General features: G+C 37.0%; 3 protein-coding genes across 3 annotated transcripts in view; all 3 read left to right on the forward strand.

The window, feature by feature from the left end:
* The first annotated feature begins 24,125 nt into the window (after positions 1 to 24,125).
* Positions 24,126 to 33,110, forward strand: LOC100977815 (olfactory receptor 2A5). Its single transcript, XM_063606407.1, has one exon. The coding sequence runs from the start codon at positions 28,899 to 28,901 to the stop codon at positions 29,832 to 29,834; it is 936 nt and encodes a 311-aa protein (XP_063462477.1). The 5' UTR covers positions 24,126 to 28,898; the 3' UTR covers positions 29,835 to 33,110.
* A 19,579-nt stretch (positions 33,111 to 52,689) lies between these two features.
* LOC100977468 (olfactory receptor 2A25) lies at positions 52,690 to 54,914 on the forward strand. Its single transcript, XM_003820522.6, has one exon. The coding sequence runs from the start codon at positions 52,694 to 52,696 to the stop codon at positions 53,624 to 53,626; it is 933 nt and encodes a 310-aa protein (XP_003820570.2). The 5' UTR covers positions 52,690 to 52,693; the 3' UTR covers positions 53,627 to 54,914.
* A 14,090-nt stretch (positions 54,915 to 69,004) lies between these two features.
* Positions 69,005 to 72,089, forward strand: part of LOC100977138 (olfactory receptor 2A12) — an 8,282-nt gene continuing 5,197 nt past the window's right edge. The window contains exon 1 of the mRNA XM_055115482.2: positions 69,005 to 72,089. This exon is cut by the window's right edge and continues 5,197 nt beyond it. The gene's annotated coding sequence lies outside the window, so the exon portion shown is untranslated.

Raw genomic sequence — 72,089 nt, forward strand, 5'->3', positions numbered from 1 at the left:
CTCCAGCCATGGCCTTTAATCAGCGGCTATTAGTAAGTGTTTTGAGAGGCACCTTTGAATTGGTCTCCCTGGAACTCAGCGTCTATTTTATAGGCTGTTTGTTTGTTTCAGGATGCATCTAACAAAAATATTTTGACTTAAGGCCACTCTTTGACAGAAACACAGTCATATATATATATATATATATATATTTTTTTTTTCTGGAGGGCAATTTAATATGTAGACCCTTCAATAAATAAACACATAGATAAGTAAGTATGACAAATATTTATTGCATGCTGAGGAAACAGAGTAATGGAATTCATAAATTCCATTTATGAATTTTAAACTTGAAGCTAGAGAAACACAATATACACATGTTGACTTCAGATTATAAAAAAGTAGCATGAAGAAAACAAAGAGAATATATTGATTCTATTAGTCAGGTTCTTGCCAGGAAACATAGTTTATCTCAGATGATTCCAATGAAGAGATTTTAGTGAAGGCACCACTTACAGAGATGTGAACTGGGATACAGGAACAAACAAGGGATGCTGAGGCACCCAGAGACCAGCAACATTAGGAAGCCATTAACATCTCTAAGAGCTGGCAGAACAGGCAGCTCTTCTAAGAGCTGGAGGGATTCAGTTATGCTAGAGACATAGTATAAAGCATAGGGAGAATTGGAAGGAAATCCTGCTATCTCAGTCTCCTTTTGTTCTTTTATCTCCAAAGGGAGACTGAGATAGCAGGATTTCCTTCTAATTCTCCCCATGCTTATTCTGTTGGCTGAATCTATCCAGAAACCAGGCAGCAAAAAAAAAGTTGGGAGATGTAAATGATAGGACCCAGTCTCTTGGGGAAAGAAAAAGTCAGAGAGCAGATTTGGGGTAGTGGGGCAGGGCAGGTCAGGGTAAGCATAGACTGCTTTAGGAACGATGATCAAGGGAAGGACAGGAGGAGGTAGCATTGTACACAAAGCCCAAATGATGAGCAGGAGCCAGCTGTGGGAAGTATAGGGCAGTGGCTGCAAAAACCTGTCTCTGGGCTAGACTTCTGATTTGAAGGTAGTTCCTGGTGTGTAAACTTGGATGACTTTACCCTCTCTGTGCCTCAGTTTCCTCATAATTGAAACAAAGCTAATAATCACACCGATTCCATTGCATTGTTTTGAAAACTCCATTAAATACAGATAAAGTACTTAGACCCATGCTTGGTATATAGTCAGTGCTCAATAAAATATTATTTTATTTGTATTTGGGCAAATGTTTATGAGCAGAGCAAATACTGAGTGTAAAAGTTTGTAGTGAGAACTAGAGTAGCATGTCCCATGAATAAGGCTGATAATGATGTGATTAAAGTAAAACTTGCAGTATAGGAATTCCAATTAGAAACTTATACTAAGAAAATGAAGTTATGTAAAAGTAAAAATGGGATGCTCATTGCAATGTTGTTTATAACAGAAAAATCAGGGAATGGGACAGCATTTCAAAAAATATAGTTCAATGGAGTAAAATATAGCATATTCTTATATTGGAAAAGGTAGCTAATGACATGGAAAGTGGCGTATAGAGATGATATATTATTGTTAGCTCAGCAATAATATAAATTACATATTTAGATTTAATATTATAAATTAAATGATTTATATTTAATAATATAAATTAAATATAATTTAATTGCACTGCACTCCAGCCTGGGTGACAAAGTGAGACCTTGTCTCCAAAAGAAAACAAACAAACAAAAAGATGTCTGGTGTAAAACATGGCTATTGTAGGAGGAGGCTGGCCATGATTTACTTGATATTAAAAATTATCAGAGATCTTCTGGATCAGAGCAGCTTCATCAATCTTTCCTTTTGTTATGTTGTCATGGTAACAATAGGGCTCAGGCTAAAGCAGCCCTTATAGTTCAGTGTAAATCATATTTAACATTTAAGAAGTTTCCCCTTTTGACTCATGCTTTGACTGAGACGTTGAAAGATCCACATGGTATGCTGAGACAATGTGGTCAATAACGATCTTGATCCTAAAATCTAGATATACTAAAATTTAAAAAGTGTTTGTCTAGGAGTGGATGGCTTGCTGGGTTTTTGTATCTCTTCCTCTTCACCCTGACCTTCCTTCTCCTTCACTACATTGTATTTTCTACTTTTTTTCCTGTTTAAAAATGCTGTATCACTTGTTTTTAAGATAAAATAATTCCCTGTCTCCTCCACCCTGCAGATTAAAATGCTAATCTGATGCTGTTGGCCTCCTCTTCAGAACACCTCAGTGTTTCTCTCCACCACCTGCAGTCAGAGGCAGGGTCCTGTGCTTCGCAGCATCGTTGTACCTCTCAGCATCACCTGTACCTCTCAACGTCGCCTGTACCTCTCATCATTGCCTGTACCTCTCAGCATTGCCTGTACCTCTCATCATCGCCTGAACCTCTCATTATTGCCTGAACCTCTCATTATTGCCTGAACCTCTCATCATCGCCTGTACCTGTCAGTACTGCCTGTACCTCTCATCATCGCCTGTACCTCTCAGCATTGCCTGTACCTCTCAGCATCACCTGTACCTCTCAGCATCACCTGTACCTCTCAGCACCATCACCTGATACTCCCAACTAGCACTTGATGTTCTCAATCTTCCTGTAGTTTCCAAAACACAACTTGCTGTTTCAGGCCTCCTTGTCTTTGTTCAGGCTGTTCACTGGGCCTAAAGTATCATTTCCTCTTCAGCTATTCGTATTTTTTATTCTTCTAGTTTATTTAGGCATCACCTCCTCCAAGAACCTTACTCACTAGCAACCCCTCGTCCCACCCGAGCCACACAGCTGTCCTATCATCTATTCTCTGAACTCAAAGAAGCAGGAATCTTGTGTCATTCATCATTGTGTCCCTAGAGTCTAGCATAGCACCTGGGATATAGTTGATGCTCAAGTAACATTGTTAAACTAAGCCGAACTGAATCAAGGGGGATTTGTGCTTCCTACAAGACAGAAAAAGACAAAACATTTTTCTGGGGCCATGTACAGGTATTTTTCTGATACGATTCTAAATGTCTTGAAAATTTCCTTAAGAGAAGCATCCAGAAGGTCACACAAGCTGTTTCTAACTGACTCCACAAAGACTCAGCTATGAGTTGTTTGCTTTAGACAGACTGCAATCATAACATGGGCTCAACAGATCTAGAGGCTTTTTAAGGCGTCAGCAAACATGTAGCATGCCACAAAAGCAGCAGGTGGGTTTATTGAGGGAGAGAAGCCAGAGTGTCAGCTTCTCAAACTCAAGATGTTAAAAATTCATCATTTTTTGATTCCTTCATCACTCACAAAAACAAAACAGACTCCAGTTTTCTCCAAGGTATCCAGTTTATTGTTCGTTCCCATTTTCCTTGCCCTCCACTTCAATTTATCTTCCCTACATTTTTTGATGCTGTGTGTCCTCCATCACCGTGTCCATCATCCACCTTCAGGCCACCATCATCTCACGTGAACGTGCTGTCACATCCCTTCAACCTGCAGCCCTGTTTCTTTCCTATCATTCTCATCAAATAGCCTCACTACCAGCAGACATATCTTTCTAGAACACAGGTCTGATAATGAGTCTATGTGTGAAGAAGTCTTCAGTGTTTTCCCCGTTACCTACTGAATGAAATCTAAAGACCTGAGTTTGACATTCAATGTCCTCTACTATCCTCCACTATTTGCTTTTTTATGCGACTAAGCAAAATTGAGCCCATAACCCGAAATTCATCTAAAATACCCCAATTTCCATGAATATCAGTGATGATTTCTGCAACTGAAGGTCATATCGGCACCCCTGAATGTTCTTATTTTTAAGTTTTTTTATGGTTTTAAGCCTTTTTGTTTCCTTTTTCTTTAACAGCATCCATACATGATTTATCATTGTGTATCCTCAAACAACTATCCTATTTTTGTGTATACAGAGTAAGCCATCTATAAATATTTGTTAAATAAGGCAATTGGGGCTAATTTCATAAACATTACTCCAAATAATATTTTTTGAGGATACACATTAAATTATTTAGAGTCAAATAACTTCCCAATTGAAAAACTCTGTGGTTCTCTATAATTATTTAGCTTTATTGTGATATAATTGATATGTGAAATTTACATATTATATCTCAATAAAGCTAAAAATGTTAGATAATCGGAGTTTTTCGGCAATGTACAATTTAGAAAATGTACACAATGTACAACTAAAGATAAAATGTGCAATTTAATGTACACATTTCGTTGAGCTTTGACATATGCATACACCAATTATACCATCCTTTACGAGGTATCTAAAGTAGTAAAAGTCATAGAAACAGAGAAGAGAGTGGTGGTTTTTAGGGGTGGGCTGAAGAGGGAAACAGGGAGTTGTTGCTTAAATTGTTAATTTTAGGTATCGACTTGGCAGGATTATGGAATACCTAGAGAACTGGTAAAGCACTGTTTCTGGGTGTGTCTCTAATGATGTTTCCAGAGGACAGTAGCGTGCGAGTCAGTGGACTGAGTGGGGAAGATCTGTCTTTAATGTGGGTAGGCACCATGCAATCCGCTAAGGGCCAATTTGATAGAATAAAGAGGGAGAAAAGGATTGTCCTCTCTCTCTCTTTCCTAGAGCTGGGACACTCTCCGCACCCTGCCCTTCCACATCAAAACTCCATGCACTCTGGCCTGGGACCCTGAGACTGCAGCACTTACATCAGCGCCCCCTGGACCCCTAGGTTCTCAGGCCTTCAGACTTGAACTAAAGATTAAATCTTCTGCTTCCCTGATTCTGAGGTTTTTGGACTTAGACTGAGCCACAGTGCTGGCATCCCAGCAAGTCTCCAGCTTGACGGCTTGTTACCATACTCCTCAGCCTCCATAATTGTGTGAGCCAATTCTCCTAACAAATTCCCTCTCAAATTATCTATCTATCTATCTATCTATCTATCTATCTATCTATCTATCTGTCTATCTATCTATCATCATCTATCTGTCTATCCTCACACATATCCTATTGGTTCTGTCTCTTTGGAGAACCCTAACACATGGGCATAAAGTTTCAGTTATGCAAGATGAATATGACATAGAGATCTGCTATATACAATACAATATTGTGCACTTTAAAATATGTTAAAAGGACAGATCTCATGTTAAGTGGTCTTACAAAAAAACACACACTCAAAAGAATGCAAGTACGTTTTTAGAGGTAATAAGATATGTTTGGTTCCTTGACTGGTTCGATGGTACCACGGTTGAATGTATATGTCTCTAATGTATTTTTCTAATTAGAACTGTTGTACATAACAGGCTACCCATCCTGATTATTCATCTCTGCCACTCAAAAATATTATCAATTTTCTTGAAACATAAGAATGCATCTCATGCTGTAGCTATTAGTTTATGTTCAGCTATACCAACAGTAGACTGTTGTATAGTATCAGAAAAAAACGTGTATTTTGTCTTATGTACACGATAAATAATTAGTCCAGGACAAATAAAATAGTGCAGTGACCTGGGGAAAAATACTATCAATTTTCTCAAGTAGTGTTTGTTTGGTGTTAGTACCATCTAGTGGGAAATGTGAATAGTGTTCAAGAATTAAATCGGCATTGGAGAGTTAGTATTGAGACAGGCCTTGAACATTCACCTGGTCCAATATTCTCTATTATTCAAAGGAATAAACTGAGATTTAGAAACTTCAAGGACTTTCTCAAGATTTAGGTAAGGCTGAGCACCTATTATGTGAAATAAACTGTTAGGTGAAATGCAAAGAATTGTGTTTACCACCAACATGGAGATATAAGATATTAGTAAGTAAAATGTGATGATAAAATATTTGAATTATTCAATATGAGTAAAAAACTACTAATAAAATGAACACAAATTTCTATAAGAACTCAGAAGAGTAAGAAAAACATGCTAAACGTGCCATGAATAAAAATGCAGTTTTAGAAGAAGCGTAATTTGTGTTAAATCTTGAAAGCTGTGTAGGATTTGGATAGCTAGAGAAGCAAGGAAGGAATATTTAATGCAATGGAAAGGAGAGAAAAGGAGTTATTCAAGGAACAAAAAGCAAAAGAGTAAGATGAGAAAGTAAAAGGGCATTAACTAATTTAAGTGAAATAGGTATGAGTAAATCAATTTGGTATGAGAAGATAAAGAATAAATCACAAACTCTAATCACTAAATTGGGTCAGTGTAATGAAGGACTTTTGTAATTCAAAGGCACAAAGCTTGGAATTGGTAATTCAAGTTCTTAAAGTAGCAGTGGTTACAGTTTCAAATTATGACTACATATCAATAATTTTTTAAAAGGCAAATATCTTAATGGTTTATGAAAGAGTACTTCTGGCTTGAAATAAGATTTCCACTAAAGGATCACACATTGATTCAAAAGGTGTTATATTTCAAATAACTTAAAGGGAAGTGAAAATGATGTGCTTTGGAAAATTGTGTTGGATGAGTCATAAAGTAACTCTGATGACAAAGACACTAAGGTCAAAGACGTAGGTGAAAAGTTAGAATGAAATTGTGGCATGAAGTCCAGCTGAAAAAGGATTCTGACTAAATCATTCAACTTTATTAAGTATTACATGTGACTTAAGTGTGGAATAAAATGAATAAATGAAATAGAAACATAAAAAGAAGTGTGGTAATAACTGCCACTTATTGCTTTTTGGCATTATTGGGATTGTGCTTTACTTTGTCTCGGTTATTTTTGATATGTTCTGCATTCCTCACATTTTTATAACATGTTTTTTGTATAATCAGAAAAATACATTTTTCAAAACTGAATAAACAAAGAAGCTTTTTGCATTTAATTTTTCTTTAAAAGTTATACATTGACATGGTTTAACATTCTTAGGAGTATATAGTGAAGAAGTTTTTCTTGCTTGCCCGTGTCTTGGGAATGGATCTTGACTCCTGGGAGACACAGTGTAAAGGGAAAGCCATAAATCCAACATTATTATTTTTCTAGCACATTTAGTGGTTTCGGTATATTTATTGAGTAACAGACTTTGCCTTACTGATTTGTGATGTCATAATCATCATAAACAAAATTTCAACATATATTGAAAATTATGTGCTTTATAATTCAATATATATTGAAAATATGTGCTTTACTTAAAATCTTTTTATTCTGATCCATTGACGTGTCTCTCTAACCATGCACCAGTAACAGACTTCAAATCACTCTGATTTTATAATGTTTGAAAATACAAAAGACCAGGCTTCCTCGTAACTCTTCTCTTATAGAAGTGTCCTGCTGTTCATTCTTTTTTCTTTTCCATGTGATTTCAGCATCATCCTGTCTACAGTTAAAACAAATCCGGTTGCGACTTTCACTGGGTTTGCATTATAATTATTAAATTGCTTAGGGGAAATTGGCATATTTATAATGTTCAGTCTTATTCAAGAACACGGTCAAGTTTGTTGCTTCAGTAAACACTGTTACAAAGCTTTTTTTCAGATAGTATTTACATGTTTTGTTAAATTTTGGAAATTTAATTTTCTTATTTTATTAGTAATTTGATTTTTTTGAATTGTGTTTAGAAAATAATGCAGGCATTCATTTTACTTTTGGAAATTAGGTTTATTTTAGGCTTGATATGTGGCCCTTCCTTCCTTCCTTCCTTCTTTCTTTCTTTTCTTTCCTTTCTTTCTTTCTCTTTCCTTATGAGTTTTCTACTGGCATTTAAAAAGAAGGTTCGGCCGGGCTCGGTGGCTCACGCCTATAATCCTAGCACTTTGGGAGACCGAGGCGGGTGGATTATCCGGGGTCAGAAGTTCAAGACCAGGCTGGTCAACATGGTGAAACCCCGTCTCTACTAAATATACAAAAATTAGCCTGGCGTGGTGGCAGGAGCCTGTAATCCCAGCTATTCAGGAGGCTGAAGCAGGAGAATTGCTTGAACCCGGGAGGTAGAGGTTGCAGTGAGCCGAGATCACGCCATTGTTCTCCAGCCTGGGCAACAAGAACAAAACTTCGTCTCAAAAAAAAAAAAAAAAAAAAAAAGAAGAAGAAGGTTCATTGTCTGTTTTCAGGTTTCAGAGACTGTGAAGTATTAATTATATCTATTTTGTTAATTATGCTATTTAGACCTCTATGTTTTTTTTCCCATAATCTGATACAGAGTGAAAAAAGTTGAATTCCTCACTCCTGCTAGTTCTATGTTCCTATTACCTCTTGAGTCACTTCTAGATTTTGCTTTATAAAGGTTGACTTTATTTCATTTGAAGTTTATGTAGTTAAAACTATAATATCTGCTGTGTTAATTATATTGTTTGGTCTTATTACATGCTCTTATATGACATTAACTTTTTTGTCTGATATTAAGATTACAATTCATGCTTTACTCTGATATTAAGATTACAATTCATAATTTTACTGTTTAAAAGTGTAATACTAAAGTATTGCATAGTGTCCCTAAGTACAAGAAAGCTGTGATGTGCTTTTACAGAGAAAATATAGGTGTTAAATAACCTTTGGCACACCATGAGTTCAATGTTAACAAGTCAACAATGTAGTACTTCCAAAAACAGAAACAGAAAAAAAGAAAAAGTATGCCACTACTCATGCTTTTCTTTTTAAATATTATAAATCTCTTTGCTTTAACTCTGTTTCTTGTGAACAGAGTAAAATTGAACTTTGTTATTTATATCGAAACTCTAAGTTACTTTAATAAGTGAGTTTGTCTATTTATAACTGAAATGTTTATTTTAGGATAGAGCATTGGATTTTATGTTAAGCTTGGTGGATTTGTAGCTTTAAAAAACATGTGTTGTATGTTTTATTTTTTGTGTCATTCTAACATTGAAGATTTAAGATCATTCTAACTTAAGATTTAAGTTTCATTCTGGAGGTTATGTTTTAGATCTGTAATTTTGTGCAATATCCTTAATCTTCTGTTTCTTTACATTGAATTAATTACTTCCCACATGAATGTAATTACCTGTTATGGACAATAATGGAATTTGTCTATATACTCTTTATCCTGCCTTCCTGTCTCTCCTCTCTCATCTGATTTTAGTTGGGCATATTACCATTCTTAGTATTTATTCTTATCAATTAAATGTACTTATATCTGTTTTACTTGATTTGCCAGATTTAAGTGAAATACTTTTGCTCTCAGACATTAAAGATGAGGAAGTCAGCATTACACAATCTCCTATCTTCTTTTCTTCCATTTTTTGTCATTTGTATTTATTTCTATATTTTCAAGTCATGTTTTTGGCATTTGCATTCTGCCCTGCCAGCTAAGTCCTCATATTTACTTTCATCACAGTCCTACAAATAAAAAGATTCAATGCTCACTGCCACTTCTGTCACTGATTTTCTGGGACTGATATTCTTTGGTTTCTGTTATGTTCTATACTATTTGTGTCTTTTCATTTGTACAAACATTTGGCTGGGTAAAAAACTTGTGTGATACTTTCTTTCCTGGAGGATTTTTGTAAATGTTCCTTCACAAACTTTAGCTATGCTATTGGATATTGCTATGAAAATGTACAAATCTAGACTGACTCTATAAGTAGCTTTACTTTTGCCTAGCTAACCACCTGATTCTCTCTTTATATTTTAAATTTAGTAACATTACTAGGATGTATCATTATACTTCCATTCTGTGTCAATTTCCCAAGGACATAGTTTGCCTTTTCAATATCTAGATTCATGTCTAATTTTTACTTCAGAAGAATATTCTTGAATTATAACTTAAACTACTTTTACTTTATGACTTAAATTTTCTAGAAAATGAACATATCAGCACTCTTACACCTATCTTCCACATTTTTCATGTGTCAATTTAAGAAAAAAAGGCACCAGAGAAGATTATCTCCCAACAAAACAAATGTATTTGGGAGTAAATAAAGAGAATTATAATCTGGGATGTACTATGGCAAATACAGTGAGGGAAGAGTAAAGGAAAACTTTTATTGCCAATGGTTGAAGTTTACATAAACTGCTCAGAAATAGAGTTCATTGGATTCATTGGCTCAAAGCCAGAGATATTGGTTCATTGGTGGAGATGCTATTACTCGGCAAGTGTTAAGGGAACATCTTATCGGAATTGCTGCAATCCTAAAGAATGTTTAGTGATAAACCTTATCATAAAAATATGTGTATATATGAGAAACATGCAAGAATTTCTCGTGGGGTTATTTTTTAAAGTCCTTTAGACTGTGTGTGTGTGTGTGTGTGTGTGTGTGTGTGTGTGTGTGTGTGTGTGTATCTCAGACAAGTAAGCATGAGTTCCTTTCCTTCATGCCCTCCTGACCCCAATTTGTGTGTGTTTGACTGTACTTCATCCTGGTATCGGCAGCTTTCACATTTCCCCATTCTGATCAAGATCTTTCTCCAAAAGCAATGCTAATTCATTTTCATTCTCTATTTCAAGTTGGGTATACTTGCTTTTATTATTTATGTGCTCAATATTCCTTTGTGTGTTTCCAGCAATGTCTCTATTCTCCTTATACCTGTTCCAATTTCAACTTTATTTCTGAAGTATTTTTGTATAAAATTTCATTTCTACTTTAAACTTTGTGTGATCATACTTTCTTTCTTTTTTTATTATACTTTAAGTTTTAGGGTACATGTGCACAACGTGCAGATTAGTTACGTATGTATACACGTGCCATGTTGGTATTTATTTCTACTACATCAAGATATTTGAGTATTTTTGAGTCTCTGCAAAGTCTTGAGTCTCTGAAAGCTCTTCTTATTTTGTAAAGAAAAGGGCTTCCTTTCAGAACTGTTTGCCTACCACATTCATCTGTATTGTAAAACAAAATTCTCTTGTGATTTTTTTTAATCAGCCATTGAGTTTTCCAGCTTTTTCCTTGTAGAATAATTTGTAGATACAGATATTCTCATTATTTACAGATTCCGTATTTGTAAATATGCCTACTTGCTAAAATGTGTTTGTAGCCCCAAATCAATACTCAGGCTACTTTTGTGGTTATTCAAGGACGTGTCCAGTGTGGCAAACATTTGAGTCCCCAGATGTGCATGTTTCCGGCTGAGATCAAACAGGACAACGCTCTGTCTTCTTGGTTCAGCTCTCAAACTGTAAACTAGTGTTCTTTCTGCAGGCTACCCCGGTGCCACATTTTCCATGTTCTTGTGCTTTTTGTTGATAATTTTACCGTTTAAAATGGCCCTCAAGTGTAATATTAAAGTGTTATACAGTGTTCCTAAGCACAAGAAAGCTGTAATGTGACTTTACGGAGAAAATAAATGTGTTAGATAACCTTTGGTACCGATTTAATGTTAACAAGTGAACAATACAGTACTTCCAGAAAAAAAATAAAGAGAAAATTTACCAATCTGTATGTGAGACTACTCAAGAAAGTGCTAAAGTAGCAACTATAGTGTGCTATGAAGCTATGGCAGAGATGAGTGACTAAATGTGTGCATGCATAAAATAACAGCTAATAAAAAGAAAACAAATAACAGTCACAACAGCAAAACCACAGTGGGCAGCACTATTGTGAGGTTGAAAGCCAAAGAAATTTATGATCATATTATCTAAGATCAAGAAAATCTTAAACCCTTCTCAGCTAGTGCTGGCTGGGTCACATGTTACCAAAGGAAATGCAGCATGGAAAATGTTAAACTTGCAGGAAAGATAGGTTCTGCAGGTAAGAAAGCTGGAGAAGAATTTTTAAAATAAAGGCTAAGTGTTATACAGAAAAAGGATTACATGGACGAGTTGTTTTTCAACACTGATGAAACCAGCTTGTTTTACAAGGATATTGGCAAAGGAACTCATATAATGTGAATGCAAATTGTATTTAAGTTGATGAAATGCTGCTGTGAAAGGTTTGCAGGACTGTAACCCTGTATTTATTTCCCCTAGGAGCAATAGCTGAGGTTTTGTTAATTCCCCTCGGAGCAATAGCTGAGGTGATTGTATAGAACATAATCCCTGTAAATAACAAGAATTACATTATTCTGGTTTTCTTTATTTTTAAAGCAGATGACTTTATTCCCCAGACAAGCATGTTTCCAGGGATTTGTATGATGGAAGAGCCAAAACCAACAGAACATTTCCTTATGATCCAGGGTTTTCAGTGTGTTTGAGCTTTACTTTCTCACAGCCAGGGAGAGTGTGCAACTTCAGGTTTTGTTGTTGTTGTTGTTGTTGTTTTTAACAATAAAGAATATCTTATTTTAGTCTTTTCTACAAAGATAATCCTTTTCATGCAAATGACACTTGCGGCATGGCTCCATATTTAGTCCATCTCTTCTACTTTCTGATCCAAGCCAGGTCCCTGGATGATCTTCCAAGAAACATTCCAAGCCAAATTCAATAATTGCTTTAGCTTACTGCGTAGAGAGAAGTAGAGAGAACTCACCCTGTGGTCTCATGAAGTTCAGGAGAAACAGTTCAACTTCCTAAATGCTAAGCTGATTAGTATTAACATGGCAAGGTACCAGAGGAGAAAGACATCTCAGAGAGATCGAGTTAGAGATAGAGAGAGACAGACAGAGAGAGAGAGAGAGAGAGAGAACTTTGACAGAGAGACAGAGAGAGAGAGAACTCCAGATATCTTCAGAGAGTTCTCCTCAAACCTGTGGCTGAATACTGATCAGCACATCTCTATAAGAAAACAAATGTGGCTGGGGAAAAACCATCAGAAACAAACAGGGAACAGTTATTCTCAGAGCTCACACCAGGCCAGGAAGAGTTCATGTTCCCATCAGCTAGAGTGAAACACCTCTTAACATATGGCCATTGAATAGAGTCCTTGGAAAGTGTCAATAAACAATGGCATCAATAGTTGGATTCAATGGTGGTAATAAGAATAACCCCAGATTAAAGACTGTTGTGGGCTTAACAAGGATTGCTAGCAAGCCCTAAAGGTCATTCTTAATGGGAAATTATTAAGTCTTTCACTTTCACCATGTGAAGGGGTTGCTGCTTATTCCTAGTTTGATGGAAGTTTTATTATGAGTAGATTAATTCAATTTTTTTCCTTTCTATTGTGAAATTTTTAAATATATAGAATTTTAATAGAATAATATAATGAACACCCATATCTCCTTCTACATTAACTAATTCTTAATTGTTAATATTTTGACATTTTCTATATATTTATTATCCATTTATATTGCTTCCTCTTGATACAGATATAGATGTAGATATAAGATATAAATACATCAGTGGATATATATATTATATATATGCTGAATCACTTAAAAGTACGTTTTAGACATTGTGAGTAAATCTTAATAGAATATATGTACACGTACATGCACACACACACACCACTATATACCACGGAATAATTTAGCAAGTATTTTCTAAGAACAAATATTAAATACAATATCATTATCACACTCATGAGTTTAACATTAATATGATAACACTATCTAAAAATGCCTCTTTGGGTTTCTATCTTGTTATTCAATTCAGGATCTAATCAAAGATTGTTTCAGAGCATTTAGTTTCTTACCTGTTTAGTCTAATTTTATCTCAAACCATTCTCTTACTCTTTGTCTTTCATGTCATTGGGATTCTTTGAAGAGTGCAGTCTACTTGTTTTGTAGAAGGTCCTGAAATTTGGAATCCTCATATCCAGATTCAGATAAAGCTTTTTTGGAAGTAATTCTACATAGACATGTTGTATGCTTCTCAGTGCATTACATCAGGTGACATATGATGTCAGTGTGCCCCATTATTGATAATGCTATTTGGTGATTTGTTTAAGTGTTTTCCACCATATTTCTTCATTGTAAGGGTATCTTCTCCCTTGGGAATTCATAAGTACTCTACAGCATGAATCTGGGAGACTACCTGAAGATCCTGTCAGAGGTGTTTAAACCAGAGCAACTCTATTTTGAATAGGGGCTGTGTAAAATAAGGCTGAGACCTACTGGGTTGCATTCCCAGGAGGTGAAGGCATTCTTAGTCACAGGATAAGACAGAAGGTCAGCATAAGATACAGGTCATAAAGACCTTGCTTATAAAACAGATTGCAGTAAATTAACAAGCTAAAACCCACCAAAACCAAGATGGCTACCACTTCTGGTCATCCTCACTACTACACTCCCACCAGCACCATGACAGTTTACAAATGCCATAGCAACGTCAGGAAGTTACCCTATTTGGTCTAAAAAGGGGAGGCATGAATGATCCACCCCTTGTTTAGAATATAATTAAGAAAGAACCACAAAAATGGGCAACCAGCAGCCCTCGGGGCAGCTTTGTCTAAGGAGTAGCCATTCTTTATTCCTTTACTGTCCTAATAAACTTGCTTTCATTTTATGGACTTTTCCTGAATTCTTTCTTGCATGAGATCCAAAAACCCTCTCTTGGGGTCTGGATTGGGATCTGTTTCCAGTAAAAATCCTGTCTCCTAAGATATTTTCAGTCAATTATTTTAGCATCCACTGTTTGCTTGAATAAATTATTAAGTTGGCTCCAAGGTAGTAATTTCATAATTCTTTCAATTTTTTTACATTTATTAGTTGGCATTCTTTTCTCCATATCCACCCTCCATCTTTCTCTACCTTGCTCTCTGCCCTGTAAGACTGATCTGTAAAATCTACGGCTCTGCAGCCCTCTGGCTTCCTAAGTCTGGCTTATTGGAAGCAAAGACAAGAGAAACAGGAAAGAGGGAGAACTGTGAGGTCAATAATTTATTCACTTCCTGAAGGGTCAATATGGACTGAACCAACTGACTCTGATTCAAGTTCCTATTTAGCCAACCCTTCCACATAGTCCTCCTTGTCTCCAGGTTCTAATAACAGCCATCCTCTCTTCTCATTTAGGCCTAGAGGTTGTATAGGAGTTTTATTACAAGCTCAGAATCCTGCACTATCCTGGTATCTTGCACCCTTGCTTGTGGTTTTCCCATATTCCTCTCATACCTTTGTAAATAGTCCTTTTATGAAACTTTTCTCAAATGGCATAACTTGTGTCATTGTTTTCCTGCTATGACCCTTGGTGTTTCATTTGCTTTGCTCACTTCCTTTTATTTCTCTTTCACAAGAATCACAGCTGCATTCAATGGCTCTTCCAAACTTCTCTGGATTCCTGCTCATTTTTCCTCATGATGTTTTTATAACAAATCTTTTGGACATCTAGTCTATCTTGGCATTTGCTGCTGGAGGACCTAGACAAACATTGTAGTTTATTAACTTCAAGCATTCCCATGCCATAGACTTTAGTTAAAGCTTATAGAAGAATTGAAAGAGTTGAATATGTTGCCATCAATTTAGTATCTATCAAGAAAGATTCTCTTGTACTAGCATTTCAATAAAGGTGCCTGAATTGAGTGTGTGTCAAGGGGGTGGTTAGACTTGGGGTTAAAAACAACTGGGAAAGATATAAGCTAGCAGCATATGTTAAAATCAGAACAGTATTAACTTGAAGAAGTTCTAACTCATATCCTTTATTCTTATGTCTTCAGTTAATGTTGCCCTGTTTTTGTCTTCCTTGCTGTTTCCAGGGAAAGAATATTCAAGGCTTTTGTTTGGATGGTTGAACTAGGGTCTATGTGTAGGTCTAGAGATGGCACATGCACCTTCATGCTAAACTCTCCATCAGCAGAAAAGTGGAAAAGACTTTGGAATGAGTTTTAATTTCTGGGGCTGTCACTTATATGACCTTGGAAGAGTTCTTTAGCTTCGATGAACTTGTCTCTTATTTTATGAACAGGGAGGTAATAAATATTCACTTTTAAACATTTTTTTGAGGATTGGTGAAACTGCCTATAAAGGACTTAGCACTGTGCCTAGAATATTGTAGGATATTTGGTCTATTATTTTTGTCTACGTGTGTGAATTAGAAAAAAGCCCAATCTATTGATAAGATGTTTGGATCTCCAGTCTCCAAGGAGAGTGTCTCCTCACTCCACTTAAACACCAATGCTGGTGCCCCACAGCTGTGTAACCAGGACTTGTTCCCAAAGGCCAAATGCCTGTGGTCTCTGGAGCAGTTGCCTGAAGAGTGCTGCTGCTGTAATTAATTGTGGTAAAGTTTTAATGAACCCCATAAGGATATTTTTTTCTGACACTTACTTTGTAAAACCTAAAATAGTTTCTATTCCTATGAGATCAATTATAAAGTTTTTTTTTTATCTTTGCCAAGATGCCTGAGGCAACTTTCCAGCTGTGTCTTTTTAATGAGTTCTCCACATGGCTCCTGGGCCATTGGTTCTTCCTACACTGAGACGGCAGGAGCTCCTGGGGAGCAAGGCATGGAAACTTCTGAGATCCAGAAGATGATTTCCCTGGGAAGGCTCAGAAGTGCACATTCCTTTCAACTTAGAATCTCTCTAGATTCATTCACAGCCACTGAGGGAGGGAGGAAGTGATGGAGAGTACTCCAGAAGGCCTTAATATGTCTCTTATAGATCAGGCCTTTCTCATTAGTTTTATATTTGAGTCTAGACTTTGGGCCTCTCAGCTCTGTCTTGTTGACTAGCAACTAGAGGAGGTGTACGATAGATCAGATCCTCAATATAGATATGACAAGCATATCTATACTCTTACTAACCCCAACCCCAGACTCAGGCTACCTCTGGTCTTTAATTAACCTGATGGATGTGCCAAATGATCCCTCATTCCCAGGAAATGTGCTCATCCATATACAGGCCAGTTTGGACATTCAATTGAATGAATTACTCAATTTGTGATGAAAAACATTTAATTTAAGCTACTTTGGAGAAGTAAGTTTAGGTCTATAAGGCCAATTTATGAAATAGACTGACATTTATTGCTGAAGTAACCAATTCTTTTGAGCTTTCATTCACATTGGTTTTTACACTTACCATCTGTCTGACATCTCAGCAGCATTGAGATTAAGGTAATTGAAAAAAGAAGCCAGGGTGGATTCGATTTAATATAGACAGTCCAGTCAGTAGAGGTATTGCCAAGATATATCTGATGGATTTTATAAAGAGGCTTCAGCTCATTATTTAAAGGTAAACAATACTGACACTTATAAAATACTTCCTGGAAAAAAGTAAGCCAGCAAGGTACTAATAGTCAAAAAAGTTTCCTGGATATGTTAGGCAATTTTGTTTAGATGAATTCAATTTAATTTATATAGGGTGATCAGATGGTCAGAGATTTTAGAGAGAATGTTCTTAGAGTGAAGAATTAGTTAACAGAAATATACAATTTTAGGTGATTATAAGTGGTCTCTTAAAGCAGAGAACATTTATCATACATGTTTATCTCTTTTTCCTCCCCAGCTGCCACTAAAATGGCAAAAAAGCAAAGGTGTAATCCACAGAAAAATATAAAATTAGAGGGAAGACAGAAGCAGACCAGAGAAACTGCAGATTTCTTTTTCAATACAGAAAGGCACAAGGGGAGCAGTAACCAACTTATCAGATAAGAAGCTACCAGCTAACAAGCACGCAAAAGAGAAACCACTTAGAAGCACAGTGCATTCCTTTCAAGGGTCCCCAGGAAACTTCAGACTAGCAATAGTTGAGAACGAGAATACAAAAAGGGTGAAAACAGGGGTGTAAGCTGAAAGTCTATTATTACAGCAGCTGAATCCTCTGACCTCTTTACCACCACCACTCGGTTAGGCAAAAACGTGCCCTAAGCAGGAGCCTAGAGGTTATTCTATGGAAAAATTGAAGATAAGGCTTAGATTGCAAAATCTTAGACAGAGCAGAAGACAGTGAGGCTTGGGACTGAACTCAGAGAAATCAATAACCAATGTGAAGACCTAGGGAGGAGAGTACGCCCCATGATGCTCCCTGCCTCTCAGTCTTTCATACTCAGGTACATTCTCTTCTTTCTCATTTTATAAATTAACAATATGTTAGAAAGATCATTCATCATGACCAGTGGGATTTATCCCTGTGATGCAAGGATGGTTCAACACACAAAAACCAATCAGTGGAATACATCATATCAACAGAATGAAGGACAAAAACCATATGATTATTTCAGTTGATGCTGAAAATACATTTGATAAAATTCAACATCCCTTCATGATAAAAACCCTAAAAAAACTGGTGATAGAAGGAACATACCTCAACATAATGAAAGCCATCTATGACAGACCCACAGCTAGTATCACAACAAATGGGGAAAAACTGAAAGCCCTTCCATTAAAATGTGGAACACGACAAGGATGCCCTCTTTCACCACTGTTATTTGATGTAATACTGAAGGTCCTAGCTAGAGCAATCAGACAAGAGAAGGAAATACAGGAATCTGAATTAGGGAGATACAGTAGCTGTCAGTAGTATATTTGCAAATTTTTGTAAAATTATTTTAAAATAAATTATTTGTAAAAATTACATAATATTATGACAAAGAGAAGAAATTTTATTCTTAAAACAAAGTCATCCTTTGAAACTATTAAACTTATAGTAAATTTTTTAGATGTCAACTTAAAATAATGCAAGGGAGTTTGGAAGTTTTCAAAATTCTTTCAATGCTTGAATTTTCTACCTAAACATAAACTCATTTCTCTAATTCTAATTCCAATTAGATATCTTAACCTATTTCTATTTGAAAACAAAGGAATTCATAATCATATAATCCATTGGATGAATTTGTAAAATTTAAAATCGATGAAAAATCTAAAAGAATTACAGTTTCTCCATATAAAAACCCAAACATTAAATGGAAAAATATTTGTAGCAAACAAAAACACAGAATCCATAACTCTAATGAATAAAAAGTGCATGTAAATTAATAACAAATATTGTTATATGCACGGTTTGCTGATATTAACTACTTTTTTCATTCATTCATTCAACAAGCATTTATTGAGTGCTTTCCATTGACCAGGTCCTGAGCCAGGCACTCTGGATAGGAAATGCAAATGGCCAATAATACAATAATGTTACATTCAAATTTCCTAGTAATCAGACATATCCAAATTAGAAAGTTGTAGTTTTAGACTATCAAATTGTTGAAGACAGTTTAGAAATTATATGCAGGCACACCGAGAGAAACATGAAAGCAGGGAGTTGTTTAAAAAATTAGTTGGGAGGGAGTGCATCAGGATAAATAGCTCATGCCTGCAGGGCTTAATACCTAGGTGATGGGTTGATAGTTGCAGCAAACCACCATGGCATATATTTACCTATATAACAAAACTGCACATCCTGCACATGTATCCCAGAACTTAAAATTAAAAAAAATTAAATTTAAAAAAAATTAGTTAAAAATGGAAAAATTAATTGAATTAATCTTTTCAAAGAATAACTTTATAATATTATAATAACTACCTCTTTATTTTTCAACTTAGCTCTAATGAGAACTCTGCAATATTACTTTATACCCAATTTACAGATGGAAAAACAATTTGGAGATGTTAGCTATCTTGTCCAAAGCCACATAGATAATCATCAGTTAAAATTATATTGATTGATAGATTGCCTAGATTATCATGGTAAGTGGCAAACAGCATCAGAAATTTTATGTATAATGTGAGGTCTATTAAGCTAAAAATATATGAAAATTGGGAAAAAGAAACCACCAAATGTCAACAAATCTACCTTTGAGGTGTGGCCTGATGGGTGAATTTCATTTTCTTCCACAATGAGCACAGGTGGTATTTTAAAATAAAAGAAAGACAAAAGTATTTTAAAAGTTGTTCTGCATGAGAAGCACTAAGGCCCGTGAAACTCAGACAGCAAGACCATCTTTCCATGTGACACTAATGTGCCTCCTAACGCTTCCCAAAGGCAACATAATAGACATGGAATAGGGCAGTGGTTAAAAGCATGGAATTTGATGTGGATTTAAGGTTACTTAAGCTCTTGGATTTTTAATTTTCTTATTCATATAAAGTCATTTCATTTTGGGTATGCTGCATGAGAGCATATATACAAGGTTCCTGCCACATATCAGTAATAGAACCAATGTTTCAATTATGGTTACTAGTAAAGCTTAGAAGATGGGTGTTGTGTTTCTAGAGATAAATGTGTACTCAATTCAAGCCTTTCAGATACAGTTAACAACTAAACATATAAAGAATACATCTAAGAAGAATATACAAATTTAAGTTAGATAATTTTTATTTATTTCAAGTGAATTCAAAGGGAGACTGACTGATAAGTAATTCACTGTAATGGATAATTCCAACTCCTCTGTAGTTGTTCAAATACTGAGAACTGAGCAAGATAGACCAAATCTCAAACCTCTAAACTCCTCTGAGTGACGAAGAGGAGATATCTTATGGCCTGGAGCCCTTGGGGATATTGAACATTCTGTACGTGGGTCCTTTCCATATCAGTAATCATTAAATCTTATGATTTGCACCCAGATATCAATCTAGAAAACTGAATAAAAAACTTGCTTTGAACTCCAGTTTCCAGGCACTCTTGAATTCTCTTTGACTTATGCCCATTCTAGTTATTAAAATATGAAACTCCTCTTACTCTCTTGATCAATGATAAATCAATAATCTTTGATTAATATACAGGCATTTCAGATTTTTATACAGTTATGCAGGTTGTTGTTAAGAACAGAAAAGACATTTATATTGCTACTTTCCATGACAATAATGTGTCCAGACTTGAAAACATGAAACAACTTAAAAATTAAAAAGCCTTGGGAGCGGTGGCTGCTATCCCACAATAACACTGGGTCACAAATGAGCCCTCCTGGATACGGGTACATGGCTTATGCCCAGCCAACATTCAATGTGGAATGTTGGTATAAATGTGAGGAATTCAGCATTAGACTTTTGCAAAAGATCTATTGGTTAATTATGTTATTAAAGATTAATCTATAAGCTATTTGTCAAGAAAGAGGGAAGGACAAATTAAAATTATATTTTTCTTGAAATGAAGAATCAGGCTACCTGTGAGAGAAGGAATCACTGAGTCAGTGGGATTTCTGCCTAAGGTAGCCTATGCATGGTCTCACATTTGTGCTTTCCTAGGGATAGGTAGACTGGGGAGTTAGAGGACATGTGTACACAACATTAGTTAACAGGGGAGCTTTGGAATCTGAGGCTGCTGATAAGCTTTTTGTTGTTGATATTCTGGGTGAGGGTCATTCATTTGTTTTTGCTATTTGTTATCTCGTTACCTCAAATCCCTTATTTGAGATTCTTCATTAAATTATGATCTCAATTAAATCTGGAAACAATTTACATTCAGAAGAGAGAAGATACCCTGCTGCGGAGACAGGACCCGAGAGAATATATGGAAGAAAAGTGACAATGAGGAAAGGTTAAAGATAAAAGTAAGAGAGGGAGGTGAGAAGGCAAGCATGCAAAGAAAACGACAAGGGAGATGGGAGAAAATGATGGAGAAGAAAGAAGTCAAAGGGAGATCAGGAGAAAGAAACAGGAGAGAACGTAGGCAGAGGAAGAAGCTCTGTAACTGAGTTTCTTGCAAGTCACTTTAATAGCAGCGGCAATTCATGAGCAAAAAGACATGAGCACAGTCTGCTTTTCTAAGGCCATAAAAACAAGATTTTTAAATAAAAGTGCACATTTCATGAAAAACATAAAGAAAGTGACTAACATATAATGATCTTGATGTTTTTCAATTAGTCACTATGAAATAAAACTAAGCATCATTTATTTTTTCACTTATTTATTCAGCAAGTCAATTGAGCATCTAACTACTGTGACAAGCTAGTGGGACTTCAGTATAATGGACAAGCAGACATAGTCCTTGCCCATAATGAACAAGCAGACATAGTCCTTGCCCATAATGAACTTCGCTTCTAGTAGAAGAGGCAAAGAAGCAAATAATGAAAAGACACACAAATTCTAGTTTACTGTATGTGCTGTTCTGCTATTAATAGCAATGTGGTTGGGGGAGGAAGGCATAAGAGCTAATTAAAGTGATAACTCTTGACACAGGGACCAGCATATGTAAAAACACTGATGCTGGAAACAGGTTAATGTGACCTAGAATTTGTTCTAGGTTCGGTGTGGCAATGACACACTGATCAAAGATGAGAACAACCGGAGTTATGATTTAAGAAGCAGGGAGGGCCAGATCATTTAGTGCTTTTAAAGCATTCAAAGGGAATTTGGATTGTACATTGCTGAAAGAGAGGGCACTGAAGATTTCTAAGCAGGAGAGATAATATACTATATACTAGTATATACTGTACTACATATACTATATACTAGTATATACTGTACTACATATACTATATACTAGTATATACTGTACTACATATACTATATACTAGTATATACTGTACTACATATACTATATACTAGTATATACTGTACTACATATACTATATACTAGTATATACTGTACTACATATACTATATACTAGTATATACTGTACTACATATACTATATACTAGTATATACTGTACTACATATACTATATACTAGTATATACTGTACTACATATACTATATACTAGTATATACTGTACTACATATACTATATACTAGTATATACTGTACTACATATACTATATACTAGTATATACTGTACTACATATACTATATACTAGTATATACTGTACTACATATACTATATACTAGTATATACTGTACTACATATACTATATACTAGTATATACTGTACTACATATACTATATACTAGTATATACTGTACTACATATACTATATACTAGTATATACTGTACTACATATACTATATACTAGTATATACTGTACTACATATACTATATACTAGTATATACTGTACTACATATACTATATACTAGTATATACTGTACTACATATACTATATACTAGTATATATTTTACTAGATATACTATACTTTGCATTTTAAAATAATAATAGGATACTTTTATTATTTTAGTGGATTTTGTCAAGTTTGCCCAGAATGAAACCTCACAGAGGTTAAGAAAGGCACAGATCAAGTGTTCTCATTTAACCAATAATGATTTTAAGACAAAGATTCCATTTATTTCTGTTACTTATAAGATAATTATGTAAATAATAAAACATTATGTATAGTACACTACAGGCTGTGTGGTCCAGAACGGGACCCAAATCTAAGGTTATACAATAAAATTTTATTTTGTATAGTGAATCTGTATCTGCTTACACCATTCAATTTGGAAACAGTATGAAATATGTAAATTATAAATATGAAGGTCAACTCTCTCTCTTTTTTTATCCATGCACCCCAGGAGACTGTAGATTGTGGTGGTGGCATTAAAGAGCAGGTGAACAGACTTCAACTTTGGAGAGTGAGATGAATCAAGAATGACTCAGTTTTTCATTTGAGTAACTTGCAGGTGGCAGTGATGCAACTTATCATGATAGGTAAGACAAGGAAAAGAAAATTACGCATTCCATTTTGAATACACTAGCTTCAAGATGCCTGGGTTCTCATCTTAAATCTGCCCTTAGTCTTAATGAAGTCATATCTTCTGTAGCTTCAGAGTTACCTTTAAAATGACATCTGTGGATAAAATCGTCTTTAAGATTCTTTGCATGCCTAAAAGTTTCTTAAGTAGCACCTTATATTTATGCTGAGCTTTAGCATTTGCAAGGTACATTTTGATGCCTCATAAAAGGTATAGTACTCTTTTTATGCTGGTAGCGCATGAGCCATGCTTTCAGAAACATTTCTTCATTATCTACGGTGTCAACCAAATGCTTAGCAGTTTAGAGGCAAAGATTGATAATTGAGTGGTTTTCAAAAAAACAAGAGATTTATAATCCTTTGGGTATATACCCAGTAATCCTGCTATAAAGACACATGCACACGTATGTTTATTGCGGCACTATTCACAATAGCAAAGACTTGGAACCAACCCAAATGTCCAACAATGATAGACTGGATTTAAAAAATGTGGCACATATACACCATGGAATACTATGCAGCCATAAAAAATGATGAGTTCATGTCCTTTGTAGAGACATGGATGAAGCTGGAAACCATCATTCTCAGCAAACTATCGCAAGGACAAAAAACCAAACACCGCATGTTCTCACTCATAGGTGGGAATTAAACAATGAGAACACATGGACACAGGAAGGGGAACATCACACACTGGGGACTGTTGTGGGGTGGGGGGAGGGGGGAGGGACAGCATTAGGAGATATACCTAATGCTAAATGATGAGCTAATGGGTGCAGCACACCAACATGACACATGTGTACATATGTATCAACCTGCACGTTGTGCACATGTACCCTAAAACTTAAAGTATAATAATAATAAAATTAAAAAGAAAACAAGAAATTAACAGACATACAATTTATCTTTGTGAATTATATTTACTAATGCACTCAATATCTAATACTGTTTTTTCTGCATTTGAAGGTGTTATTGGTCTTTAAGTCCATACTGTGGTCCCAGGAAATATGAGATTGTGTTGACTTTTGTCCTATAATTGGAGAAGAAGCAAAAAGGTGTGAAATTCCATTAGTCTCCCAATCATCAGCCTTTCTGAGTGTGTTGTGGAATTAAGAATAATGTTTATGGGTTGCCGGAGTATAAGATGTGCTCCCAAGGTACTGTTAAAAGCTCTTTTGAACACAGTGGATTTCTGCCTCTGAATTATCGATGAGCCTCACTTTGGAAATCTTTGGTCATCTGCCATCTCTGCCCTTGGAATGACATTCTTTCAGTTGAGCCCTCATTTCATTTATAGAATAACAATTACTTTTAATTTTCACAAGGAAGTTGCTGCAGATTTGTATTGTATTTCTGATTAACAGCCTTGTACCCCTTGTAAGGGTCAATGAAATTGGGAAATTATGCTAAAAAGCTGCTATATTTTTCTTGAAGGATAGCAACGGCTTTCTGTTAGTAACTTTGATTTTATTTTATGTTTACTATAAGTATTAACTTAAATGTAGCTTTTTACAGAAAAATATTCTTGTTTCTAAAAAATAGAGTTAGCATTACTGATATGATTAAAATGAGTACCTTAGTTTGCCTCCTGGGATAACATAGAGCATAGCTTGTTGATTTTCTTTATTTTTATTTTTTTAGTTTCCCACCTATCTCTCTGATCTTTCTTCTTGTTCTCTTTTGGAGATTTATCTTTCTCTGTCCATCTTTAAAATATTGGTTATTCTGAAGATACTGTTCTTGACCTTCTTTTTTTTTCCTCACTAAAACTGCTTTGCTCTCCTTGAATACTCTTATCCATTATCATGACTTTAACTATCTGTTAAATCTGTACTTTGACCCGGATGTCTCTAATAAACTCCAAAACTATTTAGTTAATTCTTTATTGTTTGTCCACCTAAATATCCATCATGTTCAAAATTATATTCTTTTTTTAACTTTTGCTTTTAAATAATATCTTCCTTAGTTATTCCTCATATAATTGAGTGAAAACACTTTATATACAGCCACACAAAACAGAAGCCTGGGGAGCACACAAACCAGAAACCTGGGGAGTACCCCAGCTCTGCTTGGCTTCCTCACCACACACCAAGTCACTGAATGCTGATAATTACATTTCCTTCACATGTTCCATACCCATTCCCTGCAGCCTGTCCCCATGGATACCATCTCAATTCAGGTACTCACTGTCACTTGAAAATGCAGACTCTACAGATAGCTTGGGCTCACAGTATCCAATCTCATTCTTTTAAACAATCCTTCACATTAACCAAACATTAATCTTTGTAATAACATATCTTAGTCAAATCGTTCTACTCTTTATTTCCAATGAAGTCCAATAGAAGCTCATTTTTGAACCGCTTTCCCAGTATTATTATTGGTTTTATTGCTGTGCCCTCCTTATACCTTAAGGTGCATCCTGGTGTGTCTTTTTTTCTTGTGGTTACTTCTTTATTATTTTTACACAGTTTTACAATTTTCACTGAAATCTCTTAACTCCTCCATGGAAAGTCAAAGCCTTCCTAGATTGGACCTAATTCCTCCGGTACCAATGGGAAAATAACTTATAATCTTCTAAATCTCCAGACTCAGATGTCACTTCAGGCATAATTGAATAGGTGAGGTCCAGCCTGGCATGTCTTCCTGAAGAGTGTCTAAACTTTCCATCCACAGCAAAGCCTTTCCCTATCCACTTTCAGAAGGATCTACCCCACCTTTCCTTGCTGCCTGCAGTATACTGTGCACACGTGTATCCCAGGTCCTACACCGCTTATTTGCATGGCTCACTTGTAGGCAGACCGTAAACTCTTGGAAGATGGAGACAGTATCTCACTAGTGTTTGCTTTTCCAGTGTCTAGGATGATCCCACACAGAGCAGATGCTCAATAAATGTAAATTGAATGAGCGAATTAATAAATGAATGATTAATTATTCATTATCTACACATGGATAATTGTGGATATAAAATATCTATATGTAGATAATATATGAATAATTGAAAAGCATCCTGGCAATATTTTATTTAGTCCTCCAGTTTTAGGTAGTTAGTAAGCTTATTTTATTTTTGTTAAGTGCTTCAGCTATTTTTTCTAACCACTGTCCATAGTTACAAAACTTTTCTTGTTATTCTTCCAGAGATTTCGGGACAAATATTCATTGAGCTTCTTTACTCTGTCCATAGAAATACACCTGCTTTGAAACCTTTATAGTCTGTGAGCCAAAATCATAGGCATATTTCCGAGTCTCCCCTGTTAGCTCACACATTAACAACCTACATCTCTCTGGAGTAAAGAACCCAGTGTGTTCTGACAAATGAGATTTGGATGTTTCTCTCTAAAATGTTGCCCAGCCAGCAAACACACACACACACAGACACACACACATAGATATATACATAATACATATACACATAAGGGACGTACACATAAAGGGGATAATCAGAAACATTTTCAAGGCATCCTCTGTCTATGCTTTATTATGTGAATATAAACACAGCCCTTACACCTGAGGCATCATTATATCAAAAGTTTTGTTGAACTTTAGGAGTATATCATAGTAAAGGTGAAGGTGTGAGTTACACATTTGCTGCCCCTGAAACACCAGGGCTTCTACCATGACACCTCTTCAAGGCCAGCCTTACTCTGGCTTCTGTCTTCTCTTATTTCCTACACCCTATATCAAATCTCAGGTACTATGTGGAAAGGCCTCAATCTTTCTTACCACAGTGTGGGAGGGTTGATAGAAGTATTTTTTTTCTAATCTATCAATACCAAGTTAGAATTAACTAAGAAGGAGAAGATTTTCAAGCATTTATGACAGAAGCATGATGCTCTGCCTCCTCCAAGCTCCATTTAATCCATCCAGGGCAAGACTGAGATCCACGAACTTATCACAATCCAAATACTTACAGGGTGTAATTTGCAATGTGGCCCCTGGAGAATGCATGCTCTTGTTACTACAAGAGTTTTATGTGTAGAGATCCAGCTGGTTATTAAGCCATCACCTGCCAGCTTTTTTTTTCTGAATGCCCATCCCCAGGGCCCAGAGAAATGGAGACAGGAGGATAAACTACCTTTGTTTGTTCTGGTAGACACAGAGTCTGACTGCTGTGTATCCTGTTTCCCTTAGGGACTCTACCTTGTCCTCAGGGACAACCCGTGAAGGCTTGAGTGGAGATAACCCCACCATAAAACCTATACTGCTGGTGTTCCCAGAGAGCAGGCTGCAGTCTGCATCAGCCTATGCTAAGAAAAGAGAGACAACTCCTGCATCTGGAAATTCCTTCTCTCAGAGGCTGCTGGTGGGAGCAAGATCCTCAGCTCTGGCCTTCAAAAGCTCCTGTGATCTCTGCACAATTTCTCTAAATAGAATTATATTTCTGAGACAAGACCAGGCCTGATACTACAGTGAGTAAAGGGTCTTTCACAAAGTCTGGTAGTTTAGAGAAGCTAGGGTCTGGATGAAGGCAGGGCTCCAGAAATCAGTACATTGAATGGGAGATACAGAGATAATTTATTGGCAGACAGTTTCCTGGGCTAAAGGTGGAGTTAGCATTTGCAGAGGTGGAGTCATAAGCTGCACATTGAGAATGACGCATTGATCGTTTAACATTTGTGTACTTCTATGAAACATCCTGGTTTTCCCTTTCTATAGCCCCTGTGGCTATGTGGTTGGGGGAATGACAAGCAGAGAAAATTTAAGAAGAGTCTGAAGACTTGATTGAAATCTAGGATATGCCTTTGAATGTTATTCCTAATGTAATGCCTTTCATTCGTCCATCCATCCATCCATCCATCCATCCATCCATCCATTCATCCAACAAGTGTAGTGGGCATTGTGCCAGCAACAGCACCTGCTAAGAACCAGGGAAGCAGCCCTGCAAAGGGGTGGGGTGAAGGCAGGAATCGGAATATTATCCTGTTAACTCTTCACATAGATAACCACTTGCCCTGGCCATATATCAGAAATGACTTCAGTGAATGCTTGCTGGATTAGTGATGGCACACTTTCTTGGCTTGCATGCAAAGGGAAACAGCCAGATTTTCCTGAGTTGCTTCAGGAAGTAAAACATTTAATGCAAGCTTTATTTTCCCTAAAACTAGTAAACACAGGGAAGGAAACCTCTTTGAAATTGCATTTGTAAACCTCATTTCCTAATTCATGCTTTTACGTATTTTCTCTAATCATTTACTGGAGCACCTGCATGTGCAATGCACTCTGCACAAATTACAAAATAATTGAAAACCAAATATGAAAGAGAAAGTGGGGGAAAATATGCAAACTAAATAAATTAGAAAGTAAAACACATAAGAACATGGCTGTGATCCTTACTCTAAAATAAAATGGCTAGCCATTCTGAAAAACAACTTACTCTGTGGCTGCCCTTCTGATAGCAAAAATGTGGGTCTTGCAATCCAAGTTAAGTAAAATTCTGTGGGACTGGATATAGTATACATCACCCTGTCTGCATTTACACTAGTTCTCTGAAACAAATTTATTTTCTGCTTTACTCTGGATTAAAGGATTTGGCATAATGGCTCCGAAAAAACTTGCTGACTGAGTCAGCACCCTGTGTGCACCATAAACCCCCTCCTTCTGTTAACTGACTAATCCGGATCTGCATTTGCTCCTCAGCACATAGCTCATTGCCACAGCAGAGTCCAACGCAGGTACTGTCACAAGGGCATGACAGAAAATCAGACATGGGTCACAGAATTCATTCTCCTGGGATTTCCGCTCAGCCTAAGGATTCAGATGCTCCTCTCCAGGCTTTTCTCCCTGTTATACGTCTTCACCCTGCTGGGAAATGGGGCCATCCTGGGGCTCATCTGGCTGGACTCCAGACTGCACACCCCCATGTACTTCTTTCTCTCACACCTGGCCATCATTGATATTTCGTATGCTTCCAACAATGTCCCCAAGATGCTGACAAACCTTGGCTTGAACAAGAGAAAAACAATCTCCTTTGTCCCATGCACAATGCAGACCTTTTTATACATGGCTTTTGCTCACACTGAGTGTCTCATCTTGGTAATGATGTCCTATGACCGGTACATGGCTATCTGCCACCCTCTGCAATATTCTGTCATCATGAGATGGGGAGTGTGCACAGTCCTGGCTGTCACTTCTTGGGCATGTGGTTCCCTTCTGGCCCTGGTCCATGTGGTTCTCATCCTGAGGCTGCCCTTCTGTGGGCCCCATGAAATCAACCACTTCTTCTGTGAAATCCTGTCTGTCCTCAAGTTGGCCTGTGCTGACACCTGGCTCAACCAGGTGGTCATCTTTGCTGCTTCAGTGTTCATCCTGGTGGGGCCGCTCTGCTTGGTGCTGGTCTCCTACTCGCGCATCCTGGCGGCCATCCTGAGGATCCAGTCTGGGGAGGGCCGCAGAAAGGCCTTCTCCACCTGCTCCTCCCACCTTTGCGTGGTGGGACTCTTCTTTGGCAGCGCCATTGTCATGTACATGGCCCCCAAGTCCTGCCACCCTGAGGAGCAGCAGAAGGTCCTTTCCCTGTTTTACAGCCTTTTCAACCCGATGCTGAACCCCTTGATCTACAGCCTGAGGAACGCAGAGGTCAAGGGTGCCCTGAAAAGAGTGTTGTGGAAACAGAGATCAAAGTGAGGGATGCCAGGGAAAGTCTAGAGGGTTGAAGATTTGCTCCCAATGAGATTTGTAGGAACAGTGGTGTAAATGCCTTAGAGTCTCATCTCTTAGATTTCTGATATCAAGAATGTATATTGATTGGATTCTATCCCTAAACGTGGAGTACCATGCAGATCACAAAGCACATGCAGAAAGGCGCTGAGCCATGTGGTGCAGCAGAGGTGCAAAGTGCCATGAACTCCTACTCCCAGGTCCCACCCCTACCCAGGATCTGCTTTCTGTTCTTTTGAGGCTTAGTTCTCTCAAGTTTCCTCTTAAATTCCTCTATTATTTCCATCTCTTTTTGCTATAAGTATATGCTGGTAATCCCATACCATATGCTACTATAAGAGAGTACTTGTAACCACACAGAATAAATACTGACCTTGGTTAAGCAGCCCTCTACTGGGAATGTAACAACAACTAAGAGTAGAGAAAATGCCTGGTTTGGAACCTAAAGCCTAAGGATGATGATATTAGTACTGGAAGTTCATCTAAATCACCCTAACAAATCTAATTCTGTAAAAAGCAAAGTTTAATTGTATAGATTTTTTTATATAAAAGGCAGAGAAATATCAGGATCTTTGTTTCATTTCACTTAATTCTGCACCATTTAATTAGAAAGAGTTTGGAAAGATTTTGCATTTAAAATAAATATGAGAGAATGTTATTAGGGATAGTTACCTTTTTCATAATTCAGATCGCAAAGCCGGGTGTAGGTGACAATTTATCATTATGGTGATTACATAAAACATTGTAGGAGTAAGAAAATACTGCAAAGGAAGAAAGCATCAAGGGAACCTGACAGCTTGATGTAACATCATAGACCACCGCTTAGAACCAAGAACATGTCAAGTCTTGATAAAGACTTTCAGGAACCTCAACAAAATTCCAAAGAGAAGCTACTCCAGGTGACATAAATCACTTTTCCTGGACCCAAGTGGTCAGAATGACATGGACAGGTAATTTGTTTTATTTTAACACAAGTTTGAGTCCTAAATGATCAGCATAATATGATAATATGATTTCTTTAACACATTGAGTATGGTACCTTTTGGAATTCTCTCTTTTTTCTCTCAACCCTTGTAGTATTGTGTGAATTCAACTGTATGACCCATGATGTTATTACATTATCTGCTGCCTGTACATTTTCTATTTTTACAATTTTAAAATATATTCTTATCACTTCATATATTTCTTCTTCCATGAAAGAAAGAAGCAAAGGGGGAACTCTTTCCTCCCACCCCCTCTCCAAATGCACTGTTTTCTTTTCAGTTCTCAAAAAGCCTAGTTGCTGACTATTCTGCTCATCCATTCATCTCGGTTAAACCTTCTGCCTCTGGTGATGGCCTTTGTTTTCATATCTCCATACTGTGAGGACATTTTTTGGCCTGCAGAAATTCACAAACCTTGCTCTGCCCTTCCCAAAGAGAGCAATTTGAATTAAAAAAAAAATACTGGATCTAAATTTAACTATCAACCACTATGGAATTATTGTGTGCACTACTCTGAAGCTAGAAAGAGAAAACAGGCACTATTTTCATATAGAAAGGACTTTCTAACTATATCTGAAAAAAATTATTACATTCCCTAAAATATGTATACTTCATGTTCTGCTTAAAACCTTTAAAAGAAAAGGGAAAGAGGAAACATATAGAGTAGTTCATCTCATATAAAACATAAGCAATAGATTTGGATTCAGAATATTTTTACCTAGGGTACAGTAGAAAAATCAGGGGGTAGAATTCATCCTATGTCAGTTCTAAGTGATTGGGAAAGAATAGACCAAAAAGACCACATTTCTACAGAAAGTGACAAATATAGATAAATTATAAAGAAATGTTCTCTAGCAGGTCTTAATAGTGGCTCTAATTTTATACATATATATATATTTAATACATTACAGAAAATACCTGAGTATATGAAAAATTTCTATTAATTGTTTCCATATTTGAGTTGTAGAATTTTAACAAACTAATTAAATGTTGGTGTTATGACCGCTTTATATATACATATTTTCAATATTAATCAGTTTTTAAAGGTCTGGGGGAAAGTGAAAGAAACAATTGCATTGTTTTAGGCTGCAAGTTCTACTGACTGCTTCACAAATGTTACCCCGTTTATCTTGCATAAACATCACAATACAGTCGCTATTATTTTCCCCATTTAATAGATAAGTAAACAAAGTTCAGAATGATTTAATAACTTATCCTATACTATGCAACCAGTAATAGAACAGAGTGTTATGGATCATACTGTTTGCAAACCCAAGCTGCTTCTTAGCAGCTTTCTGCCCAAAACATTACAAATTTTAGCTCAACAGGGGTTAGACTCAACATCCACATGATGGGGCAGAGTCTGGAACAAAACAGAGTTTACAGTATTATAGCCAAAGTCTTAACACCAGAAAGAATACATCCTGTAGCCAACCCATCTTTGGAGGATTCATTACCAGCTTTGGGAAGAGTAGAAACACTCACATTAGCAGCAGCATCATTTTCCAATAGTAACTCCCTCCTAATGCCTGTCTGCAAAATCACATGGCCTCATAAGGCATTGCCCCAAAGGGACAATCTGAACGAGAGAAACCCTGCTGTTCTCAGTGTTCATCTTACCTATGATTCTGGTCTTCTTTCTATCATTAGGTGTACCCACCTGTGTTCTTTACCTTTATGATGTGATTAATGCTTTTCCAGGAAGTGTCCCCATCTCTCCTGTGTACAGATCCGTGGTGGACCTACCTTACCAGTGCTCTAGGCTGCTAGGACTGAGAAAGGGGGAACCCAGCACAGGTGCAAGCTGAGATGCTTGCTATGTTAGATTCACATCTCAATTGTGTTACAACTTGCTAAATAGGTCTCCTTCTAGGAATAATATAGCCTCCTCAATCCTGAGTTTTATTTTAGGTCAGATGTGGCTAACAAGGTTTCAGCTAGGTGCCTTGTATAACTTTTATGAATGCTAAATGAAAGACTTTATGTGACTCTGATTTGAAGTGATGTATTTTTGTGAGAAGGATATAAGGACAATGAAAATGAAAAATGATTACATAGTAAGACTAAGAGCTGGTAAAATTCATGACTAAACAACTATAAAACTACAAAATCCAATTTTATTTTAATGATTCATAAATTATTATGATACTTACTGAACAATGGAAGTTTCTCAAAAAATCTCAGCTCTTTGTGTTTGCAACTTTCTGTGCCTGTCTTTGTTTTTATTTGGTTGGTGATATTGGGGAAGGTCTCCACCAAAGGAGGTTGAAGGTTAGTACACAGGAGGTTGGGTATGAAATGGTGTTCATTGTTCCTGCTAGTAGACAAAACTGTAAGAAGAATCCTACATAAAATTTTACATTCTCTACATAGCTTCAATTCAAAAAGGATTCTTGAGATAGCATCCAGATAGGAAGTATATACAAAAATAATTAGTCCATAGCTTTGTTACGTTCATTCTCCTACCCACACACTAAGAATTCCCATCAACTGTGTATCTAGAATAGCTCCTCTAGGAAATCTCAGTCTCTGTATGTAGAGATAGAAACTCACCCTGGTGACACCTTGTTAGTTGGCTGAAATTTTGGCACTCATAGTAGCCAACTCCTTATATTGGTCTCCCTAGTCTTACTATTGCCCTGGATACTAATCATATTAGGAAAGAAATATATAGATGAGCAAATAAATGAGTGCATAGCCATAAATAATTTTTGAAATGACTGTGTTTCCATAGCCTGGAAAAAAGGAGGAATAAAGCAAACAGGATAATTGTCTTCATATGTCCCATCGAGAATCTTGCAGGAGGCAAACATAGTTGTTTATTGCCTTCCACAAAGTGGGGAAAAATACCCTAGAATCAAAAAGTAGGTTTACATAAAAGTGGAATTAACATCAATATGAGAAAATATTTTTGAACATTATAAGTTATGCAACAATGAGGTCTTGTGAATTAGTGTGCAGCCTTACTATAAATAGAAACATAAAGGTTGAGTAAAATATAAATACGTTGAACAGGCATTTGCAATAGAGTCTTTCCAATGTCTCTTCAATCTTGAAAATTTAAGATTTCATAATAAACTTTTTCATTTTTTTAAAGAGGGGCGGAGTTTAACCTGATTTTAAACAAACTTACAGTCATTTAAAGATTTTTAAATGGTAATTCTAAGATAATCTTTTTTCTGTGTCAAAATCCTGTCTTGTTCTTCCGAGGATTCAGCAGAGTCATCAAAAGAAAATATTCAAGTAGGAAAAAATTGTTGTATAAGCTTCATACTTGTGGTTCTCATACTTTTATTCCCACAATGCCATCACAACTTTATTTCTAGATATACATGGTTTCACATTTTAAAATATTAGCCTGATATTCAGTGATAGTAGCTCAATGACTTTTGCCTTAAACACAGGCACAGGGGCTTGCACATGTAATCCCAAAAACTGAAGAGATTGAGGTGGGAGGATCGCTTGAGCCCCGTAGTTTGAGGCTGCAGTGAGCTATGACCATGCTACTGCATTCCAGCCTGGGCAACAGAGTGGGACCCCATCTTTGAAAAAACAAACAAACAAACAAACAAAAAACCCCACAGAGCAGTGACAGATTAAACCACAAGGAGAGGAAATGAAAAAGACAAAATTAGCTCCCAAGGCAAGATAAACATCTCTGTGGATCAGAAATAAAACATAAAATCAGATGTGTGAGTGATGCAGAAGCCACGGGTTAGCCGACTGTTTGTAAGCTGGCCTGAGTAGAGATAGCTTTGCTCTTAGGAACTAAATATATTAAAGTTCTTCATGCAATAATGGGGAACTGAGGCTTAGCACCTTCCTTGAAAATAAGGTATGGAGGAGGGTGGGAGGGACTGACTTCCTTTGCTTACTAATGAAGACCAAAAAATGTACTGTGCTGTACTGCTTCCCTATGTAGCCAGTTGAAGACTTGTGAGAACCCAGGCCCTGCGCTGCAACCAAATGTGGAATCCAGACATCCACTCTGGGTGCTGGGATTCCCAATATACTCAGTCTCACTATAGGTACATAATTCTAAACCATTTATGTAAGATCCAGGTCTGGATAGGAAGCCCAAAGAGCTGGGCCGAGACAACCCCTGAGCTTCTAGATGAGAGAAGAGGGAGGGAGAGAGACAGAGAGAGAGAGAGAAATGGAGAGAGAACTGGGTTTTTACATCTATTTTCAGAAGCTGCCAAGAGAAGCAGCCCAAAATATCAACAACTGGAAAATAAATTCACTTCTGATGATGTCCCTTGTGCATGTTCAGGAATGAACAATTGATAAATATTTATGTTTATGTTTAAATGCATAAAAGATTTCTTAAAGATATGCTAACTATTTTAGATGGCCAGGGATTAAGACGGAAAAACACGCATTCCCTGAAATAAGGACTAACTCTTGTTTTTTTGTTTTGTTTTGTTTTGTTTTTTGAGACGGAGTCTCGCTCTGTCGCCCAGGCTGGAGTGCAGTGGCACAATCTCGGTTCACTGCAAGCTCCGCCTCCTGGTTTCATGCCATTCTCCTGCCTCAGCCTCCCGAGTAGTTGGGACTACAGGCGACTGCCACCATGCCCGGCTAATTTTTTGCATTTTTAGTAGAGACGGGGTTTCACTGTGTTAGCCAGGATGGTCTCGATCTGCTGACCTCGTGATCCCCCCACCTCAGCCTCCCAAAGTGCTGGGATTACAGGCGTGAGCCACCACGCCCGGCCAACTCTTCTTAAATATGAAAAAAAATTCAACTAACAGGATAAATTCTAGATGGAGTACATTAGGGGAAAAAATGTGAAATAGAATATGGAATGCATCATTTTCCCAAAATGCAACAGAGACTATTTTTTAAGAAAATGGAATAAAAAGCACATAGAATCTAGACTCAGATATAATATCTATTTATCTTATAAGGATATAAAAATAATGATGAAAATGGGGTAGGACATTATTGCTGAAATTTTTTTCCTGATGGCTAAACACATGAATTCTCAGAACAAAAGATACTCTGAGTATCAAGCCACATGAATAAAAATAAATTCATATCTAGACATATCATAATGAAAGCACAGAACATTAAGGAGGAAAAGAAAATAATAAAACCTTCAGAGAATAAAAGAATAGCTACAAAAGAATAACAAATAATAGTGGACTTCCCCTCAGCAAAACAGATGCCAAAAGAGAATATTCAAAAGGATTAGGAAAACTGTTACTCTACAGTTTCACACACAGTTAAACTATAATTCAAGAAAAAGAGAAAAATGAAAATGTTTTCAAACAAAGTCTAAGGAAAATTACCTCCCTTAGGTCTTCAACAGAATTATTAATAAATATATTGGATAGAAAAAAAGATGAAAACAGAATAAAAGTATATAGGGTACATGTGAAGCATACGAGTTGATAAAGAATAATACTAAATATAATTGTTGAATGTAAACAAAATAGCTTTTTATATGAAATAATAAAAGCTCTTAGCAGCTGTAACAGGTTGATGTAAATAATACCAATGAATAATTAAATCATGGTAAAGCTCTTGACTTGACTAGAAAGGTGAAAATGCTGAATAATTGTAGATTGCATTAGAAAAATTTATAATTTAGTGTGTGTTAAAAATTCAAAAGTAGATCACATTTGCCATCTTTGAGCCCCCCACCTCTGCTGCAGTTGTAGCAGCCAATACGTCTGTCATCCACTCCTCAGTGGCTTCACCAGCCTTTCAGCCAGATACAAGGCTGTTGTCCTAGTGATTACAGCCACATGAGTCACTGGTCAGCTCAGCGGCTATCCTGACCTGCTGCCTGACTCCCATAATCTTCACCCATTTATGAGTGAGAACATGCAATATTTGTCTTTCTGTGCCTGGCTTGTTTCACTTAAGATAATGACCTCTAGTTTCATCCATCTTGTTGTAAAATACATAATTTCATAGTTTTTTAATGGCTGAATAGTATTCCATTATATATGTATAATACTTTTTTTATACTTTCATTTATTGATGGACACATGTTGTATTAGTCTGTTCTCATGCGGCTAATAAAGACATACCTGAGACTGGGAAATTTATTTTTAAAACAGGGTTTAGTTGACTCACAGTTCAGCATGCTGAGGAGGCCTCAGGAAACTTACAATCATGGCAGAAGTGGAAGCAAACACATCCTTCTTCACACGGTGGCCGGAAGAACTGCCAAGCAAAGCAGGGAAAGCCTTTTAAAAAACCATCAGATCAGCCGGGCATGGTGGCTCACACCTGTAATCCCAGCACTTTGGGAGGCCGAGGTGGGTGGATCACGAGGTCAGGAGTTCAAGACAAGCCTGGCCAATATGGTGAAACCCCATCTCTTCTAAAATACAAAAATTACCAGGCATGGTGGCACGTGCTTGTAGTTCCAGCTACTTGGGAGGCTGAGGCAGAAGAATCACTTGAACCTAGGAGGCGGAGGTTGCAGTGAGCCGAGATTGCACCACTGCACTCCAGCCTGGGTGACAGAGAGAGAGAGACTGTCTCAAAAATAAAAAAATAGAATAAAATAAATAAAAATCAGATCTCATAAGAATTCACTCACTATTATGAGAACAGCAGCATGGGGGTAACCACCCCCATGATTCAATTACCTCCCACCAGGTCCCTCCCACGACAGAGGGGATTATGGGAACTACAATTCATGATGAGACTTGGGTGGGGACACAGCCAAACCATATCATTTCACCCTTGGCTCCTTCCAAATCTCATGTCCTCACATTTCCAAACCAGTTGGGCCTTTCCAATAGTCCCCCAAAGTCTTAGCTTATTCTAGCACTAACCCAAAAGTCCAAGTCCAAAGTCTCATCTAAGACAAGGCAAGTCTCTTCTGCCTATGAGCCTATAAAAATCAAAAGCAAGTTAGTTATTAATACTTCCTAGATACAATGAAGGTACATGGATTGGGTAAATACACTCATTCCAAATGGGAGAAATGGGCCAAAACAAAGGGGCTACAGGTCCCATGCAAGTCTGAAATCCAATATGGCAGTCATTAAACCTTAAAGTTCCAAAATTATTTTCTTTGACTCCATGTCTCACATCCAGGTCACACTCATGCAAGAGATGGGCTCCCATGGCCTTAGGAAGCCCTGCCCCTGTGGTTTTGCAGGGTACAGCCCCACAACTCAGCTGTTTTCATGGAGGCTTTGAGTGTCTGTGACTTTCCCAGGCACATGGTGCAAGCTGTCAGAGATGAGGCACTTGTTGGGGACTGGACTAAAGGTGACTCTTGCTATGCTTTATCAAAGAGACTGGTGGCATTTTGCCCCTGCCCTAGAGATCTGTGGAACTCTGAACTTGAGAGTGATGATGTAGGGTATCTGGCAGAAGAAATTTCTAAGCAGCAAAGCATTTAAGATGTGATGTGGGTGCTGTTAAAAGCATTCAGTTTTATGTATTCACAAGGATATGGTTTGGAATTGGAACTTATGTTTAAAAGGGAAAGAGAGCATAAAAGTTCAGAAAATTTGCAGTATGACAATCCAATAGAAAAGGAAAACCCATTTTTCTGGTGAGAAATTCAAGCCCACTGCAGAAATTTGCGTAAGTAACAAGGAACCAAATGTTAATCACCAAGACAATGGGGAAAATGTCTCCAGGGCAGTGAGAGGTCTTAATGGCAGCGACTCCCATCATAATCCCAGAGGCCTAGGAGAAAAAAAAAAAAAGTTTCCTGGGCCAGCCCCAGGACCTTGCTGCTTTCTTCAGTCTTGGGACTTGGTGTCCCACTTCCCAACCATGGCTAAAAGGGGCATATTCAGAGTTCAAGCCATTGCTTCAGAGGGTATAAGCTCCAAGCTTTGGTGGCTTACATGTAGTGTTGAGCCTGTGGGTGCACAGAAGTCAAGAACTGAGGTTTGAGAACATCCACCTAGATTTCAGAGGATGTATGGAAATGCCTGGATGTCCAGGCAGAGGTGTGCTGCAGGGGCAGATCCCTCATGGAGAACCTCTGCTAAGGCAGTGTGGAAGGGAAATGTGGGGTTCAAGCCCTAATACAGAGGCCTCATTGGGGCACTACCTACTGAAGTTCCTCCAGAACCCAGAATGGTAGATCCACAGAGAGCTTGCACCATGTGCCTGGAAAAGCCACAGACACTCAATGCCAGCACATGAATGCACCCAGGAGAGGGGCTGTACCCTGCAAAACCACAGGGTCAGAGCTGTCTGAGACCATGGGAACCCACCCCTTGCATCAATGTGACCTGGACATGAGACATAGAGTCAAAGGAAATCATTTCAGAGCTTTAAGATTTGACTGCCCTGCTGTTGTGGTAAGTCAGGAACACCAAACAGAGGGACCGGCTGAAGCCATCTCAAAAGAACATAAATTGTGAAGATTTCATGGACATTTATTAGTTCTCCAAAATTAATACTTTTGTAATTTCTTATGCCTGTCTTTACTGCAATTTCTGAACATAAATTGTGAAGATTTCATGGACACTTATCACTTACCCAATCAATACCCTTGTGATTTCCTATGCCTGTCTTTACTTTAATCTCTTAATCCTGTCATCTCGTAAACTGAGGAGGATGTATGTCACCTCAGGACCCTGTGATGATTGCGTTAACTGCAAAAATTGTTTGTAGAGCATGTGTGTTTGAACAATATGAAATCTGGGCACCTTGAAAAAAGAACAGGATAACAGCAATGTTCAGGGAACAACAGAGATAACATTAAACTCTGACCACTGGAAAGCCAGGCAGAACAGAGCCATATTTCTCTTCTTTCAAAAGCAAATGGGAGAAATATCACTGAATTCTTTTTCTCAGCAAGGAACATCCCTGAGAAAGAGAATGTGTCCCGGAAGGTAGGCCTCTAAAATGGCCCCCTTGGGTGCGGCCATCTTCTATGGTCAAAACTGTAGGGAAGAAATAAGCCCCAGTCTCCCATAGCACTCCCAGGCTTATTAGGATGAGGAGATTCCCGCCTAATAAATTTTGGTCAGACCGGTTGTCTGCTCTCAAACCCTATCTCCTGATAAGATGTTATCAATGACAATGCATGCCCAAAACTTCATTAGCAATTTTAATTTCGCCCTGGTCCTGTGGTCCTGTGATCTCGCCCTGCCTCCATTTGCCTTGTGATATTCTATTACCTTGTGAAGCATGTGATCTCTATGACCCACACCCTATTCATACACTCCCTCTTCTTTTGAAAATCACTAATAAAAACTTGCTGGTTTTACGGCTCAAGGGGCATCACGGAACCTACCGACATGTGATGTCTCCCCCGGATGCCCAGCTTTAAAATTTCTTCTTTTGAACTCTGTCCCTTTATTTCTCAACCCAGCTGATGCTTAGGGAAAATAGAAAAGAACCTACATGACTATCGGGGGCAGATTCCCCAATACCCTGCTAGAGTTTGGACTTGCATGGGGCTTGTAGCCCCTTTGTTTTGGCCAATTTCTCCCATTTGGAATGGGTGTATTTACCCAATGCCTGTACCCCCATTGTATCTAGGAAGTAACTAACTCACTTTTGATTTTACAGGCTCATAGGCAGAAGGGATTTACCTTGTCTCAGATGAGACTTTGGACTGTGGACCTTTGAATTAATGCTGAAATAAGACTTTGGGGGACTGTTGGAAAGGCATGATTGGTTTTGAAATGTGAAGACATGAGATTTTGGAGGGGCTGGGGCAGAATAATAGGGTTTGGCTGTGTCCCCACCCAAGTCTCACCTTGAATTGTAATAATCCCCACATGTCAAGAATGGTGGCAGGTGGAGATAATTGAATCATGGGGCAGTTTCCCCCATAGTGTTCTCATGGGAGTGAGTAAGTCTCAGGAGATCTGATGGTTTTATACATGGGGGTTTCCTCTGCACACTCTCTTGCTCTCTTGCCAGCCACCATGTAAGATGTGCCTTTGCTCTTCCTTCACTTTCTGCCATGATTGTGAGGCCTCCCCAGCCATGTGGAACTGTGATCCATTAAACCTCTTTCCTTTATAAATTACCCAGTCTCAGGTATGTTTTTATTAGCAGTGTAAGAACTGATGAAAACACCCACATTATTCTGTCTTCTGAGCTATTCAAACTGTTGCAACCTCTGCCTGTTACCCAATTCCAAAGTCACTTCCACATTTTTGGGTATCCTTATAGCAGCGTCCCACTCTCTGCTGCACCAATTTACATGTTGGTACCATATCTTTGCTATTGTGAATAGTGCTGTGATAAACATGAATGCAGTAATCTTTTTGATACATTAATTTATTTTCTTTCAGGTAGATACCCAGTATTGGGATTGCTGGATTGAATAATAGTTTTGTTTTTAGTTGTTTAAAAAATCTTAAAGGTTGGGAAGTTTAAAGTTCAAGGCATTAGAGTATCTTTATGCACTGGTGACATTGCACCTTTAAATTTCTGGTACCACAGTGGATAACACCAGACTGGCTGGCCTAAATTCCATTCTGCATTCTTGGAGTGAGCTATGGAGATACTGACCTTGAATTCACACAGTTTGCTCACAGGCTCAGAATGCTCCACCCCTACTCCATCACTGAGGGCTCAGAATTTTTTAATGACATAGTTATCCCTTCAATGTAAGATATCCAAATTATAGATTACACAAGAAAATGTGGAATATTTTATTAATATACATGTAAAATGAGTCAAAGTAACTCCCGAGAAGATATACCCCTTATTTTGTTTAATGAAGGAAATGACCAATAGAAATTACTGTAAACCCAGAGAATAAGAAGGCAATTTTAAAAACATGTACCTGGAAAGCTCTGTCTGTATCTGGAGATCAGGTTTGCTTAGATACTCAAAGTGCAATTAAAGTGGTTTGAAAATTCAAAGCAGCTTTAGAGTACCATTATAGGAGCACTGGAAGAATAAAATGATATAAAAGAAAATTAGTAAGCTAGACAAAGGGAGAAACTTCCTTACGAGAAAGCTTAATATCTTAGAAGAAGGATTCGGTAAAAACAAAAGAGGAAAAAAAGTGGTGCCCATGGTAATGGTTCTTAAAGTTTTCGTTTTTAAAAAGAGATGTTTTTGTCATTGGTGGAACTGAAAAGGTAACAGGTAATCAAAGAGCAATTCGAATGAAAGAGGCATGATCTTAGTGAGCAAATTAAAGTGCTGCCTCAGAAAGTGATATGATCCAGAAATTAGTAGATGGTGAAAAACACCTCCTGTATAGAAGGTCTATAATAACATCAGCCAGAAGTGCATACTGTGAGTCCTCTAGAGGTGGATACAATGAATATTAGGATTTTGTGTCAATTAAAAGGTAGAGACATCTTAGTATGTGGAAAGGCTAGTTGCATCATACCTAACTAAATCATAAAGTTGTTATTGTTTAGATGTTTAAATGTATATAAAATTGTGTTTATAAATGCCAAGCTGCCAAAGGGGGATACTGTACTAATTCCTAAGTTACTGTCTTTCTGCTCCAAACTCATCCTTCCACTCTATGCTTAGTGGTAGCTGAAAGTCCCCAAATTACCTTTGCCTTTTGCCCGGATGACTTCCATTTAGGTTCTACCAATAGGGGGCGCTAGAGGAAACTGGGAGCGTTGAGAGGGGAAAAGGAACTTGCTCCTCCTACCTGTGTGCTTGCTGCTTTTTTTGGTGTTACCTCAACTCTTCACTTGGGCAGTTCCCAGAATCAGCCTCATCACTCCCAACCTGGGGCCATAGTTTTAGTGGGGTTTGTGGGGGGCACTTTCTCCTCAGAGGTTGAAATTCCCACACCGTCTCTCCTCTGAATCTGTAAATTGTAATCACTCTAACCTCTGTTCTTTCCTGACTCTTTCCTGTCTGTTCGTCTGAGAGCTTCTTTGTTGCTGCTTTCCTTCTTCAATGTTCATTTAACCACGTATTTATCTAAATTCTCCATTGAAGTACCAGAGTGCTTTGTTTTCCTGGTGGATTCCTGCTGGTTCAAAAACAAGTTAGAAAAACATTTAGAAATTTGGGACAATTATTCAAGTAATTATAAAAAAATATCTGGCCATGTATGGGAGTTTACAAACAGCATTAACATAAAGTATTTTTTATCTGGTGTGTTGCAAAGCAATCTAGTTATTATAGTTTGGTGTATGCATTACTTGTATGCTGAATGAACATGCCAAAGAAATTTAGGAATTGACTGCCAAGCAAAGGCAAAATGATCATGAGCCAAAAAAGTGGGAGCCAGGGTTGACAATCTTATACCACCTCTTTATTAAACTAGCAGAAGGAGAGAACAAATATAAAAGCTAAGTAACAGGATGCTAAACACAAAACACAAATAATAGAAAGCCCAAATATCTCAATATTTACAATGAGAGAAAATTGATTATATTTTCCCATTTTCATATTGTATTGTATTTCACATTTTTAAGCCCATAAAATACAGTTATGTATTATTTGTAAGACTAGCTAAAACACAATCACAAAGAAAGTCTGGGAATATGAGAATGAAGAACACAGCCTATGCAAATATTTAATAAGTTGATGCGGCAATATAAATACAAGCTGGATGTTTTCACTCATGTTTATATCAGGCAAATGCACTAATTAGTATGAAGAGTACTCCATAATAATAGAGGTAAAACTCGATATATCAAGAATATGTAACAATCATAAATATGTATATACAACAATATAACCTTAATGTAGAAATAGGAAAAAGAATAGAATTACACTGAAAATATTACCAACTCAACTTCTTAGTGGGGGAATTAGAAAAATGCTCTCAGAAAATAATAGATAATCCTGACAAAAATTGGAAATAAAAACTACAAAAAATGTACATGCTTGATCAAACAGATATATAAAGATTCCTACAGTCTCTAAAATAAAGCATATACATTAAAGTCAATATAACAATTGCAAAAAGTGAATATATACAAAACAAAAAAAACCCCTCATATTTTCAAAGAATCAATATCACAAGGATTCATTCTCTTACCACAGGTGATAATAAATGTAAAATTAACAACAGAAATGTAACAAAAATATTTGGAAACCTAAAAATGCACTTCTTCATAATTTGTCCTTTGAAGGTGAAGTCAACCATAATGAAAGTTCTAAATGTCAGACTTAAAATGTATGGCTAAAATGGTGGGGGGAAATAAATTTACAGCTAAAATTACATTTATTTGAAAAGTAAGATTTATAATAAGTTAAATACTCAACTCAGAAATATACAATGACCAAAAATTAAAATAAAAATAGTATATAATTTATATAAGAGCAAATGTTATTGGAAAAATAAAGAATGATGAACATTATTAAAATAGAATCTTAGTTCCTTTTTCAAAAAATACTAATAAAATAGACTGATCAGAAAAAAAGGGGAAAATATGTGTATATAGAATATTAGGTACAAAAAGTTATAAAAACAAGATGTAGATTTTTAAAATGACAATAGAATGTTATAAGCAAAACTTATTTCAATAAATTTAAAAGATTTGAAGATATTCCAGTTCTCAGAGGGAATGCTTTCAACTTTTTCCCATTCAGTATTATGTTGGCTGTGGGTTTGTCGTAGATGGCCTTTTTTACATTAAGGTATGTCCCTTGTATGCCAATTTTGCTGACAGTTTTAATCAAAAAGGGATGCTGGCTTTTGTCATATGCTTTTTCTGCATCTATTGAGATCATGTGATTTTTGTTTTTAATTCTGTTTATCTGGTGTATCACATTTATTGACTTGCATATGTTAAACTGTCCCTGCATCCCTGATATGAAACCCACTTAATCATGGTGGATTATCTTATTGATATGTTGTTGTATTCGTTTAGCTAGTATTTTGTTAAGGATTTTAGCATCTATGTTCATCAAGGATCTCGGTCTGTAGTTTTCTTTTTTGGTTATGTCCTTTCCTAGTTTGGGTATTAGGATGATGCTGGCTTCATAGAATGAATTAGGGAGGGTTCCTTCCTTCTTTACCTTGTGGAATAGTGTCAAAAGGATGGGTACTAATTCTTCTTTGAATGTCTAGTAGAATTCTGCTGTGAATCCATCTGGTCCTGTACTTTTTCTTGTTGGTAATTTTTAAATTACCATTTCAACCTTGCTGCTTGTTATTGGTCTGTCACTCTCACCACCCCTCTTCAACATAGTACTGGAAGTCCTAGCCAGAGCAATCAGACAAGAGAAAGAAATAAAGGGCATCCAAATTGATAAAGAGGAAGTCAAACTGTCACGGTTTGCTGACTATATGATCGTTTACCTTGAAAACTGTAAAGACTCCTCCAGAAAGCTCCTAGAACTGATAAAAGAATTCAGCAAATTCTCTTTGGATACAAGATTAATGAACACAAATCAGTAGCTCTTCTATAGACCAACAGTGACCAACGGAGAATCAGATGAAAACCTCAGCCCCTTTTACAATAGCTGCAAAAAATAAAATAAAATACTTAGGAATATACGTAACCAAGGAGGCAAAAGACCTTTACAAGGAAAACTACAAAATACTGCTGAAAGAAATCATAGCTGACACAAACAAATGAAACACATCCCATGTTCATGGATGGGTAGAATCAATATTGTGAAAATCACCATCCTGCCAAAAGCAATCTACAAATTCAATGCAATTCCCATGAAAATACCACCATCATTTTTCACAGAATTAGAAAAAAAAATTATAAAGTTCATATGGAACCAAAAAAGAGTCCACATAGCCAAAGCAAGACTAAGCCAAAAAAATAAATCTGAAGCCATCCCACTACCTGATTTCAAACTATATTATAAGGCCTTAGTCACCAAAACAGCATGGTACTGGTATAAAAATGGGCACATAGACCAGTGGAACAGAATAGAGAACCCAGAAATAAACCCAAATGCTTACAGCCAACTGATCTTCAACCAAGCAAACAAAAACATAAAGTGGGGAAAGGACACCCTTTTCAACAAATGGTGCTGGGATAATTGGCTAGCCACACGTAGTATAATGAAACTGGATACTCATCACTTATACAAAAAATCAACACAAGATAGATTAAGGACTTAAATCTAAGACCTGAAACTGTAAAAATTCTAGAAGAAAACATTGGAAAACCCTTCTAGACATTATCTTAGGCAAAGATTTCATGACCAAAAACCCAAAAGTAAATGCAATAAAAACAAAGGTAAATATTTGGACTTAATTAAACTAAAGAGCTTTTGCATGGCAAAAGAAACAGTCAGCAGAGTAAACAGACAACCCACAGAGTGGGAGAAAATCTTCACAATCTATACATCTGACAGAGGACAAATATTCAGAATCTACAACAAACTCAAACAAATCAGTAAGAAAAAACACACAATTCCATCAAAAAGTGGGACAAGAACATGAATAGACAAGTCTCAAAAGAAGACATACAAATCGCCAACAAACGTGAAAAAATCTTCAACATCACTAATGATCAGGGAACTGCAAATCAAAACCACAATGTGATACCACCTTACTCCTGCAAGAATGGCTATAATAAAAAACTCAAAAAACAGTAGATGTTGGCATGGATGCGGTGACCAAGGAACACTTCTACACTGCTGTGAATGTAAACTAGTACAGCCACTATGGAAAACAAGTGTGGAGATTCCTTAAAGAACTAAAAGTAGAACTACCATTTGATCCAGCAATCCCATTACTGGGTATCTGCCCAGAGGAAAAGAGGTCATTATATGTAAAAGATACTTGCATATGCATGTTTACAGCAACATAGTTTGCAATTGCAAAATCGTGGAACCAACACAAATGCCCATCAATCAACGAGTGGATCAAGAAACTGTGTGTGTGTGTGTGTGTGTGTGTGTGTGTGTGTGTGTGTGTGTGTGCATATAAAATAGAATACTACTCAGCCATAAAAAGAAATGAATTAAGGGCATTTGCAGTGACTTGGATGAAATTGGAAACTATTAATCTGATTGAGGTAACTCAGGAATGGAAAACTAAACATTTTATGTTCTCACTGATATATGGAAGATAAGATATGAGGATGCAAAGGCATAAGAATGATACAATGGACTTTGGGGACTAGGGGGAAAGAGAGGGATGGGGACGAGGGATGAAAGACTGCAAATAAGGCGCAGTGTATACTTCTCAGGTGATGGGTGCACCAAAATCTCACAGATCACTAAAAAACTTACTCATGTAACCAAATACCACCTGTACCCAAATGATTTATGGAAAAATAAAAAATATTTGGAAAATATTACTTACACTGCCTTATGTAGAAGTAGAAAATCCAAAACCTTAATGTTCAAAAAATTGAATTGGTTACCAGAATTTTCTTCTAATCAAAGAACACCATGCCATATAGTTTTAAAGACAAATTTTACCGATCCTTAAGGAACAGCTAATTTTCATACTATGTAAAACTTATTGAGAATAGACAAAAGAAGTACAGCAATCCAGCTTGCTTTATAGGGCTAGTATAACAATGATAACAAAACTAGAAAAGTACAGTAGAAGAAAAGTGATTTATTGAACAAATCTCAAAAATGAACATAAATGCAAATTAGCCTAAGTGTTAGTAAACCAAGTTCAGCATTGCTATTATCAAACAAAATACATCTTTTTCAGATAAAATATAATTTTAGGCAAAAAAATTATGAGACATATAGAAGGCTTTTATATTTATAAAATTAGAAATAGAAAAATAAGAGATGTAATTTATGAGTTTATATATTTAATAAATTGGACCGTGAACAACATATGGGTCACAGTGATTGTTTCTCTCCAGGCATTAGATGCCCTTGGGCATCAATATGAGGAAGCAGCATCTTTTCAGTATATGAGGACACAATCTGAACACCAATCACCAACAAGCCTCTTACTGAACAGGTCTGATGGGGAAAAGCACATTAAAACCTGCTACAGGTGAGCTCTCTCAAGGTTAAAATAATAGGTTTTTTACTTTCTTAGTTGGCAGTCATAAACATTAAAAAAACTTTAATTTAGCAAATTACATCCTGCCTCCTTTATATTTAAGTATAAGAATGGATTTAGGTAAAAGACTAAAAGAAAAATTTAAAGCACAAAGACACCATCAGATTGTCTCAGCTGGATTTCCGGAAATTATAAAATAGGGTCAGTTCATTTTCATTTCTTCATTCTCAGAAGACAGAGAAAATAGTAATAGTCACAGACCTCAGGGATTATGGTCGTCCTCACTTCACCTCACACTCCCCTTGCATTCAAAATCACTAGAAATTAAAGAACAGGGATTGCTTCTTGGTAAGAACTGTCCTTCCTTGTTTGTGCTCCAGTTAAATCTTACAAAAAGGGTTCAACAAATCCCACTGGGATGCTTTATCCTTCTTTCTGATCCCTTAACATGTTGCCCACAGCTTCTATAGCTCTTGCTACCTGGTCCTACTTTGGGAATTGGATTCCTTGCGGAGATTTGATGGAAAAAATTACAGAATATATGTTCGGGTTGCACAGAAGATAAAACTCAGTCAAAATGGGATGGGAATACTATATGGGTTCCACCTGCCCTGAAACAAGTGATTCTATTTGGAAGGTTTAATCTATATGAGTTCCACCTGCCCTAAAAACAAGTGACTCTATTTGGAAGGTTAGTAGGTGGGGATATTTTGGAGTTCCTGAAACTAAAATAAGCCTGGGGAATCTGTAATGTATGAAGAGGTCCTGGAAGTAATTGTATTCCTGCTTAAATTTCTGATCATGAATCCTACACTGACTGAAGAAAGTAACAGCAGCAACATCTTGACATCAACATCCTTCCAGAGAAAACCAGAGAGATAAGTACAGGGAGAGCCCTTTTCCCTAGGACAGGAGCAGATGGCAGTGTGCGTGATGGGTCTTTATCTCTCCACTGCAACACACTTTCATAGCATACTAAGGCATGGTTGACCTAAGCAGAGAATAACGTCATCTCTTCTGAGAGCTATCCAACCTCCACTGGGGCACTTTTTTCCCCCAATAATCTTTTTGGAATGAAAGAGTTTCAACACTAGCTTACAGATGCTTTTTACTAATTTGTGAAGCTTTACCTAACTCATATCCACCTTGTTTTCTCATTTTTAGTTGTTAATCCTGATGTAAAATGTAAGTTTTTATATTATCCAACCTTTATTTATTATACAATTTCAGAAGCACTGTAATAAAAAATCACAATGCAAACTGTAATTCTTACCTGTTAATGCCAAATTTCTGCTATTTACAGACTTAGCTACTAGACTAATTTAAAATTTTTCTCTTTCAGATATACCTAATGTAGATAATTTATTTTGATACTTTTGGTGTTGAATTTCTTGTTTAAATTGTAAGGTAAAATAGTTGTTTGTGGGGGGTTGCCTCATGTTTCTATTGCCTCATGAAATTAAGTAGTGGTTTTATAGAACAATGGGCCTAATTGACTGCAAACTAGATTTATGTTACATAAGAAGAAGAGTGACACAAAGGATTTGTTTTAAAATATGAAATTTATTTTTCTGAGCTATTTAAACATGAGAATTATCATATTTGTGAGTCCCTTTTTTTCTAAATTTTTGTAGGTACATAGTAGGTGTATATATTTATGGGGTATATGAGATGTTTTGATACAGGCACGCAATGTGAAATAAGCACATCATAGGGAATGAGGCACCCAGACCCTCAAGCATTTACCCTCTAAGTTACAAAAAATCCAATTACATTCTTTAATGTGAATGTAATCCAATTACATTCTTTAATGTGAATGTAAAGAATTACATTCTTTAATTATTTTAAAATTACAATGAAGTTATTGACTATGGCCACCCTATTTTGCTAACAAATAATAGGTCTTATTCATTCTTTTTAATTTTTTTGTACCCATTAATGATCCCCACCTCCTCCCAATACCCCTGCTACCCTTCCCAGCCTCTAGTAACCATCCTTCTACTCTGTATGTCCATGAGTTCAATTGTTTTGATTTTTAGGTCCCACAAATAAGTGGGAACATGTGATGTTTGTCTTTCTGTGCCTGGCTTATTTAATTTAACATAATGATTTCCATTTCCATCCATGTTGTTGCAAATGACTAGATCTCATTCTTTCTTTATGGCTGAATACTGCTCCACTGTGTATATGTACCACATTTTCTTTATCCATTCATCTGTTGATGGACACTTAGCTTGCTTCCAATTATTAGCTATTGTAAACAGTGCTGCAACATAGGAGTGCAGATATCTCTTCGATATACTGATTTCCTTTCTTTTGGGTATATGCCAGTGGGACTCCTGGCATATTTGTGAGTATTTTTAATAGTCTTATCAATCCAACCAGGTTACATGTGGCTACAAACAAGTACAGTCTTATATGCCCTCAGCTAAGGCATGTAGCAGGACGTAATATATGTTCAGTTAATACCTGTGGATTTATATTTTGTGATTTAGCTACTTGGAGATGGGGGAAGATGAGATGACACCATTGGTCCTTCTATTTTATTGTGTGCCTTTATTATATGAAATTTTAAAAGTAGCATTGTTATCTTCATTGGACTCAGATATTGCAAGGAAGTTGAGGTGAAAGTGAATAACACTTTTCTATACATTTGGGACCACTGAATCCTATTGTTGGAAAGGATCTTGGCATTCTTCTAGTTCAACTTCTCACATGACAAAGGAATCCCATCTTGAATAGATGGTTAATTAATCTATGAATTAAAACACTCACTGAAATCTTCATTCCTAATAAAATTACTAATTTTCAAGAAGGCAATTTCAATAATGATCAAATTACTTATTGACTAAGATAATATCACCTTCCAATAATTTCTACTTTGAATTATGATTCTTGCTTTGAAGCAAAACTTATCTACCTTTGCTGATGAAATCTTTCAAATATTACTTGAATAGGGAACTCATTGATAGGAACTCAATTATGAATTTTTCTGTTTTTATTTTAGTGAAATCCAGATGGATTATGGGCTGAAGAAGGCTATAGAGTCAGGCAAAAAAACAGAAGCAATAATTTAGAAATTACAATGATTCAAACCTCAGTATACCCTCTTGGCTTTGGAAGGATTTTAAAACATTTGATAGGCCACAAAAAAAAACTAAAGAGTCACCATAAATAATAAGTATTTATTTATTTGTACATGATAGTTAAGAAGCTATAAAATATGTTAAACATTCTATGAATATAAGTATATGGTTAGAGTTTTAGCTCTAGTTTTGGATAGAGATCAGTATTTTTTAAATCCCAGGCTATGACCCATCATGAAATAATTCAGCCAGCACTTTTACTAATGAAATAGAATACATTAGACTAGAATAAAACAGAAAACAAGCGCATTACACAGAGTAAGGATTCAATTGTATATATACTCATGTGTGTATGTACTGGGTAGACATTTATTACTGTAGGAATATAGCAGAATTTTAGAAATTTCCAAATGCAACTAAATAAATCATATGTAACAATTTCACTGCTGGGTATATATCCAAAAGAAAGGAAGTGAACATATCAAAAAGATATCTTCACAGCCATGTTTATTGCAGCACTATTCACAGTAACCAAAATATGGAATAAGCCTAAGTGCTCATCAATGAATGAATAAAGAAAATGTGATATATATACACAATGGTATATTATTCAGCCATGTAAAAGAATAAAATCCTGCCATTTGCAGCAACATGGATGGAACTAGAGGTCATTACATTAAATGAAACAAGCTAAGCACAGAATGACAAATATAGTATGTTTTCACTTATATGTGGGAGCTAAAAATGTGCATCTCATGAAGACAGAGAGTAGCTTGGTGGTTACCAGATGCCAGGAGGGGTAGCAAAAGGGAAACAAAAGAGAAGTTGACTAATGAGTACAAACATATGGTTTCATAGAAGAAATAAGACCTAGTGTTCAATGGATTAGAAGAGTGACTATAGTTTACAGTAATCTATTGTATATTTCAAAATAGCCAGAAGAGAATAATTTGAATGTTTCTAACATAAAGAAAAGACAAATATTTAAGGTGACAGATAGCCCAAGTACACAGATTTGATCTTTATAAATTAAATGAGTATATTAAATTATCGCATGTACCCTAAAACTATTTACATCTATTATGTATCAATTAAAAATTGTTAAAAATAAATTTGCAAAAACCAGAAAAATATATATACAAATAAATAATATAAATACACATTTATAGTATAAGAAGTATACTATATATACAATAGATTACTGTATGATGAAATGTACAATGAAATATACAATAGATTACTGTAGTCCAAGAAAGGTGACAGGTAACTACATTCTGATCATAAGACAACACAAACAGAGTAGACCCTCTATGGGTACAAAAGTCAAGACACAAAGATCTCTGTTTAAATCCAGCCAAAGTTAGGGCAAACTGCCATTCTCTTAACTTAATTCAAGATTATGCAATCAGTAAAAATCACAAATTTAAAAAATAATTCATATAACAAAGGCACAAATTGGTGAGAAGACCTGATAGCAGGATCATTGACATGGTCATCATCCCTCTTTCTATCCTTATATATAGACATAGACACCAGCACACTTCCACATGCATGGATATAAGTACCCTGCAATGAAGGAATACAGAGGGCAAGCATCTGATGTAATCATCACAAACTGAGGAAAGAGTCCATGCTATTAAAGCAATTTAAGTATTAACATATTTTGAACTGTAACGAAAGTAGATTTGAAAATAAGATGTAATGAATACTATAATATCATACTAACATTGAATTTATCATAGATGACAAAATGTCCTTGTGCTTCATTTGTAATGCATAATTTTCTCTTAGTAAGTGACTAAGATCAAAATATAATTGAAGATGTTTTCTTAGAAAACACTCAAATAATAATATGTACAGTTGCAGCATGCTTAAACATTTGCCTTAGACATTCAGACTTGGTGAGCTCCTTGTTTCTTCTACAGGGAAATGGGGGGAAATCAGACTTCCATCACAGAGTTCCTCCTACTGGGATTTCCCATTGGCCCAAGGATTCAGATGCTCCTCTTTGGGCTCTTCTCCCTGTTCTACATCTTCATTCTGTTGGGGAATGGGACCATCCTGGGGCTCATCTCACTGGACTCCAGACTCCACACCCCCATGTACTTCTTCCTCTCACACCTGGCGGTCGTCGACATCGCCTGTGCTTGCAACACGGTGCCCCAGATGCTGGTGAACCTCCTGCATCCAGCCAAGCCCATCTCCTTTGCTGGCTGCATGACCCAGATGTTTCTGTTTTTGAGTTTTGCACATACAGAATGTCTCCTCCTGGTGGTGATGTCCTATGATCGGTACGTGGCCATCTGCCACCCTCTCCGATATTCTACCATCATGACCTGGAAAGTCTGCATCACTTTGGCATTGACTTCCTGGATTTTAGGAGTCTTATTGGCCCTTGTCCATCTAGTGTTACTGCTACCACTGTCCTTCTGTGGACCCCAGAAACTTAATCACTTTTTCTGTGAAATTATGGCTGTTCTCAAACTTGCCTGTGCAGATACCCACATTAATGAGGTAATGGTTTTGGCAGGGGCAGTGTCTGTGCTGGTGGGACCCTTCTTTTCCACTGTAATATCTTATGTTCATATTCTATGTGCCATTCTAAAGATCCAGTCAGGAGAGGGGTGCCAGAAAGCCTTCTCCATCTGCTCCTCCCACCTCTGTGTGGTTGGACTCTTTTATGGCACAGCCATCATCATGTATGTTGAGCCCCAGTATGAGAGCCCCAAGGAGCAGAAGAAATATCTCCTGCTGTTTCACAGCCTCTTCAATCCCATGCTTAATCCCCTAATTTATAGTCTTAGGAACAAGGAAGTCCAAGGTACTCTAAAGAGGATGCTTGAAAAGAAGAGAACTTCATGAAAGCCTGAAAGAATAGTAAAATAGCTGGCTTCAAAGGGCTTTGAGATTACATCTGAACCCATCCCTACTCAGGATACATAATCACACTCTAGGGAACCCTTTCCATCTTCTTGAAATTTTCCTATGACTACCTCCCGAGAAAGCCCATTCTGCTTTCCTCTCTCCAGCATTGAAGGTCGGAGCTGCACAATTAATAAAAATATGTTTATACTAGCTGTATAGTGTACACACTTTTAATATAATTATGTGAAATATTCTGAAAGTTGGAAATAAATGTGTATCTTTTTGTTCTGTAAATAAGACTTGAAGGCGAATTTTTGTAGAATAAGGATATGGGAGTTAGGAGAGACTGATAACAAAGTCATTATTTAATTATTCTTAATTTAGAAAGTGCCGGCCGGGCCCGGTGGCTCACGCCTGTAATCCCAGCACTTTGGGAGGCCGAGATGGGCGTATCACGCGGTCAGGAGATCGAGACCATCTTGGCTAACACGGTGAAACCCCGTTTCTACTAAAAATACAAAAAATTAGCCGGGCGTGTTGGCGGGCGCCTGTAGTCCCAGCTACTCGGGAGGCTGAGGCAGGAGAATGGCGCGAACCCGGGAGAGGCGGAGCTTGCAGTGAGCTGAGATCGCACCACTGCACTCCAACCTGGGGGACACAGCGAGACTCCGTCTCAAAAAAAAAAAAAGAAAGTGTCATATTTAGGCCAGGCGTAGTGTCTCATGCCTGTAATCCCAGCACTTTGGGAGGCCAAGGCAAGGAGATCATGAGGTCAGGAGATTGAGACCATCCTGGCCAACATGGTGAAACCCCGTCTCTACTAAAAACACAAAAATTAGCCAGGCATGTTGGCGCAGACCTGTAATCCCAGCTACTTGGGAGGCTGAGTCAGGATAATTGCTTGAACCCAGGAGGTGGAGGTTGCAGTGAGCCACGATCGTGCCACTGCACTCCAGCCTGGGTGACAGAGCGAGACTCCATCTCAAAAAAAAAAAAAAAAAAAAAAAATGCTATATTTAAAAATAGGTCTACATATAAAATATTTGCACATATTTCTCTGGTGGTGACATTTTCTAAGGTATAATCCACGTAGATTAGAAAGAGCATGAGCCATGTCTTCACAGGAAAGAGAATGGAGAATATAACTGTAATGCAACTAACAAGAAAACCTGGGCAGATGTCATGCTAGTAAATATATAGACATATTGGGGCCTTCTCCGTTCCTTTTTCTCTGCTTGTGGAGTGCAGGGGAAAGCCATGGGATGTAGAGCTGAGAGGAAGAGAGCACAATGGGAATAACAGAGCTCATGGAAGAACTATATGTTTTCTCTCATGGGTTTGGCCAATTGTCTCCTATTGAAAATGATTAAAACTCAGAGGAGATAATCCTGAAAAGTAAGAACAGACTGTAACTGTTGTGGCTAGTTGATCAATATTACTACAGCTGGAAATTATCAGGAATAATTTAATTTTAAATTGAGGTATTTGAAGTAATTTTAATAATCTTTTTATTCAAACATGAAACTCTTCCACTTAGTTATAAAGTGATAGAAAATAATAATGAAGAAGTATTAGGAAAGGATGTATAAAGATACTTCTGTTTCTCAACTCTTCTCTCAAATTAAGTATAACTTAATTAAGCCTAAATATGCAAACTGTGTAAAAGGGAAATATTCAACTTTGTTAAAAAGATGTTTTCTGTGAAAAAGTATGTTGATGAGGAAAATACATGGATTTTTCTCTCACAAAGCATCCCTTTTGTTAGGACATCTGTTATTGCAGACACGATCACATAACCAAAAAAAAAGTGGTGGAGTAAAAACACATGTACTTTGGGTTCAGCTAGACCTGGGATTTTACAAAGTTCTGCCAGTTGCTAGACATGGAAACTTTTGTAATTTACTTAAATTCTTCAGAAATTATTATGTATAAAATGAGGTCAGTAATGCCAAGCTCACAGATTGTTGGGAAGATTAGAGGAAATACATGAAAATGTTTAGCAAGATCTATAACTCATAATAACACAGTAAGTAGTATTCATTAATATTATCCACTACATATACTTATTATGTCCTTAAAGAACTAGAACACCAACTTATAAATGCGATAACAAAATATCAGATTTCCCATTTTACCAGAAAGAAGGAGGAATGTTGCAAAATTTAGCTTTTTATCTGATACAAAATGCCATGATGTCAAATAATTTATGAAGTAAATGATTCATAGAGCTTTTCCTTTGCAATCTCAGTTCTCTGAAAAAGTAATGACTATTTTAAAATACGTGGATAAATACAATTCAAAATTGCTAAAATTCATATATGTGTGTGTATATATTACACACACACATACACACACACACCAGTGCTAGGTCCTGGAAACAAAAGGATGAATAGGGCATGTTTCCTATTACTTTATTCATGTGTAGTGGGAGAATTAAATGGATATATGATGGAAATTATCAACTTATATAATAAGTTAATAACTGAGCTCTGCCCAGGATGCTATTGTAGCCCAGAGGAAGGATAACTCCCCCAGAATGGGAGTGTTTCAGTAAGACTTCCTGGAGTGGAAGTCTGCATCACTCTGGCATTGACTTCCTGGATTTTAGGAGTCTTACTGGCCCTTGTCCATCTAGGGTTACTGCTACCACTGTCCTTCTGTGGACCCCAGAAAGTTAATCTTAAGTAAGCATAAGTAAGAGTTAGCCATCAGGGGCTGGGAGAAAGGCGTGGTGTGGCAGGAAGGGGTGTTCCATCCAATGAGTGAAAGAAGCAAAGACCCAAAGGGAGTAAGCAGCTTGTAAGCTGCGGGGGAAGCAAACATAGCTCAGGGTTTTCCAGGTATAAAATACAAGGCAGGGACTGTTGACAGGTGAGCTTGGAGAGAACAGGCATGGAGGAACACATATTCCAGGCTAATGACCCTGAAGTACGGCCTATATGAAATGCGAAGCCAGATTATAAGTATGAAAATGCCAAGTAATCAGACCTGAATTTAGAAAGATCTTCTGGAGCTATGAGGACTGAGTATTTGAATTGACCAAACTGATATCAGAGCTACTGTAATATAAAGGCTATCATATCAGTTGAAGCAAGAAATGCTGGCAGAGGCTGAACGGAAAAGTACACATGAGAATAAAGTGGGGGTGATTTCACTGGGAGATGATAAAGTAAAATGAGCATAATTTGGTGGTTGGTAAGTATAAAGAAGAAATGGAGGAAAGAATTTTTTTTTTTTGAGACAGTCTCCCACTATCACCCAGGTTGGAGTGCAATGGCGCGATCTTGGCTCACTGCAACTTCCGCCTCCTGGGTTCAAACGATTCTCCTGCCTCAGCCTCCCAAGTAGCTGGGATTACAGGGGTGCGTCACCATGCCCAGCAAATATTTTGTATCTTTAGTAGAAATGGGGTTTCACCATGTTGGCCAGGCTGGTCTCGAACTCCTGACCTCATGATCTGCCCACCTCAGCCTCCCAAAGTGCTGGGATTACAGGCGTGAGCCACCGCGCCCGGCCGAATAATTTTTTAAAAAACTTTTTAAATTAAAGACACACAGAGAAATGTATAAATCATAAGTTAAATTCAGTGAAAGATCATGAAGTAAACACATTATGTAACCACTTTCTGGGAGGAGAAATAAAACATTCTGGCCTTCCGGAGCTACCATCATGCTCTCTCCCAATTACTGCACCTTCCCTCCTCCCACAAGATACCTATTACCCTAACTTCTAATAGCACATATTAGCATTGTATTTTCTTGGACTTTATATAAATTGGATAGGTACATAAAGAGTGTACATTCTTTTCTATCTGCCTACTTTCACTCATTATTGTCTTTGTGAGATTCACCCAGGTTGCTGTATGTAGCATAATTTATTATTTTTCTTTGTTTTATAGCATTACATTGCACAAATATTTCATAATTTATTCACCACATTCCTAATGGATATTTGAATTGCCTACAATTTTGGCTATAACAAATAATTATTCCATGAATGGTATTATATGCACCTTTCAGGAGACATATATAATCACTTCTGTTGGCTACATATGAATGGGAATACTGGGTTATAAAAACTCTGGACTTTCGGTCAGGCGCGGTGGCTCACGCCTGTAATCCCAGCACTTTGGGAGGCTGAGGTGGGGGGATTACAAGGTCAGGAGATCGAGACCATCCTGGCTAACACGGTGAAACCCTGTCTCTACTAAAAATACAGAAAATTAGCCGGGCATGGTGGCAGGCGCCTGTAGTCCCAGCTATTCAGGAGGCTGAGGCAGGAGAATGGTGTGAACCCGGGAGGCGGAGCTTGCAGTGAGCCAAGATCGCGCCACTGCACTCCAGCCTGGGCGACAGAGCAAGACTCCGTCTCAAAAAAAAAAAAACCAAACAAAAAACAAAAAACAAAAAAAACCCTCTAAACTTTCATCTGCTTTGGAATGAACTCTTGAACACTTGAAAGTCAGCCTATAGAATTGTTATTATTATTTACTCATGACCTGCAGTGTGTCTCACACTGAGCTCTATATTGTAAATACAATGATGAGCTCTCTATATATATACAGTTTCTGCCCTTTGGTGTTTCATCCCTCCCTATCTTTCTCCTTGCTGGTGCTATGAACCTCTGACTTGGTTGGATGGCCCCAAAGACCTCTTGTACGCAGTTTTTTCTCTTGCACCATGATGTTTTCCTCTGAAATCACTATCCTTACTTTTCTCATATTTGCATCTACCACCTCTTAGACAATAGCTGACTTTCATGGGCACTGTGTTACTCTGGATTGAAAAGAAAAATCTGGCTGTGAAAATCTGGGTATAGATTGACTCTTTGTGCTTGCATATTTGCTATAATTATCTTAAGCCCATTGGAAAACTCTAAGTTTGAATAATTACAGTGTGGCTCTGTTTGTAGCATGTAACTTATTTTCAAAAGAGAATAACATGGCTCCCTTCTGCGATTATTTAGTTTTTGCATTTCTCATTTCTGTTTCCAGGTATAGAAAATCATCTTACGACAAGACACCTACAAATGCTTGGTAGAATGTTAAGCAAACCAACATCACTTTAAACACAGAGCTGTGTCTGCAGGATAGTCAATAAAATTCTCAAGAGGACAAAGATTAGACAGAAAATAAATGGACAATTATGAGAACACAAGCTAGCAACTAGCAGAAAAACAAGTTAGGGAAAAGGAAGACTATACCTGCTTTTAGGGTATTTGTCAATCCCCCAAATCACAGATTAAAATGACTCCAGAGGTCATATTCTATAAACCCTTCACCTGTGTAAGGTGTTATGTTAGAGTAAGAATGACTTCATAAAAACTGGAACCTCTACCCATTGCTACTAGGAATCAATAATAAGAATTGTGACTGACATTTGATTGAAGCTAAGGAATTCAGAGGAAAATAAAATATTATTTAAATTGTTGAAAGAATTAACTGCCAACCTAGAATTCTACATCCAGAAGATATAATTCAAATTCCAGATGAAAGAAAGATGTTATCACAGAAGATAAGAAAGAAAAAAAGAAACACCTGAGAGTGTTCATGCACTTCAGGAGACATGAAAGGAGATTTTTTCTGGCTGAAGAAATGCTCCCGGTGGTGGTAATGAGTGGTTGTGTTTTATGCTCCTGAACACGATGATTTTTTTTGTGTCCTTGGTTTTTTTAAGTGAGGCTGTGATACGACCATGATATGCCTATGTTATATTTTCTTTGCATTTATCCTGCCGTGAATTGTTAAACTTTCTAAATTCATGGAAGGGTTGACTTTATATATTAGAAATGCTCAGACAAAATGTGATTTGGGCCCACTTTATTTTCTCTTCCTCTTGGGAATATGATGGCTTTTTTTTTTTTTTTTTTTTTTTTGAGATGGAGTCTCACCCTGTCGCCCAGGCTGGAGTGCAGTGGCAAGATCTTGGCTCACTGCAAGCTCTGCCCCCCGGGTTCACGCCGTTCTGCCTCAGCCTCCCGAGTAGCTGGGACTACAGGCGCCGGCCACCACACCCGGCTAATATTTTGTATTTTTAGTAGAGACGGGGTTTCACCGTGTTAGCCAGGATGGTCTCGATCGCCTGACGTCGTGATCCACCCACCTCGGCCTCCCAAAGTGCTAGGATTACAGGTGTGAGCCACCGCGCACGGCCTATGATCGACTTTTAACATCAACCTACATAATCTGCTCCATATCTGTTATTTTGCTTTTATGCGTTTATCTGCATGTTTTCTATTTATCTTTACTTGACTTTAATAATCTTCTAATGAATCAGAATAATCAGTTAAATTATCCAATGTTTCTTAATTTCAGATATTACAGTTTGTTGTTTTAGAATGTATATTTGATTATTTCTATAGATTATATTTATCTGTGGAATATGACAATTTTTTCAATTTTTTATATCTCTGCCTCCATTTTCTTCAAAATATGAATTATTGTTACTTTGAAGCTTTTATTCAGAGCTTTGGTATCTGTGTTATGTTTGGCAGTCTCCCAGTGACTACATTCTCTCTTGATTATTGATCAGGATTTTTTCTTTTTTTTCAAGTTTTCAATGAAAAGTTGTAGAGGCTTTCTGTTACGTAATTTTCCTCTAAAGATTTTTGGTATTTTTTTTTTCATAATTACGATTGTGGCAGATCTACTGTTGTTTGTAGGGCATAATTTTTCTTTCTATAATGTGGTCTTTATCAAAATCTCTCAACCCTGGTAGATTGTAACTCCAACATCCCCAGCACTTTGAAATCTCTAAAATCACTTTTCAGTTCTGTTCAGCACTTCTCAGCAGTCAGCCCCACAGAAACCATCCTTTGCTATGCCTCCAGGAATCTTGCATGTTTGGATTCAGCCTAGACTTAGGAGAAACACCTATGCATACTTTGGAAGTTCCTTTTGTACATATTCTTCTTCAGTGCCCTACCCTGAAATCTCAGTTTCCACATTGGCCCTCAACTTCCCTGTTATTTGTACCCAAGGAGACTTCAGCTTTCTCCTTGGACTCCGTTTTGCTAGTTGCTGCTTGGAAAATGACTCTTGGGAGGAAGTCTATTTGAATGTGAGGCTTGTGTCATATTTCCCTTCTCACAAGGATCACATCACTGTACTATCTACTTTCCTGCAACTGAAAATGGCTGTTCCATATATTTCATTTAGTTTTATATTTACGGTGGGAGGGAAAGAATGATACTACTCCAAATTCCTTACAGTATTTTCTTCTATCTCACTTCTTGATTTTCTGACCTTTTTAGGGCTGGTAATCTGGCTGTTACCAATCTATATTCTCTATAGTTATTGCATGAAAATTAGTGACTGAATTTACTAAGGACACAATTACTTCTAAGACACACTCATTAGAAGCTTAAGCTCACATCGGATTGATTTGGCAGCTTTAGCTTGCTTGAGAAAGCACTGAATTTTGTGAAAGAAAAAAATTATTTGGCAAATTAATGTTCAGGACTTGGCAAATGTTTCATAAGTTAACTAATGAGTGAAGTGGCGGAAAGAGATTGTGCCAGTTTAAAGAGGCATGTGTGTCCAACCAGTTCAGTTCTTAGTTTTGTTTTTTAGAGTAGAGTTTGTATTTGTAGTTAGGTAAGAATTGGGACACAAGAAGAAACAAGAGAGGACTCAAATTACTAAAATCAGGAAAGAAAAAGGGGACATTGCCACTTCCTTTATGGAAATAAAATGTTTATAAGAAATATGAGCAATTTTATGCCAAAAAATTAGATAATCTAGATGAAATGAACAAATTCTTAGAAAGATACAAAGTGTAATACTGACTCAATAGGAAATAAAATGTAAATAGAACTATAAAAGTAAAGAAATTGCATTGATAATTTTAAAACTTTTTAAAAAGAAAATCCCAGAACTGCGTGGCTTCCCTGATGAATCCTACTAAAGGTTTAATGAAAAATTAACACTAAATCCTTCACGAAGCCTTCCAAATAGAGAATGGAATACTTCCCAGTTCATCCTCTGAGGCCAGTATTATATTCATACCAAAACCAAGAAAAATATATTACAAAAAAGAAAACTAAAGAACAGTACCCCTTTTTATATACATGCCCAAATCCTGAACAATATGTAATACTAGCAAACGAGTTTAAATTGCATATCAAAGGTTTTACATATTATGACCAAACTGGATTCATCCCTAGAATCTGAGGTTGCTTTCATATCCAAATACCAAATCAATAAAGTATACCACATTAATTACATAAATGAGAAAAACAACATGATCATTTTAATAGCCAAATTAAAGCATTTGACAAATCTAATAATAATAAAAATACTCAACAAAATAAAAATGAAGAGTACTTTCTCAACCTGTCAAAAGGCATAGATGAAAAAGCTCACAGCTAACATTGTACTTAATGGTGAAAGATAGAATGCTTTTTCTAAGATCAGGAACAATACGTGGATGTCCACTCTCACCACTTTGATTCAACATTGTACTGGAGGTGTATAGTGGGACAGTTAGACTTGTCTGTTCCAATAGCTTGGAACCTTAGCCATGAGATAGCAATACCAGCTTGCCAGTTTGACTTTGCCCCAACAGATAATCCAATGAAGACTGTGAACCAAATTTTTGGGTAAAGCAGTCTCCATGGCAGTTTGATTTTTAAAGGCCAAACCTCCCCAGACTCCATAGATCCACTGGGGCCAAACAGTACCAAAGGAGGGTGTCATACATTAACCAGGCCCCCTGCTTAGAACTGCAGCACAAAAGCCTGGATACATGCAATGCTATTCCACTTTCCCAGTAGACATTGAACCCCAGGTTCCAAATAATGTTGGGGCCAAGCAGCATTGCAACTGTGAGAGAAAATTCTAAGGAGGGCTTAATACTAGACTGCAGAACCTCTGCCAAGAGCGTCCTCTTTGGAGAGTTTGAGGTCTAGAGGATTCCCCGGGGTGTCCTCCTGTGGGGTCCAGTCTTAGAGTTCCAGATCTCTCTGGCCTCAGGTGGGCACTGGTGCCACCTTGCATGCATTCCCTCCAGAGCCTACTATGAGCTTTAGAAGAATAGCCATGAACTGTAATGTGAACTGGATGCTGGGTGGGCCTTTTTGTTCCTTAGCCAGTTGAGTGGATAAGGGAAGATTTTAGCATAAAAAAAGAATGTTCAAGTTGCTTGAAACACGTGCGAGTTTGCTGTGAGCTGGTGCACCACATGTAGGGATCAGGGACCACGCGTGGAAAATATGTATATATATATAAAAGTTTTTCCCTCTATGGGTAGGGTAATTATAACCTCATTCCTAGGCCTTAAGACACTACCAGGGAGTGACCCCAGCCAATTGCCCTCAATTTCCAAGGAGCTACTAGGAAACAGCACTGAAAGACTGAAAAAGAAAGAGAGGGAAAAAAATGAAAAAGATCCTGGTCCCTTAAGCGAACCGGCGGCGGCGGTCAGTCTTCTCCACATGGAAAGCCCCTAGTTTCCCTGGTCATGGCCAGAAACCTGCAGTTGCTTCCATGTTTAGTTGCTGCCCACCAAGGGTCCCGGTTTGGAAAGAAAAACAGAAAGAGATTCCCCTGTATGGAGCAGAAGGAAAAGAATAAATCCCAAACTTTGGGCTTACCTCTTACTCCTGGGTGGCTCGCCAAAATATGCTAACGGTGGAGGGTGTCCAGGTTCTTGGCATCTGGAACAAAAGAATTGGACAAAATGCACAAACAAAGAAACGACAAAGGGCTTTATTGAAAATGAAAGTATACTCCACAATGTGGGAGCCGGCCTGAGCATCAGGGTTCAAAGGCCCTGTTACAGGGATTTTGTGAGTTTAAATGCCCTCTTCTTGGGGTACACCCCACTTAAATGAAGAGGATGAAGTAAAGTTAGAAAGTCATTTATGGTGTATGCCCTATGGAGAGGATATTTCCTGTTATAGCTGAAGTATGAATCGGCCTTATGTTTCCTCCCTCCAGACCCTATTTTCCCTCCCCACTGATCACCCTCATAATACTAAAATTTCTTATTAAAGTAGCTACAGAAGATTTTGAAGCACTTGATTCTAGTAAGTGTAGGGAGATACTTTAGGCCTGAGGGTATCATTAATAAAATAAGTAAGAGAAATAGTTCCTTATAATATCTCTCTTTAAAATCAGAAATGACAGAAAAATCTTGGAAATTACAGGTAGGGATTGATGAGAAATATATTATATTGTAATTCAAATATACTTTTTTAAAGGGAGTGTCCTAGCGGCATCCTCTTCAAATAAGGGTCCAACTGAGATGAAAAATCATGAACTTAAAATTCATTATGGCTCTGTGTTTTTCTCCAAGTCTGTTGTCTACATGACAGACGCGTCATTTGTCTGTCATATAATTTTAATCAAACACCGAAATGCTTAGAGTTGAGAGATCTTTATTATTATTATTTTGAAACAGAGTCTTGCTCTCTAGCCCAGGCTGGAGTGCAGCGGCACCATCTCGGCTCACTGCAGCCTCTGCCTCCCGGGTCCTGGTTCAAGCAATTCTCCTGCCTCAGCCTCTCGAGTAGCTGGGATTACAGGCACGTGCCAACATGCCAAGCTAATTTTTGTATTTTTAGTAGAGATGGGGTGTCACCATGTTGGCCAGGCTGGTCTTGAACTCCTGACCTTGTGATCCCCTGCCTTGGCCTCCCAAAGTGCTGGGATAACAAGCATGAGCCACTGCACCCGGCCAAGAGATTTTTTAAAAATTGAATCTAAAGGTAGGATACATATTTGGAAGAAAAGATATGTTTTTAAAATGGAACAAATAGAGAGTGGCTTGAAATTGAAGGAAAGGAAAAAAGCACAGGGGAAATAGAATCTGATCTCTATGAGCTTCCAAATTTAAAAATACACTGCAATGGAAATTTTTGCAATTCACACACAATAAGACTTTCGGCAGACCAAGACTCCTCTCCTTGGAGGAGATACAGTCCTCTGAGGTGCTGCCTTAACAAGCTCCATGGGGGCCACATTTATCACATCATCAAATTTCAACGTTTTTGAAAGGGGGGTGTGTAGGCAGGCAAAATTTTGAGATCACAATAAGTCTAGATGCTTGGAGACTGTGCCATGTGACATAACCCATATAAGGTGACTTATCTGTGAAATGTTCATGCCAAGATTCTCCTGGGTAGAACAACCTTGCCATTCTTCGCGAGTTCTCACTTCTTTGCATAAGCAGGAACACAAGTGCACATGCGTGCACACACACAAACAGAGGCATACACACCCACCCCACACCTACACACACTGACAGTCATACGAATAACAAAGCTGGAGGATAGAGAGGAGAGGGGAAGGTGTTACACTGCTCAGTAGGGAAGACATAGGATGGTGGGAAGACGCTTCATATGTTGTTCTCTGGACTCCACAGGTATGTCTCTGGATAATGGGCCTCTTTTAAGTAATCAGAGTATAAAGTCTACATATCTAGAAGCCCCCTGAACATCCCTGGGTCCTGTCCCAGTCCTCAGGATAGAAAGGGATCTGGGACTCATCGTCTACCCAACCTGCTTCAGGTGCAGGCAATTCAGCTCCAACCTTTCCCCATCTCTGTGTTTTCCTGTGCATTCAAGGGCAATTTGAGGCAAATACCATAAATAGTATCTTCCTTTGTATTAATCATTATTTATACACTGATTAGTGGTTTCCAGGAGAAGAGCAAGGCAGAAGACTGGCAGAAATGTTCAGGTTTAGGATGGAGGAAAAAAAGAGAGAGACAGAGCGAGAACACCTTCACGGAGACCCCTTCCTGGCACTATGCCAGGTCTCAGAGTAACATCTGATACTTACAGTGTCAAAACGTTACATAGGTTTCAGACTTGCCTTTGTCCCACCCTTTTCCTATCACTTGTGGGAAGGAGCTGGTAGCAGTAGATCACTCTGGTTCATGGTGTCAAACTGGAAGAGGCATAAGAGTCATATACATATTCCTGCTGCCTCCTTTACAAATGAAGGAGGTGAAGCTCCAGGTGTTACGTAGTTTTTCCTGTGATTTCTTCATTTCTTCTTCTACCGAGAATCATCTGCTTCTGCTACATCCTAGGAATACCCTCCAGCCAGCAAAGTAACATTAGGGTTCCTTTTCTTTGTTGCCCTGGAGGGAGATGTCAGGTGCCGGGGGAAAGTCCTAGAGTTATTTGACAAGGATTTCTCTCCTATTTCTTCTAATAGCAGAGAAGCCCATATAGGTGCCAGACAAGCCAGATAAGCTTTTCCTGATTTGTGTACCAGGAATGGTTGTCTTCATCTTATGGAAACCCTTTATCAGATCCTAGAGTGGGATAACTTGACTATGGTGTCACATATTAAATTTTGGGGAAAAGTCCTGGCTAGTGGAAATACGGTAAAATATTCCTACTACAAAAATAACTTCTCTGATTCACATGTATCTGGCAACACATTCAGTGAAAATTTTGCTTTTAAAAAATAAACACAATTGAATGCATTCTTATTCCCTTTACATCCATTTAAAGGGAGAGATGCTTCTCACTTTTGAGAAGGAAGTTTTTTAAAATAATGTGTTTTCTTACAATTTAAAAATGGAAAAGGAAAACAGAATCCTGTCTGTATTTGTAACACTGTAATGACACAATCTTTTCAGTGTGGATTATGTTTAAGAAACGTTCGCTACTCTCAAAAACATACCCCTAGCTTGTATTCTGGAGAGTTTGTTTTGATCCTTCCTATTTAGATCTAAAATTGACCTGATGTTTATTTTTGTGCATGGTGTGTGGTAGGGACCATGTTTTGGTGTTCTTCGACATGGACAGCCAACCGACACAGCATAATATTATTTTTCAAAAACACCAGTGCCAACTTTGTCTTAGACCAAGAGTGTGCATATTCTTCTGGATTTTGTTTTGTTTTGTTTTGTTTTGAAACAGCGTCTCGCTCTGTCTCCCAGGCTGGAGTGCAGTGGCATGATTTCGGCTCACTGCAACCTCTGCCTCCTGTTCAAGCAATTCTCCTGCCTCAGCCTCCCACATAGCTGGGACTACAGATGCCCAACACCACGCCCTGCTAATTTTTGTATTTTTAGTAGAGACAGGGTTTTGCCATGTTGGCTGGGCTGGTCTCGAACTCCTGACCTCAAGTGATCCACCCACCTCGGCCTCCCAAAGTGCGGGATTACAGGTGTGAGCCACCACGCCCAGCCGTTCTTCTGGATTTTTGAGTTAACCACTCTGTGTCACTGGTATATTTGTTTATCCTTCTTCCACTGCCACATTCACTCAATTGCTGTGGCTTTATAAGTCTGGAGAGTCAATGGAGTAAGTTCTTCCATTCATTCTTATTTCTCAAGATTTCCTTGGCTATTCTGGACCTTCTGCATTTCATATAACATTTAGAGTACAATTATTAATTTTCATTGATAAAAAAACTTGCTGGTATTCTGATTTGAATTTCATTGAAAGTATAGATCAAATTGAATAGATTTAGAATCTTTACAAAACTTCCAATCTATAAACACACAATTATATTAATGTATACGTGCATATATACATCTTATTAATTTTGTATATTGACCTTGAATCCAGAAGTTTTTATAAATACACAGTAATTTTAATAGTTCATTGATTGAGTTTAAAATTTTTCTACAAACAAAATCATGGTGGTGTAAATAATGACATTTGATATTCTTCATTTTAATTCTTATGCTTCTTACTCTTTCTTTTGGTGTTATTACTGGCTACTTTATGAATCAACATTAAATAGAAGTGGTTAATATCTTCTTCTTCTTCAAAGAACACCAAAACATGGCCCTTACCACACACCATGCACAAAAATAAACACCAGGTCAGTTTTAGATCTAAATAGGAAGGATCAAAACAAACTCTCCAGAATACAAGAGGAGCACCTTATATTCTAATGCAAGGGGAAAGCTTTTAAACATTCACCGTTAAGTATAATGTTTCTCTTGGTTTTATGGATATTCTTTTTCAGATTTAGGAAAGGTTTTTTTCTATTTGAATCTTGCAGTCTTTTCATAGGGCATAAATTCTGAATTGTCCATTCTTTGTGGATTTTTCTTTTCATTATTATTGTATAGTATCACCTACATGCTTACACATGCTGATAACAAAATTGCTACTACCAGTTTCTACAACATGTTTTTCATTATTTTATTTTTAATCTCTGTGTGGGGGTGTGCGTGTGCATGTGTGTGTGTGTGTGCGTGTGTGTGTGTGTGCGTCTGCGTCTGTGTGTGTGTGTTAGAGAGAAAAAAAGAGAATTTATGTTTAAGGGGTTTAGGTGTGGCACATAAGGATTTTGTAACCCGATTTTCTGTTTTCAACTAAAGTGCCTAACTCTGTCTTTTAATGCCCTATAAGTACATATAATGTGATAATTCATATACACAGACTTATTTATACTTGCTTATTTTGTGTTTTCTATTTGTCAAAAAAAAATTGCTTTTTTTTCTTTTTTGGCCTGCTGTTGGATTGATAATGCTTTCAAATTTCTTTTATTTACTTTGTAATTTTGGAAACCATATATTTTGTTTATTTTTTATGATTCTCATTAATTGCTAATATACAAGTTTAATACATTATTTTAACAAATCTAAAGTCACTCCTAGTTTCAATTTTCATCAAGAGTCTTAGCATTCTTTATTTTTCACACATCTCCCTCTGTTTACTTATTATTTCCAAAAGATTTAATTTTACCCTTTCAGAACACCAAAATAATCATTTTATAGCCCATTGTTTATAAAATTTACTGAGATATTCTATTTGAAATTATGTGTAAATATTGTTTTCATATATTCGATTTACCTCTGGGTTCACTTTTGTTCTTATTAAGGAATATAGGGCTATATTGAGGATCTGTAGGTCCTCAGTGCCCTTCTGATTTGTATATCCAATAATATCTTACTTTGCTCTCATTCATTCAAGAGAGTTACTGCAGATATAAAATCGTGGAATGACAGCTTCTCCCCTTCTTGACAAAGTAACAACAGTAGCTCATTATCTTCTGAACTCTTCTTGTTGATGAGAAGTCTCTGTCAGTGGAATTGTTGCTCTTATTAGATCATTGTCTTTTACCTTTGATAATTTTTAATATTACCTCTTACTACCAGAAAAATTAAATTTTAAGAGAATATAACAAAGGCTTTAAGAGACAAATAAAATTATAGTTTCTATTAGAAATCAAAAAGGTTATGAAACAAAAAGGCACTATAATGAACCAAGAAATATGTGTAGATATGTATTATAGACATATATAAATATATATATTTATATGTATACATATATATGTGTATCAACTTAAAAATCTAAGAAAAACAAAGTTATTAAATTTTTAAAAATTAAGATGAGATAAATTTTAAACTGATGTCAGTCATAGGATAAACTCTGTAGGTTTTATGGATACTCTTTTTCTTTTTTTAACTTTTAAATTCAGGTGTACATATGCAGGTTTGTTACATAGGTAAATTCATGTCATAGGGTTTGTGGTACAGATTATTTCATCACTCAGGTATTAAGCCTAGTACCCATTAATTGTTTTTCATGATCCTCTCCCTCCTCTCACCTTCTGCCTTCTGATAGGCCCCTGTGCCTGTTGTTTCCCTCTATGTGTCCATGTGTTCTTATCATTAAGCTCCCACATATAAATGAGAATATGTTGTATTTGATTTTCTGATCCTGTTTTCGTTTCCTAAGGATAAAGACCTTCAGCTCCGTCCATGTTCCTACAAAGACATGATCTCATTCTTTTTCATGGCTGCATAGTATTCCATGGTGTATATGTACCACATTTTCTTTATCTAGTCTACCAGTTTTTAATATTTAGGTTGATTCCATGTCTTCACTATTATGAATAGTGCTGCAGTAAATGTACATGTTTATGTGTCTTTACAATGGAATGATTTATATTTCTTTGGGTGTATACCCAGCAATGGGATTGCTGAGTCAAATGGTAATTCTGTTTTCAGTTCTTTAAGAAATCTCCAGGGCTGGGTGCGGTGGCTCATGCCTGTAATCCCAGCATTTTGGGAGGCTGAGGCGGTGGATCATTTGATGTCAGGAGTTCAAGACCATCCTGGTCAACATGGTGAAACCCTGTCTCTCCTAAAAATACAAAAATTAGCCAGTGTGATGGCGTGTGCCTGTAATCCCAGCTACTCAGGAGGCTGAGGCAAGAGAATCGCTTGAACTTGGGAGGCGGAGTTTGCAGTGAGCCAAAATTGTGCCATTGCACTCCAGTCTGGGCAACAGAACAAGACTCCGTGTCTAAATAAATAAATAAGAAAGAAAGAAAAAGAAAAGAAATCTCCAAACTCCTTTCTGCAGTGATTGAATTAGTTTACATTCTCACCAACAGTGTATAAGTGTTCCCTTTTCTCTCTGCAGCCTTGCCAGCATCTGCTATGTTTTGACTTTAACAGTAGCCCTTCTGACTGATGTGAGATGATATCTCATTGTGGTTTTGATTTGCATTTATCTGATGATTAGTGAGGATGAGAATTTTTTCATATGTTTGTTCGCTGCTTGTATGTCTCCTTTTGAAGTGTCTGTTCATACCATTTGCTTACTTTTTAATGGGATTTTTTTTGTAAATTTGTTTAAGTTCCTTTCAGATGCTGGATATTAGACCTTTGTCAGATGTATAGTTTACAAATAATTTCTTCCATTCTGTAGATTGTCTATCTACTTTGTTGATAATTTCCTTTACTGTGCAGAACTCTTTAGTTAATTGGATCCCATTTGTCAATTTTTGCTTTTATTGCAATTGCTTTTGGCATCTTCATCATGAAATTTCTGTCCATTTCTATGTCCAGAACAGTACCACCTACATTTTGTCTTCCAAGGTTTTTATTGCTTTGGGTTTTATATTTAAGTCTTTAATCCATCGTGAGTTGATCTTTGCATATGGTGTAAGGAAGGGGTCCAGTTTCAATCTTCTGCATATGGCTAGCCAGTTCTCCCAGCACCATTTATTGAATAGGGAGTCCTTTCCCCATTGCTTTTTTCAGTCAGCTTTGTTGAAGATCAGATGGTTGTAGGTGTAAGGCCTTATTTCTGGGTTCTCTATTCTCTTCCATTGGTCTATGTGTCTGTTCTTGTACCAGTACTGTGCTGTTTTGGTTACTGTAGCCCTGAAGTATAGTTTGAAGTCAAATAGCATGATGCCTCCAGCTGTGTTCTTTTTGCTTAGATTTGCCTTGGCTATTTGGGCTCTTTTTTTTGTTTCATATGAGTTTTAAAATAGTTTTCTCTAGTTCTGTGAAGAATATCATCGGTAGTTTGATAGGTATGCCATTAGGCAGTATGGCCATTTTAACAATATTGATTCTTTCTATCAATGAGCATGGAATGTTTTTCCATTTATTTGTGTCATCTCTGATATCTTTGAACAGTGTTTTTTAGTTCTCATTGTTGAGATCTTTCACCTCTCTGGTTAGCTGTATTCCTATGTATTTTATTCTTTTTGTGGCAATTGTGAATGGGATTGCATTCCCGATTTGGCTCTTGGCTTGATTGTTGTTGGTGTATAGAAATTCTAGTGATTTTTGTATGTTGATTCTGTAGGTTTTATAGGTACTCTTTTTCAAATTAAGGAATTTTTTTTTCTATTTAAATTTTGCAGTCCTTTAGTCTGAGTAGTAAATGAGTAATGAAAAAAATGTATTTTGCAGTTCTTTTGTAGGAAATAAATTCTAAATTTTGTATTCTTTGTGAATTTTGTTTTGAAGAAAATGTCAAGAACATGGTGAAGAGTGAAAGAGACAAAAAAAATCTTAAAGGGCAGATAAGAGACATACAAGATATGTTGATAGATGATAATATTGATCCAATAGAAATTCCAGAAAGTCTATGCACAGTGAAACGTAGAGTATGGAGGAAAGACAGTCATCCACGAAAATTGTCGGTCATTTACATTTATTTAGAATTTATTTTTTATTTATTCTATTTTGTTCTCAGGGTTCATTTTTAATCTAAAGACTCAGGTCATCTTCAGTTATGAAAATTTCAATTTGCTTGAGTATAAATTTACCTTTATTGTATTCATTAAGTGGAATGCATTTTTTTAGTGATTTAAAGACAAATTGTTTTCAATTCTCGAACATTTTTGGTGAAATCTCTTCAAATATTGTTTCTTCCCCATTTTCTTCATTCTTTTGCTTAGGAAACTATCACATCTAAATTTAGCCTCTCAATCATTTATGTCTCTAAGTGGTGCTTTCAAAATGTTATCCCTTTGCCTGTCTGTATTAAAATCTGGGTAGATTCCTTCATGACATCTTCCACTACACAACTTCTTCCCTTTAATGGTAGATGTGGACATTATCCTCTTTATTGTTTTTTAAAATTGTGTGTTATATTTCTCTTTTTTTTTTAATACTTTAAGTTTTAGGGTACATGTGCACAACGTGCAGGCTTGTTACACATGTATACATGTGCAATGTTGGTGTGCTGCACCCATTAACTCGTCATTTACATTAGGTATATCTCCTAATGCTAT

Source organism: Pan paniscus, chromosome 6 (assembly GCF_029289425.2).
Source record: "Pan paniscus chromosome 6, NHGRI_mPanPan1-v2.0_pri, whole genome shotgun sequence".
NCBI lineage: Eukaryota > Metazoa > Chordata > Mammalia > Primates > Hominidae > Pan > Pan paniscus.

Bases quoted from the DNA above. Each gene is read 5' to 3' on its own strand.
- LOC100977468 (XM_003820522.6), top strand. From the start codon at position 52,694: ATGGGGGGAAATCAGACTTCCATCACAGAGTTCCTCCTACTGGGATTT.
- LOC100977815 (XM_063606407.1), top strand. From the start codon at position 28,899: ATGACAGAAAATCAGACATGGGTCACAGAATTCATTCTCCTGGGATTT.